This window comes from Dasypus novemcinctus, chromosome 11 (assembly GCF_030445035.2).
Source record: "Dasypus novemcinctus isolate mDasNov1 chromosome 11, mDasNov1.1.hap2, whole genome shotgun sequence".
Taxonomy (NCBI): Eukaryota; Metazoa; Chordata; class Mammalia; order Cingulata; family Dasypodidae; genus Dasypus; species Dasypus novemcinctus.
In genome coordinates, this window is record NC_080683.1 from 94783902 (window position 1) to 94855990 (window position 72089).

General features: G+C 41.7%; 2 pseudogenes; both read left to right on the top strand.

The window, feature by feature from the left end:
* Positions 1 to 8932: 8932 nt before the first annotated feature.
* On the top strand, positions 8933 to 9947 carry LOC101419160 (shieldin complex subunit 1-like; annotated as a pseudogene).
* Positions 9948 to 13029: 3082 nt separating this feature from the next.
* On the top strand, positions 13030 to 29124 carry LOC101419595 (ribose-phosphate pyrophosphokinase 1-like; annotated as a pseudogene).
* Positions 29125 to 72089: the final 42965 nt, after the last annotated feature.

The window sequence follows — 72089 nt, forward strand, 5'->3', positions numbered from 1 at the left end:
TTGCTGCTCGTGCTTTTGGTGAGATATTCATAAATCCATTTCCTATTACAAGGTCCTGTAGATGTTTCCCTACACTGCTTTCTAAGGTTTTTATGGTCTTGGCTCTTATATTTAGGTCTTTGATCCATCTTGAGTTGATCTTTGTATAAGGTGTGAGATGGTAATCCTCTTTCATTCTTCTACATATGGCTATCCAGTTCTCCAGACACCATTTGTTGAATAGGCCACTCTCTCCCAGTTGAGAGGGTTTGGTGGCTTTATCGAATATTATGTGGTTGTATATGTGAGGTTCTATATCAGAGCTTTCAATTCGATTCCATTGGTCTATATGTCTCTCCTTATGCCAATACCATGCTGTTTTCACCACCGTAGCTTTATAGTATGTTTTGAAGTCAGGTAGTGTAATTCCTCCAATTTCGTTTTTCTTTTTCAGTATGTCTTTGGCTATTCGGGGTCTCTTTCCTTTCCAAATAAATTTCATAGTTAGTTTTTCTAGTTCCTTAAAGAAGGCTGCATTGATTTTTATTGGGATTGCATTGAATGTCACACTAGGTCTTTTTCAAGCTGGTGAACACTGACAAATTATTTCTCCTACAGCACTATAACCACACATTCCCAGACAATATAAATATACAGTTGAACTAACATTAATACACATCATTTTAACAATTACATAATAAAACAAATTATCAAGTATCCAAATATTAAGTTACACAGGTCTAAAGACATAAAATATTAGATATCTGCTGAATTCATTAGCAGAAGCCTACTTCTTTTTTTTTGCAAAAGGTTGGGAGGAGAAGGGAAAAAATCATACTTCAAACAAAAATAATAGCTGGTAAAAGATTTTCAACAGATATGGAAAAATTACACAATTTTCAGAAATTTTATGATTAAGAATTATTGTAGCTACCATAACAAAGCATCTCTACCTTTAAAATATATATACTAAAATAAAGAGTGCATTCTACATGTACTGCACAAGACAAAAGCAACATTTTACTATAAATATTTAATAGCCCCTCCTATTCATTTGTTAGGCCCTTCTGGTTAATTTGCATACCAAAGTGCAAATATTAAATTAATTGCAAGGCTTTTTTGTCTGGAGACATTAAAGACATATGTTTCTGAACAATGCAGATTTGCAAAATGTGGGTTTTCTCTAAAGTCACAAAATGAAATTTATTCATAGATATTTAATCAATGTAATTCTTGGTACAAATCCCAACAAGATTCAATGATAGTGCAAACCTGATGTATACTGGTAAGAATGTGGGTGATGTAAACATAAAGTGAACAAGTAAATAATCATAGAGGCATGTATTACTCAGGGTTCTCTAGGGAAACAGAATCAACAAGGGATATCTGTTGATAGTAAGAGATTTATGAGTCTCTCATGCAGCTGTGGGGATGCACAAGTCCAGGTTCTGCAGGCAGGCTGCAGCCAGGAGCTCCGATGAAAGTCCAGGGAAGATTCTTGACGAATTCTGGGAGGTGCTGGCTGTCCAAAGAAGAGCTGGGGAATTCTCTCAATGTTGGAATCACTTCCCCTTTTAAGGGATTCAACTGATTGGGTTAAGCGTCACTCACTGCTGAAGGCAATTTCCCTGACTGATATAATTATAACCAGCTATCTATGATTTACAACTCCAGTAAAGTCAATGGTGACTAAAGTCCATAAATGCCCTTGTATTACAGTTAGCTCAGTGCTTGCTTGACCAAACAACTGGGCACAATTACCTGGCTGAGTTGACACAATAGCCTCACCATCACAAGGCCCTACTTTTAATGTTTGAAATGACTGAAGGAATAAACCATATAAAGTCTAGAGTGTTCATAGTTCCTGGGATTTTAAGTTGCGGATAATACTAAAAATATACAAGTATTGTGCTGAGCATTTTGGTGCCTAATCTTTCAAAATTATTTTTATAAGATCTCGTCATGGGAATAGATTTAAAGAAGACTTATATCTCAATACTGAATGATTTCAGGAAAGGTCAATGTTTACAGATGATAAGCCCATTTAAAATGCTGACCACCAAGAATCTTTTGCTAAGTGTCCAAATAGGCTGATTGTGACCCACAGAGGTTACAATTCTGTCAAAGTTGTAGCATGGTAAAACTGCTTTTCAGCAGACTTCTTTAGCAACATGTTGGCTAATATGTTCAACAAATTAGATCTTCTCTTAACTTCCTCTTCCACAGCAATAACACCAGGCACTCCAATCTTACTGAATGCAACAGTTGTTCCTGTGATCATTGGTATCTTTGAAGCGCAGCCATATTTTAGGATGATACTTCTCTAAATTCAAAAGTTCCTTGCTGTTAAAAGTTCCATGCCACTTTTGTCTTATGAACTGTACTGCATCTTCATATTTCATTTCATTGTCAATCACTGCTAGGGTAACAAGACTGGAGTTCTCCCAGGGCAATTTTGTCTGGCCCTTAGATCTTCTCCAACTGTTCAGCAACTTCCCTTGTTCCATTTGGGCTTCCATCATCTATGATTATAATTTCACAATTGATTCCACTCTTGGAGAAGCTTTTCACCAGCAGCCACATGATGAGTGGCAGGTTTTCATGCTTGTTATATGTGGGCAAAAGCACCAAATACTTGTCCTGCCACTGGCTGTGCTCCTACCAAGAATTAAGAGGGGTACAACTGCCTTCCATGAAGACTATAATGGAACTGCAGTCAACTGGTTTTTGACAAGGGGGAAAAGATCACTCAATTGGGAAAAACAGTCTCTTCAACAAGTACTGCTAGGAAAAGTACATGTCCATATGCAAAAAAATGATGTGGACCCTTACCTCACACCATATATAAAAATAGGCTCAAAATGGATAAGACCTAAATATAAGAACCAGGACTATAAAACTCCCAAAAGAAAACATAGGGAAGCATCTTCATGGTTAGGCAATGGTTTCTTAGATTTTATACCCAAAGCACAAGCAACAACAACAAAAAATAGATAAATGGGACTTCATCAGAACAAAAAAAAAAACAAAACAAAATTTGTTCCTCAAAGGATTTTATCATGAAAGTAAAAAGACAACCTACACAATGGGAGAAAATATTTAGAGACCATATATCCAATAAAGGATTACTGTTGAGTATATTTAAACTTAATATGAAAAAAGACAACCCATTTTAAAAAGAGGAAAAGACTTGAACAGTCATTTCTCCAAAGAAGATACACAGATGGTCAGAAAGCACATGAAAATATGCTCAACACCATTAGTCATCAGGGACATGAAACTCAAAACCACAGTGAGATACCATTCACACCCATTAGAATGGCTGCTGTTAAAAAACATGGAAAATAGCAAGTGCTGGAGAGGATGCAGAGAAATAGAGACACTCATTCATTGCTGATGGGAATGTAAAATGGTGCTGCCTCTGTGGAAGATGACTTGGAAGTTCCACAGAAAACTAAGTATAGAACTACTATATGACCTGGTAATTCCATTCCCAGGTATGTACTCAAATGAATTGAAAGCAGGGGCTTAAACAGATATTGCACATCAATGTTAATAGAGGCATTATTCACAATTTTCAAAAAATGTTCAGAGCAGCATTATTCACAATATTCAAAAGAAGCAAACCAAATGTCCAACAAACAATGAAATGATAAGTAAAATTTGGTATATACATACAATGGAATATTATTCAACTCTAGGCAGGAATGAAGTATTAATACAAGTGACAACATGAATGAACCTTGAAGACATCATGATGAGTGAAATAAGCCAGACACAAAAGAACAAATATTGTATGACTCAATGATTTGTAACAATTAGAATAAACAAACTCAAAGAGTCAGAATCTAGAATATAGGTTACTATAGGATGGGGTGGGGATAGGGAATCAGAAGTCAAGGCTTCAAATGGAAAGTATTCCTATTTGTAATGATGGAAATGTTTTGATAATGGCTGCTGGTGATGGTAGCACAACATTGTGAATGCAATTAACAGCACTGAAATATATATCTGAATATAATTAAAAGGGGAAATGTTAGATTTTATACATGGGAACATAATAAAATTTTTAAAAAAAATCCATGGAGTTACATTATTTAAATAGTGAACCCTATGTTAAACCATGGGCTTCAATTAATCATACAAATACAAAAAAGTTCTATTATCAATTATTACAAATGTTCCACACCAAAGTAAGCTGTTGACAGTGGGGTGTTATATGGGAATCCTGTATTTTATGCAAGATTGTTCTGTAAGCCCACAACTTCTCTAATTAAAAAAATATATATACCAAAATAGATATAAAGATACTAAGAAGAACCATCATGTCTATTAGGAACCTTTAAGCTGAAAGTAAACTGACACTGGTTATCTAAAATAAAAAGGAAATTTGTTGAAGGGATATTGGGAGTTCAAATTGCTGGTAGGATGCTGGAGAACCAACTTGGAATATGAGTCAACAATAAGGCACTGCTGAAGGGAAGAAATGGGAAGTTTTTGGCAGAAACAGCTGCATCTGCTACCATGAATCATGCCTAACTGTCCCTATGTATGTCCATTATTAAAGATTGAAAATGCTGAGTGGGAGAGTTTGATTAACTGAGGCTTGGCCACATGAGCAAGTCCTGGCTCTTAGGAAAAGAGGAAAGGGAGAATCTGGCCATTTTGGCAACTATAATTGGAGGTACTTCCCTGTTTCCCATCAAGATTACACCATCATTCATTATCCCAAACAAGAAGGAAAGTTTGGAGGGTGGACAGCTATAGTAATGAAGACATCAGCTACATCTTTGAATTGTCCTGAAGAGGATTTCCCATTCCAAAAAGATTATTTTCACTCTGTGCTGGCAAAGCCTACACCTTTAGCTTTCTGGGCTTGGGCTCCTCTTTGGTCACTGCCATCTTTGCACTTCCCAGAATTAGCATAATTCTTAAGGGCCTAGGAATTTTGAAATGGTAAATGAGCATTGGCTTCAACTTTAAGTTACCAGCTGCATTAGCCCATAACAAGAGACAGTCTGTCCTTTGAAACTTTGAAGCCAGGCATTGACTTTTCTAGCTGGGAAAGTCAATGATGACATCTACTTCCAATAAATAGAAGGCTGCTTCATCTGCATTAAAAATCTGTTTGTAGCGTAGCCATCTTTATCAATTATCTTAGCTAGATCTTCTGGACAACTTGCTGAAGATTCTGCATCAGCACTTGCTGCTTCACCTTACACTTTGACATTATGGAGATGGCTTCTTTCTTTAAGCCTTATGAACCAACCTCTGCTAGCTTGAAACTTTTCTTCTGAAGCTTTCATACTTCTCTCAGCCTTCAAAGAATTGAAGAGAATTAGGGCCTTGCTCTGGATTTGGCTTCGGCTTAAGGGAATTTTGTGGCTGATTTGATTCTATCCAAACCACTAAAACTTTCTCCGTATCAGCAATAAGGCTATTTTGTTTTCTTACCATTTGTGTGTTCACTGGAACAGTACTTTTAATTGCTTTCAAGAATTTTTCCTTTGCATTCACAACTTGGCTAAATGTTTGTGCCTCTAGAGGGATAGTTTTCACTTACCTCAGCTTTCTACATACCTTCCTTAGTAAGCTTAATCATTTTTTGCTTTTGAGTTAAAAAAAAGAGTCATGTGACTGTTTTCTTCCCTTCAACACTTGCAGGGCATTGTAGGATTATTAATTGGCCTAATTTCAATATTGCTTTGTCTCAGGGAATAGGGAGGCTCAAGGAGTGGAAAAGAGAGAGGAAAGGCTGGTTGTTGGAGCACCCAGAACACACACATTTATTGATTAAGTTCACCATTTTATATGGATGTCTATGGTTTGCCCTAAAACAATTACAATAGTAACATCAAAGATCATTGATTACAGAGCACAATAGATATAATAATTTTTAAAAGTGTGCAATACTATGAGAATTACCAAAATGTGACACAGAGACATGAAGTGAGTACATGCTGTTGGAAAAAATGGCATTGAGAGACTTGCTCAAAACAGAGTTGCCATGTACCTTCAATTTGTAAAATAAAAAAAGAAGCAGTATCTGTGAAGTGCACTACTAAAGTGAAACAGAATAAGAGGTATGTCTATATTTTTCTAATGTAAGTTCACAAAGATATTTTTCTATGTTTTCTAATAGAAATTACATGATTTTACCCTTTAAAACTATCCATTTTAAATTAGTTTTTGTATTTTTAAAAATTAATTTCTGTGTACAGTGTAAGGTAGGAGTTGAAGTCCCTTTTTAAATATATATATATATATATATATATATATATATATATGAATAGTCAGTTGTCCCAGCACTATATTTTTTTAAGATACTGAAGATTTTCTTTTAAAAAATTCCTCTCCCTCTCCCAGGGGGTTCTTTTGTCTGTCTGCTCACCTTCTCCAGGAGGCACAAGGAATTGAATATAGGTCCCTACATGGTGAGTGAGTGCCCAAAGGCTTGAGTCATATTTGCTTCTTGTGGGCTGTGGCGTCTGCTGGCTTGTAGCGTCTGCTTGTGCTCATTGCAGTGTGCATGGCATGTAGCTCATTGCAGCAGGTGAAGTGTCTGCTTGTCTTCTTTAGGAGGCATTGGGATCCAAGCCTGGGAATTCCCATGAGGTAGGCAGGTGCCCAACAGGTTGGGTCACATTTACCTCCCCTATTTTTTTTTAAAGTTATTTTTCCCTACCATATTACCTTGGCACATGGTCAAATTTAATTGGCTATATATGCATGTGGATTTCTTTGTTCTGTTTCATTGATCTATTCTTCTATCCTATGCAAATGTCAACTGTCTTGATTGACTCACTTTATAGAATGTCTTAAATCATATAGTATAAATCCTCCAACTTTGCTCTCCTTTATGAAGTTTGTTTTTCCTATTCTAGATCCTTTGAATGCTCATTTAAATTTTAGATTCAGCTTTTTAAAACTTTGAAATAAATTTTTTTTGGAACACAACCACACCCATTAGTTTGCATGTTGTTTCTGCTGCTTCGGCTCTACAGACTAGAAGACTAGCTGTGACAAAGACCATGTGGCCAGTAATGTCTAAAATATTTACTATCTGATACTTTATAGAAATGTTTAGTGATCCCTGATCTAGATGGTTAATTTGGATGATGCCAGGCATTTGGCAAGAACAAGTCAGGGAAGGTCCCTAGGTCTGGAGAAATAGGATAAATTAGTAAGGCAGGAAGTTAGGCAACAGCTAACAAGCTGAAGACCCAACTAATGGAACCGGTGTGCGACATGTACAAGTGGACTCTGAAATAAAACAGAAACCAGTTATCAAGACACAGACACAGAGAAAAGCAGCAAGTTTGCCTAGATGCCAAGGCACCTGGAATATGAATTGCTCCTGGAATTTCTCCTAAGACATATACAAGATAGAGTTGGGGAATAGAAGAGTATTGGGACAGAGATCAGGTGGGTCATTACCAAAGATGCAGATATGAGAATATAATAGCACCTGAAAGGGTATGAGAGTACAAAAATGAACACTCAGGTCAGTAAGGAATTGTATATAGAGAATAAAATAGAAAGGGAAAAAACCCAGAATGGATAGAGGGACATTTAAAAGAAACCAAGGGGGAGTGGATGTGGCTCAAGCCAATGAGCACCTGCCTCCCACATGGGAGGTCCCAGATTCAGTTCCTGGTGCCTCCTGAAAAAACAAAAACAAACAAGCAAAACCAATGAAAAAAACCAACTCAGGGAAGCCAATGTGGCTCAGTGGTTGAGTACAGGCTTTCTACATATGAGGTCCCAGGTTCAATCCCTGGTCTCTGGTACCTCAAAAACAAACAAACAAACATAAACCAAGGTAGACTGTTCTCTAAGTATCTGTGATAGGTACTATAAAATAAATGGGAGCACAAGGCACTCCCTGACCTCAAAAAGTGTACATGGAAGTCAGAAAATACGATCACCCTGGAATGTAAACCTGCAGTTTTAAAAGTATGTATTCTGACTTGGGCATTCCTGGGAGGGACAACTAATTCCTGTTTGACAGGTTAGAGAAGGTTTCCTGGAAGAAGAATTTTTAAAAGTTGGACCTGAAGGATAAGAAAGACCAAAGAAGAGAAAAATGTTCTTAAAGGAGGAAACTCTATGGGAAAAAGCACAGAGGTGATAGCAAGCATATATTATTTAAGTGTGGGAGAAAAGGTGGTGCTTACTGGGACATGGAGACTGATGATTGCAAGCAGATAGTTTATTGGGAAGTTCTCCCAATGGAGGGGGTCTGAAGAATAGACTTTAGCCCCCTTGTCAGCATGGCGGGGGTCTGAAGATAGACTTTAGCCTGCCCCTGGAAGGTGCAGATGTGAATTTATATAGTACATTCCCAGAGGGGGGATGATAATCAGCGGGAGGGGTCAGGGGTCTGAGTGAGGTGCAGGGGCCGAAAGGAAGCCCTAGAGGTGGCTATTTCTCCTTGTATGGCTAGAGGGTAGTGAGTTAGGGAGTTAGGTTTTCTTGGAATGCTGCAGGAGCAGATGTGCTTTGATCTGGAGGGGGTGAAGGTCTCTATCTCACTTTATTCCCATTTCCATGTGGTTTCTTTGTTCAACATTTAGGGGAAGTGCTGTGCTTTTAGGCAAGTAGGCTTGGGGAGGGGCTTGTCTTTCCTCAGTGCATGTCAGGGGGAACTAAGACACAGCTTGCTAATTATTGCAAACCTGTGAGGGAGAACCTCTAACATTAAGGACATGAAGATGTCACTATAACATTTCCATGAGGCACATACATCAATAAATCTCCTCCAGCAACTGCCCAAATATTGTTCCACACCACAAATACTTTTCAAAAGAGAAAGTTCATTGGATGCAGCACTGGGCAGCTGTCTTCCACGGCCTTTGATTGCTAGGAGCAAACATGGTTCCCATGGATTCCTTCCTTCCTTCCTCCCTTGCTCTCTTTCTCTCTGTCTAACCTAACTCTTCACAAAACAAAGATGGCACTTTCACCTCTGGCACTGGGCTCCTGCCTTTGTGGGTCGGACGATGGGGCCCTGGAAGCCACTCCACATAGCCAGTCAGAGGAGAGCAGTGCTTTGGTTCTACCCTAGGTTTATGACATAAGAGATTATGTGCTGCAGAAAACCAACCAGGAGGATGACTGTTAGGCTTTTGGTTCTGTAGACAGTCCTTCCTTTTCCTTGCTCTTCAGATGTGGATCCAGACACCTGTAACCCAAATATGGGGAGGGGGTGGGGAGGGTCTTTGGCTACTGAGAACTTCTGGCTTGACCCTTCTGTGAAAGGCCAACCTTAGTCAAAGAAGAGGATGATGGACTTTGGAAATCACTGGATGGATTGAACGAAGTGTTTGGCCATCCACAGCTGGCCTCTGGAAATCCCCTCTCCACATCTGTCTGCCAGTGCCTGTCTCAGGAAATCACTGAACTGAGGGGCCGGGAGAGCCAAACCTGTCCTCTGCTTTTGAGGTCATCCTCAACCGTGATGGCTGCTCTGTCTTAGAGGCATTCCAGGGACTTCAGCCTCTACCCACCCCAGGGAAGGAAGAGCTTCTCCCCGGAATGAAAAGCCAATCCCGGGACTTTCAAAAGATATTACTCATTTCCCCTTGCAGCAGAATATGATGAAAAACCCATCGCTGGGGAGCTGTGTGTGGCCAGTGGAGAGAGCAGGCAGGATTGGAGGTGTAGCTCTAGGGCCCTGTTGGGACCCCCAGATCTCTATCCACCTTTCAGCTTCTGTGTGCTCCTCAGATACCACCGACACCTGGGAAAGGCACCGGTGGTGGTTCAGCCCACAGGGAGAGGCAGCAGTGAATGGGAGTTTTACGGCCAGGGTTCTCCCCATCTCCCACCTTGGCTTGAGGCCAGTGACTGACTGGTTTGGGGGTCCAAAGGCCCAGCTTCCTGCCCTCAAGGAAGGACATGCCCTGAGGAGTAATGTGCACTCCAGAGCTGCCCTCAGGATCAGCCCAGGTTGGGGCTTCCCGTGAAGTGCGCCCTTGCTCAGCTTCTTCCCTTTCCCTGTCCTCCACCACCCTTATTGGTGCCTCCTAGGGAGCCTTTCCTTAAGAATCTCTTTTGAAAAAAAAAGAAAATATGTATTCCAAGATGCCTTCCTGGACCCACTAAATCTGAGTCTCTGCATTTGGGGTTTGGGCATTTGTCATTTTCAAAGCCCATGCAGGCAATTCTGATACTTACTCTGGGGTTGAGAACCACTTGGTTATAGTTACGGTTTAGACCCAAGGGGAGGATAAAGAAAAGGTGCTGGGGATAAAGAAAAAGTGGAAGAAATGTCTTATCAGCAAAAGAGGGTACTGAAGGTCTCATCACCTGCAAGGGCTCCCCAGTCCTGTGCTCCTGTGGTTCCCAGTCCAGAAACAGTTTGGCTTGTGCAAAGCCCTCTCCTGTCCCCATGAAGCCCTTCATTTGCTCTACTGGTGTGTTGGGTCCAGTCTGCCCTCATCTTTTTTCCTTCTGTTCTTGGGAATTCTTTCCCCCAAGCAATGGTAGTTGGTATGCTCTCCTCTTACTTGGTCTAAAAATTTTCTTCCTCTCCTGTGTACCAGGCTGGAAACTGTGCAAAAGATGGACGTCAAGGAATGAAGACTTCTCTTACCATGAAACTTTTTAAACTAGATGAAATAAGAGCCATTTTTAGATTACATAATCTTGTGGCTACTCATGGCTTGTTGTTTTAAATCCCATTCCCAAAAAAGAGTTGCAGCATCAGCAGATTTCAGTGAAGTACTTACTAAACACATTGGCTTGGATGAAGGCAGATTCATTTCTTAATGATCTTTTTCTGACTGAAAATAGCAAGTCTTGAATATACTAGTCTTTGTACAGAGAATATTAATGTTTTCTTTCTTTTTCTCAGTGATATATTAAAACAGATTTGACACATCAGTCAACTGAAACAAAATTCTGAGGTCACCTTTGCTGCTAGCTCTTGTTATTTAACATGTCAGATACTCATTTAAAATTCCCACAGCCTATTTTCTCAGTGGTTCCAATGAAAAAGATCCAGAATGTAACCATTTGGATCCTTCCAGCTTCTTTTTAAAGAAGATATCATCTCCTGTTAAAGACTACACTTCAAATAAATATTCATGCCCCAATCCATATTTAAAAAGTCCCAATTTTGTAGATAAGCATGATATTCATTGTTTTTGGTATTTCTGGAAGGAAGACTTTTCTTCTTTGTTGCAAACTTACATCAAGGGTAGAGTCTGATACCCATTGTCTTCATATTTACTGCTTTTTTTTTTCATGGTTAGACAGATGATTTAAGGGCAATTTGCTGAGAGAAATCACATTTGTATTATGTATGCTATATGAAATAAGAAGAACTGAATTCGTCCATCAAAGTACAGAAATGGATTAGACACATATGCCCCCTACTTTATAGGAGAAAAAAAACTTCCTTTGGCTTCTCCTGAGAATATCCAGGTATGGGGTTTTTGGGATGAAGAGTGCATTGTACTTCTGAGTTACCAGTTGATGTTTCTCCTATCCACACTGTACATCTTCATGCAACAGATCCTGTTTCTTCCTTTGCAGTGGTTGCTAGGATGCTCAGAACCAAATTAGTGTTCTATTTCTAGCAAGTGGACAAGGCTTCCCTGCAAGAATATTATTATCAACTCTGCCTTTAAACTATATTTTTAGCCTTGTCTTTCATTAACCCCAATTTCTTCACTCACCTTTATTTTTTAATAAGTTTAACTGGACATACTTAGGTTGTACTAAAAAAGTAGACTTTCCCTCTGCTTACATTAAATGGAAAAGTAGCAAAACTGAGGGTGTGGTGGGGGTATCACCCAGCATTTGGCAGCTTGAAGAGTCAATCCCATCAACAAGAATAACCCACGTCTCACTGGCTCTCGTCCTTGTGGTTCTTCTCTCCACTGGGCTCTAACACCTGCCTGCCTGATGATAGAAGATTGCTCTCTCTCTCTCCTCCCTCCCTGTGCACCTGAGCACAAGCTTCTCTAGGCTGATGTTCTCCACCCAGTCTCTCTCCCTATTCAAAGCAAGTCATGCAAATAGATGTCACAGGCTTGCAGAAGCACGGCTTCATTAAAATTCCTGAAATCCCTCTAGCTTAACCCAGACCCACACTACCATTCTATCCAACCTGGTAAGCGGGAAATATACCAATGAACACAGGGGAGCAGCCAGACTAGGTGTATTTTTGCTTCTTTCCGGCCCCAGGGCCATGTTCCCACTTGAGGAACCCCTGAAGCACTCCCATGCTTTCTCTGTTTTTCCATTACCCAGGGTCATAGCATCTCCACCAAGGCACACCCAGGTTGGCAATGCCCTCTCTTGGTCTCCGTGATTGGTGAACTTCCTGCCTTCGCTGCACATGCAATTTGTGGGATGTGGATGGAAATAGCTCAATTAATTTCCAGACACTCGGACCGATGTGTGCTTCTCGAAAAAGCTAGAGTGTGCCGAAAATTCACTGGGAGACATGCAGAGGTCCTCTGCTTTTCACAGGTCAAAAGAAAAGAGCATTAGTTAGGGCCTTTATTCTCCTCTTTTTCTTTGAGCCCTCCGAGTTAGGTGACCAAAATGTTGTTTCATATTTTTTTCCCCATTCACGAGTTATTCCCTTCAGCTATTTGATTCAAATTAGTTCAATTAAATGAATTACATGTAACTATATGTAAGGCAGAGGTATAAACTATAAAACAAACAAGACATTGCTCCTACCCATAGGAAATTTGAGAAGTGTACCTTTGTTCTCGCCTCTGACTGCACAGAAAAATCACTTGGGGAGGTCTCAAAAACGCTGATGTCAGAGCCCCATCCCGGGATTCTTAATTAAGTGACTCTCCTGGGGTCCAGGAGATTTAAAACGGTGTTTCTAACGTAGTCAGGGTTGAGGACCACTGGGGCAGGGGCATGGGTTTATACACAAAATAGTGTTAGAAGACAGGTACCAAGAGCTAAGATAAGGTCCCGATTTGCCCGGCCGGCTCATAACCACCTGCCAGGCCCACTGAGTGGTGGGCTAGTTGCCTCACCTCTTTTCTCTCCTAACTCCCGACGGCCACCGCAGTCATGGCACTTAGCCGGTACCATTTGTTCGCTCCATGGACTGTGAACTCTGTGAGATGGGGGAGCAAACTCTGCAGGCACATTAACGTGCCCGGGCAGCTCACGAGGTAGGCAAGTTACTTAACCTCTGTGCGTCTCTAAGGTGCCAGTAACAACAGCACGGAACTGAAGGGGTCGGCGAGGAGAAGGAATAAAGTAATTCACTTTAAGCTTTTAGTTCAAGACCTGGAACACAGGGAGCGACAACTGTTAACCGTTGCTATTATTTTGGCCCCGAATCGCACACACTGCTTCACACCTGTGAAGTAACCAATAAAACTACCCCCATCCTCGTCGTCGCCAGTTGAGGCGCTGGTCCCAGCAGGCCCCGGGCAGGCCCGCAGGAGGGCGCCGCGCGGGGCGCGCCCGTCTTCCCCCAGGACCCACCCACCTCTCGCCGCTCCCCGCCGGCCTCACCCGGGCGCCCCCTGCCAAGGGGCGGCCCCGTCAGGAGGTCGGAGAGCGGAGGCAGAAGGGGGCACTGATCCCGGCACCGCTCCCGCCCTGCTCTGGGCTGCGTTCTTCCTGCTGCACGGGAGAGAGGCCGGTTCCCCTGGCTCTCGCCTCCCTTGGGGAAGGCCCCGGAGGTCTAGGGTGGTGAGGGCTTCTTGCTCTTGCCAGGCTCAGGGCGCACCTTTCTGGTTTCCTTAGCTCCACGGGCACCGGGCGGAGTGGGGTAGAGGAGGACGAGGGGGCGGTGAGCTCTTCTTGAAGTCACTTACTTGTGGAGTTGGATTCAGTTTCCCATTACGTCCCTGATACTCGCCCTCTGCTGGAAACTCGTGGTAGGAAATATACATTTAAATAGCAGGTCTTCAAAACGAAGCTTGCCATTTTTACAAGTGGGGTGAGGTGAGCATGCCAAAGCAGAACAAAGTCAGAGGCACACAAGTTGTAACTTTATATAACTAACTCACCCTCTTATACCTCATAAAGGCAGGACAATCCTTATACCTCATAAGGGAAGGACAAAGCCTCCACACTTTAGGTCTTCAGAGTGCCGCTGTGGAGGCTTCCTCCTTCTCTTAAGTTTTCAGCAGCCTCTTTTTTGTGTGATAGTTTTTATTAATTTTTAAATTTTTATTTATTTATTTATTTTTAAAGATTTATTTTTATTTATTTTATTTAATTCCCCTCCCCTCCCCCAGTTGTCTGTTTTCTGTGTCTTTTTGCTGTGTCTTGTTTCTTTGTCCGCTTCTATTGTCGTCAGCGGCGCGGGAAGTGTGGGCGGCGCCATTCCTCGGCAGGCTGCTCCCTCCTTCGCGCTGGGCGGCTCTCCTAATGGGTGTACTCCTTGCGCGTGGGGCTCCCCTATGCGGGGGACACCCCTGCGTGGCGCGGCACTCCTTTCGTGCATCAGCACTGCACATGGGCCAGCTCCTCGCGGGTCAAGGAGGCCCGGGGCTTGAACTGTGGACCTCCCATGTGGTAGACGGACGCCCTAACCACTGGGCCAAAGTCCGTTTTCCCAATTTTTTTATTTTTAAAGAAACTTTAGATTACATAAATGTTACATCAGAAATATAGGGGATTCCCGTATACCCCTTCCCTCCCCCTCCCACACTTTCCCCCATTAACAACATCTTTCATTACTGTGGTACATTTGTTACGATTGATGAACACATATTGATGCGTTGCTACTAACCATGGATATAGTTTACATTGTGGTTTACATGTCGCACCTCACAATTTTATAGGCTGTGACAGAAATATATAATGACCTGTATCCATTATTGTTATGTCATGCAGGACAGTTTCAATGTCCCAAAAATGACCCACGTCAAACCTATTCTTCCCTCTCCCTCCCCTGAGAACCTCTGGTGACCTCTGCCTTTGTACCAATGATACATGTTCTTCTGTTGCTGGACTAATAATAAGTCTACTTTGTTCCATATTTTTATTCCTCCCTTATGTCTGTTCATTCCTCAATCTTGAGAATTTTGGGGTGGTGATGCCCACTCTGCTTCTGACTGAGAGGGGCAGCAGCCTCTTCTTTAACCTCCCCTCAGCAAGTATTCTGCCCCTCCCTTGGGAAATTCCATCCTTCCTGTCTTAGTTTCTTAGGGCAGCCCTAACAAAATACTGTAGACTGGATGGCTTAAAACAACAGAAATAGATGGTCACAGTTTTGGAGGCCAGAAATCCACAATCAAGGTGTTGGAAGGACCACGTTCCCTCTTCTGTCTGATAAGGAAGAATCTGTTTCATGCTTCTCTCCTGGCTTGTCAGTGGCCAGCAATTCTTGGGCTTTGGTCTCTTTTTACATGGCATTCTTCCTGTGTCCAAATTTCCTTTTTATAAGATTACCTGTAAGTCATGCTGAGTTAGGGCCTACTCTGATTCAGTTTAGCCTCCTTTTAACCAATTCCTAACAAAATTGACCCTATTTCCAAATAAGGTCACATTCTAAGGCACTGGGGGTTAGCACCTCAATACACCAGTTTTGGGGGGACACTTCCCCATCAAGTAAAGATGCCCTGGTCTCAGTCACTCCGTGTATCCAGTAAATTTTCCACCACAGATTTGGCCGGAAGGAAATGTTGATGGTTATTTTCCTTCTCCTAAGAATCAGCTGACTCTGAAGAGAGGAGAGTGAAGTTCTGATCCCCAAGCTTGGGAGTCGCCATTGGAGATAGGGTAATTAGTGCCTCTATTCTAGTTTGGTTTTCTACAAAGTGTAACTGTGTAGTCACACAGCCCCTTGTGCTGCTCCTCAATTATGATAACTATGTATCATCATATATAAAATTTTCTTTTGGAGACCATGGTGTAACATTATTATTATTATTTTTAATTTGTTTTTTATTATTTCTCTCCCTCCCACCCCCCCAGTTGTCTGCTCTCTGTGTCCATTTGCTGTGTGTTCTTCTGTGTCCGCTTGTATTCTCATCAGCAGCACCAGGAATCTGTGTCTCTTTTTGTTGCATCATCTTGCTGCATCAGCTCTCCATGTGTGTGGCACCACTGCTGGGTAGGCTGCACTTTTTTCCACGCAGGGCGGCTCTCCTTGTGGGGCATGTGCGGTCACCCCTCAGGCTGAAGTGTGGTTTGCTGGCCTGGCGGGGGAGCAGCCGCGGCAGGTGAAGCCGCTGCCCCCATAATAGGGTGGCTGGTCGGACTCACCGCCACCCCTGAAGGGAGCTCAGCATGGGCGAAGAGTGCCCTCAGGTCTCCCCTTCTCGGCAGCCATGCTTCCGCGGTCGCCCCTCCTCCGGGATGGCGCCACACGATGCCTGTGGGGCGGCACCCTTCTTCTTTCTCCCTGCGCAGGCGCAGGGCGGAAAATTCCAGTCTGCCCTTTTCCCCTCCCCTGACAGCAGCAACAGCCAGGCGTGGGCGGGAAACTCAAGTCTGCCCTCCACCCCAGCAACAGCAGCCACCAATCCCTAAACCCTGCCCCTTCCCCCAGCAACAGTGACAGCCAATCCCTAACCACCACCCCTCCCCCGTCCAGTACCGCCCACTGACCTTTCGCCGGTAACCAATCAGAACAGGGCGTGGCTTCGACCAATCAACCTTCCCCAGCCCCTATAAAACTGTTTCCTCTCCCTCAATAAAGTGGACTTGCATGTTTACCTTGTCTCCACAGTAGTTCTTCTGCCGTGTGCCCTCCAGTCCTGAGAGCCCCCGACAAGGGCCTGGCCTCCCTTGTCCCCAGTTCGTCGCCTGCTTCTCCGGGCGACCCCTTCGTCGCCGGCTTCGCCGGGCGACCCCGTCAGCCGAACCGCGCAACCCCTTGTGAGACCAATCCCTCGTCTGCTGCCGGACCGACCCCTCGTCCCAAGTGGGACCGACCCCTCGTCCCAAGCGGGACTGATCCCTCGTCCAGAGCTGGACCGACCCCTCGTCCGCAGCCAGACCCCACCTCTACGGACCGAGCAAGCCGCCGCAGGCATGGAGCTCCCTTACATGGGGGACACCCCTGTGTGGTAGAGCACTCCTTGAGCACATCAGCGCTGTGCGTGGGCCAGCTCACCACATGGGTCAGGAGGCTCTGGGTTTGAACCCTGGACCTCCCATGTAGTTGGCGGATGCTCTATTAGTTGAGCCAAATCTGCTTCCCTGTAACATTAATTTTAACATGATTTTGACCCAATTCTTTTAACACATAAAAAGAACTTTAGCACTCATGTGTAAGGGAGCATTACCTCTTTCTGGGCCTGTTTATGATATAGGGCCCCACCTTAGCTGAGAGTGTCTCTGTCTGAATCATTGGGGTGGGTGATACTTTCTGACTGCCAATGTTGGGTACCTCCTCCCTCCCCACAATGCAAACATGAAGGCCTGCTAATTAAGTATAAAAATCCTCTTAAAGTTTCTTAAGGCATATAGGTTAGGTTTGTGGTTCTCAAGTGGGGGCAAATTTGCTTCCCAGAGGATATTTGGCAATGTCTAGAAACATTTTTAGATTGTTATTACTTGGGGGTTAGGGGTGATACAGGAATCTAGTGGGTAGAGGTCCAGGATACTGCTAAAAGTCCTTAATACACAGGACAGTCCTCCACAACAAAGAGTTGCCTGATTCAAAATTTCAAATGTTGCAAAGTTGAGAAACCCTGGATTAAGTGGTCAAGTAATTCCCTAAGGCAGCCTTCATTCATGTTTTGATTAGAGAGATCAACTCACTGAGCCCTACTTTTGGACATGAACTAGTGGGATTGTGCTCTAATTCAAAGCAGGATCACCTTCTGCCGCTAAGGCCAGTGTGGCATCATTCCCAAACTCTTCTCCTCCAATAACACACCCCCACACACTCAGAGGACACCAAGATAAATATCAAGAACAACCTTAAGAGACACATAGGAAAGGTATGTACTGAGTGGAAGCAATTCTACCCCTTTGTGCTTCTTGGAGATGGGAGGCATATTTGGAAAGTACAGCTCTTAGAGACAATGAATTCCTTCCTTCTCTCCCTTCTTTACTCACAGCTGCCCTCCCCTGTACGGTTGCCAAATAAAATACAGGATGCCAAGTTAAATGTGAGTTTCAGATAAGAAATACATAATTTGGGAAGGGACATACTTATATTAAAAATTATTCATTGTTTACCTGAAATTTAAAATTGAGCTTGTATTGCTAAATCTGGCAAGACTGTTCCCTGGGTCACTCACTGGCGTTATCAGCACAGAACAGACCTATTACAGAGATGCTCTAAATCTTGAAAAGTCAGAAACACAGTAGGGCTGTAATTCATTCCAGAGTCTACAGGGCAGTTCTGATTGGGTATTTTAAAAATGCAGTTCTGATTGGGTATTTAAAAAATGCTTGACTGTTATTGTGAAGAAACTTCTCTTTACTAGCATTTGTGTATTTGCTCCCAGTACAGCTATGCTTTTTCTAGAGTGTGAGAAGAACAAACATTACTGTAATAGTTGGAATGTTTATTTAATTGTTTCTATATAATCCAAGTAGTGAACAATATGGCAAGTAAAGAAGGAAATTTTACTATGACTTGCATTATTTTCAGCAATACCTTAACATTACTTATTGTTGATTATTTTTATTTTTTCCCACTAAATACTCCATTTTAATATGGCATATTGCTTATTGCCTAGTATAAATCTTCATGTATCTTCATTTATCTCTCAAAAACCTTATTAGAGGGCTACCAGTTATTCAAGTTTCTACCAATTCAAAAAAATTGAAACTGTTGCAAAAAATACCAAAAAATTACTCAACATCTTTTGTCTTTACTATGTCTCCTTGTTTGGTTTAACCTTTACTCATTCATCCCCCCACCCCCCAGTTGTCAGTTCGCTGCATGTTCTTTGCTTCTGTTGTTGTCAGCAGCACGGGAATGTGTCTCTTTTTTTTTTTTTAAAGATTTATTTATTTATTTTATTTCCCCCCCTCCCCTGGTTGTCTGTTCTTGGTGTCTATTTGCTGCGTCTTGTTTCTTTGTCTGCTTCTGTTGTCGTCAGCGGCACGAGAAGTGTGGGCGGCGCCATTCCTGGGCAGGCTGCTCTTTCTTTTCACGCTGGGCGGCTCTCCTCACTGGGCGGCTCTCCTCACGGGCGCACTCCTTGCGCGTGGGGCTCCCCCACGCGGGGGACACCCTTGCGTGGCAGGGCACTCCTTGCGCGCATCAGCACTGCGCATGGCCAGCTCCACACGGGTCAAGGAGGCCCGGGGTTTGAACCGCGGACCTCCCATATGGTAGACGGACGCCCTAACCACTGGGCCAAAGTCTGTTTCCCTGTGTCTCTTTTTTTGTTGCGTCATCTCTGTGTGTGTGCGGCACCATTCCTGGGCAGACTGAACTTTCTTTCGCGCTGGGCAGCTCTCCTTATGGGGCGCACTCCTTGTGCGTGGGGCTCCCCTACATGGGGGACACCCCTGCGTGGCAGGGCACTCCTTGCGCGCATCAGCACTGCGCATGGGCCAGCTCCACATGGGCCAAGGAGGCCCGGGGTTTGAACCGCGGACCCCCTCATGTGGTAGACGGACGACCTAACCACTGGGCCAAGTCCGCTGCCAACAAATGACTTTTGGCTTAGGGCTGCTTTAAGCTTCTTTCCACACGAGCTTCTCCACAGGGTAACTCAGAACATGGCCGCTTGTTTCTCTTAGAACAAACAGGCAAGAGAGCCAGAGAAAGAATGCCGGCAAGATGGAAGTCACAATCTTCTGGACATCCTGTGACTTTCATGTTATTCTGCTCATTAGAAGGAAGTTCCTAAGTCCAGCCTGAGAGGATGGGATTACATAAGACATGAGTATCAGGAGATGGGAGCCATGTCAGAAGATGCTTACCACACAGTTTAATTTAGGTTAAAAATCAACCTTCTGCTGAAATCCATAAGGGTCTAAAACTACCATTCATTCTAATGTCATGTATTATTTATGGACAGACTAAATTGATGTAACAAAGAGGTTCCAAAACACAGAGGTTAAACAAGATATACATTTATTTTGCTCTTATATGACACATGTATTTTACTCACATCCTGTTGACCAGAATTTAACCAACCAGTTGCAAGGAAGGTTGGAAATTGTAGTCTGCACTGGGTGGCTATGGTCTCTGCTAAAATTTGTGTGTGTGTGTGTGTGTGTGTGTAGTTTTATTACTAAAAGGAATAAGGAGAGGATGGATACTTGGGGAACAGCTAGCAGTCTTTGCCACATCTGGGTTATGAATTCTGTATGAGTTAGGATGGTTTTGGCTGCAACTAACAGAAAATCCCTTTAATATAGGGGTTCTTAAATTTTTTTCCCCACGGACCCCTTTGCCAGTCAGGTGAAAACCATGGGCCCCTTACTAAGTCCACACTCTACTGTGTATTTAATAAATGTATCACACCCACACCAGCATGTCACCACAAGAGTAATGTTTTAAATTTCAATTCAAGCTCACAGACCCCTGGTTAAGAACCCCTGCTCTAATAGTTGTCAAGAACTGTGAAGGTGTGAGATTTTGTCCTACTTACAAGTTTAATTGGTGCTGGTAGAAGACACATGGCACCTAGATCAGGGATAAAGGAGTTACTTATGGCTCAGCAAAAAATATAATCATCAGCATATTTACATCCATTCTCCTTGACCCCAATTCCCATGGGTGATATGAATGGGCCCATATAGATACTCTAAACTTAGGGAAACGGAACCTTTTAAGGACAGTTACCATACCTGCCCTTTACTCTAGAGGGAGATGCTGTCTCTATCTTCCAACATTATTTGCTATACATTCTTGAAAAGATAGTCTGGAAAAAAGGCAGTCAGTGCTTTAATTGCAAAATGTGCTGTAACACAAGAAATGCATGGAGAATTGTCTCCCAACAATAGGGGTTTTGACCATAACACTATTTATTATTAATAAATTAATAGTTAATATAATTTATTAATAAATTAATATGCATTACATCTCAAAACAGGAGTTAACATGGTTCATTCAGTGGCTCAACAATGTCAAGAAAGACCCAAGCTCTTTCATCTTTCTGATCCATTATCCTCAATGTTTTGGTCTTTTGCCCTTGTGCTTATGTTTCTCCTTCTGAGATCACTGCCCCAGATGCAGACACTTCTGTATATACTCTGTATTCCAAACATAAAGAAAGAACAGTAGCCCAAACTTTCTCCTTTTGAGGCTCTGTCTCGTTGTCCCAAAAAGGAGGTTTCAGGCAGACTTTTCATCATATTTCATTGGTAGGAACTTGGTCACATGCCAACCACTGGTCCAGTCCCTGAAAAAGAGGAATGGGATTAACAAGGTGATTCAGACCATCATGATTCATTCTTTGGAGCTGAGAAGAGGGCCTAACTTCCTTGGAACTCTCTAGTTAATACCTGTAAAAGTCAGGATTCAGAAGAAGATCAAAGAGAGCAAGGGGGTCAAGGCAGATGTGCATGATGTAAACAATATCTACCATACCTCTCTGTCTTTCCTTCCTTCCTTCCATAAAAATAATTTATTGGGAAATGGGGAAAAAGAACAGAGCTTGCTGAGAAATGGGAGAGAAGGATGGAAATATACACTGAGCTTTGGTGTGGGCTCCTCTAGGCAGAGAGAGTGAGCTCTGGCTTGTGTGGTCACCTTTTAAACTATTAATTATTTTTCCCCTTGCTAAAGCTAAGGAGAGGGGCCCCAGCTGTTACTGGCTATCCCACCAATGGTGGGGGCCAATGGCGAGGACTGTTTGGCTTATCCAGGGCCAAGATAGGATCTCAGAAAGAGTTAACCTCAAGGTCAGGGTTAAGGTCATTGGCGGGGTCTGACAGTCACATCGTCTGTTGGTCCTGTAGTGGCTTGTCTTTTCCTTGTTTCCTTGTCCTAACTTACCTCAACTTGCCCCCTCAGAGAGTTCACACCCTTGTTCTTAAGGCAGTGCTGATGGGCAATGGTCACTCTTTTGTAGTTACTTCCTGCTGGATAGGGCAGTAGTCACTGCCTGACAGGGCATAAACCTCTCTGGCTATCCTATTGAGGTTGAGGAAAGATGGGTCTGACATTGTGATTGGAACTGGCTAAAATCTCTGCATGACTAATAAGGTGTTGATTCTGTAAGAAATAAACTTAGTTGGAATTTTGAAGATACTCAGCCCCACTAAAAGGATAAAGAAGATGGTGGTAAGTGACCCCGAAAAGGGGACAGCTAGACATACTGGACCATAAGAGTGAGAAAGGCCAGGTGTCTTCAAAGGCTGCATCATCTAAGTTGATGGGAAACATCATTCTTCCTTCAGTTCATTTATGCTGTTGGTTAACTCTAAGGAGAGATTATGGTAGACCGCTGGGTTTGGGTATAAACTGCCAACGCCTTTTCCCAGAGCAGTGGTTGTGTTTAGGACAGTTAGGTATGGAGAGAGGCAATTCCCTAGATGTAAATTCACAAAGACAGTATAGGCAACAATAAGACAAGCATATGGCAAACAAAATAAAATAAAGATAGTAGTTAAGAGAGCCATTATTTTATCTTATAGGCACATTTATTAACTACTTAGAAAATGAATTAAGTTTCCTAGGACTTTTAACATCTTCAGTATCCCTCTGCATATGATCTAGAATAGAAAAGATATCATCATAATCATCAGGCAGATATCTAGAATAGGAGAGACATAGGTACAGTACTTAATACTAATCAATGCACAAGTTCTTTGAGCTGCAATTAATAGATCTTAGCTCCAGGTTTGCAATACCATACATATTATCTCTCCATGGGAGCAGGTGATAATGCCAATTGTGTTTAAGTTCTACTTACATGTCTTTGGTAATCATTGCTCTATGTGGTATGCCCTTCATATAGCCAGCATGCTGCAGCACTGTTGACCCGAGAGAGAAGCTAGGAAGGTAGGCTCTAGTACCTCACTGGCCTGGTGCATAGTGTCCTTCAGCACTATGAAACAGAGCCAGTCTGGAGGCAATACCCATTGTACATCTGGCCATATTGAGCCATTACCAGCTGCTGCAGGAATCTGAAACTGCAACATACTCTCTGCCTACTTCAGGAGCATGTTCAAAGATGCAGTAGATACTTTTATTGTTTTAGGGGTCAGTGACCAACTTAGCCAATAACTCAAATGGAGAGGCAAGATCCAGTGTACCAAAGGCCTGGTTTGAATATACAGGAGAGTTTGACAATACTGAAATCTATCTCATTTGATTTTTATATACTTTTGAAACACTTTCATTACAATGTATAACATATGAAATGAACTTAACTACTTTAGTATTTTGCTTTTTTACTTTCATACCTTTACCATGATGACATTAATTAACAGGTATTTTACTTTAACAGTACAGGAAAAACTACTTTCTCAATCATTTTATGAAAACTGAAGATTTCCAATGGAATCAAGATTATCTTTCCTTACCACCACTTTAATATGCAGATTGAGGTGGCCTCTGATAGTGTTCCCTATTATGAAATTACTTTTTGTTATTGATATTAGTTTAGGTTTCTATTTAATAATGGCTTTCTGGAATTAGTCACTTAAATGCTTCAATTTAGAAGATGCTTTTATGAACTCCTTATAATTAGCCATAACTGCATAGACTGGTTACTTTACCTTAAAATAAGCTTATTAAATTACAACTAGCAACGCAACCAATGAAATTTACTTTATTCATTTAAGAGAGAACAGATCTACATTTCCTTCTTTAACTTAATTTCGTTAGACATGAAGTTACAACTTTCATCATCTTAAAGATTTAATACATATAGTGTTGATTTATTTAATGGCTATTCTATAAATCTAGGGCGATTACACCCAATCTAAATAAAATTGATACCATTATAGTTTATGCCAGGACTGTTCTTTTCCTTCCTTTACAGGGGGCTTAAAACCTCTTTACTTTAATAAAATTCTAAAACTGTGAATAATCTTAAAAGCATACTGACTGCTACATTCTGGAATATATTACATTTGTCTAATTTGTTTTAATTATATTTTTAAAAAGATCTTTCCATAGCTCTCTAGGACTTTTCCTTTACTTACTGAAATTTAGTAATAAGATTATTAACCATCCTTATTTTAAGACTGATAAAAGGATTAAATTGGGGAATTACAGGTCAAACTGATTCTTAATTCCCCAGCCTAGAAGATAGATAGGGTTTTTTTTGAAGGTCTTACTGATAAGGTGATTTTAAAATAATAACTTAAAAAAATATATATTATTTTTATTCCCCCCATCCCAAGATGGCTCCCTTGTCTGTCTGCTTGCTGTCCACTTATCTTCTTTATGAGGCACCTGGAACCAAACCCAGGACCTCCCATGTGGGAGGTGAGTGCCCAACCACTTGAGTCACTTCTGCTCCCTGCTGGTTGCATCATCTGCTGGTTGCATCTTCTGCTGATTGTGACATCTGCTGGTTGTGGCATCTACTTATTGTGCTGGTTGCAGCATCTGCTGGTTGTAGCATTTTGGTGTTTGTGGTGTCTGCTCACTGTGGCATTTGCTCATTGTGGTGTCTCTGTGCATTCTTTAGGAGGCACTGGGAACAGAACCCAGGGCCTCTATGCGGGAGGCAGGCACCCAATTGCTTGAGCCATGTCCACTCTGGAAGTTAGAATTTTAATCTACCACACCTAGCCCCAGAGCTCTTGCAAAGAGAAGGCCCTGGGGGCTGGGTAGGTCAAAGGACTCAGGAAAATCTTTTTCCCTTTTCCAATAGTTTCTATATTCAGATTTCTATATGATCTTTCCATCCTGTTTAGCCAAATTTGGGCTCCAGGAATATTCATTTACATATATAACTGCATATTTAATTTTCAACAATTTGAATAGAGCTCTTTTAAGAATTTTCATTTGTTAACGTGATATTATAATCCCGATATATGAAGATATATGCTGAGCAAATAGGCAGTCACAAATAGAGAATTAGACACAAAAACACAACTCATTGATGTTACTTATAATTTGCATTCTTTTATAAAATAAGTTTATCTGTAAAATAACATTTAAAAGATTTCTTTGAAGGCTATTTCTAATTACTCTAATTTGCACTGTGACCATGCAGTTTTGCATAAGAATTTCTTTCCTTTTAATTATTGGCTTATAACCAAATTGTTCTCAATGCTTTAAAATACAAATTACAACATTTTACTTGACTTCAGAGCTTTGCTTATTTCCCATTTTGACTCCGTCAGACCTTGGATGAAAAACACTAATTCCAGTGTATACTCACTGAGGTCATTGAAGTCTCAGGCAAAACTGGTTTCTCTCATGAATTGCAGCTTTTAGGAAACTCAACAGTCCCACTTCCCAGTCCTCGGAGATAATAGGCCTCTGGTGGCCACCAGACTGGAAGAGTGGATGTTCAACCCTGATGTTACTGGATTTTGACTAGGTTCTTGCCTATGCTGCAGAAATGAATGTCAAGAGAACATTGGGCAGTTAGGCCATAATTTATTCAGGTAGGGAGGGCAGAGAAATGGGAAAAAAATAACAGATCAGGAGCACCAGGTAGAGAGGAAGGGGCTGAAAAGTGATAAAGCAGGCTGATTTACAGATTACAGTTCCCCATTATGGGTTATAAACACCCAAGATTTACCTGCATGGCCACATGGCGGAGGAAAAATGGGGAGAGTGGTACACAGAGGGCAGAAATGGGTGAGAGAGCACACGAGAGTGAGCTCAAGCCTTGTGCCTGCCTTTTTGAACTGTTAATTATCCCACTCCTTTGCTAATGGCAGGGGAGGAGTTCTAGCTATTTATCATTTTGATTATCTCACCCATCAATCTCCCATGAGGGTTCAATGATAAAGTCCTTAGGGAATATCCTGGGCTTCTCCTGGCTTCCAGAGGAAGTCTTCTTCTGAGTGGCAGAGTCTTGGGGAGGGTCTTCCAGCAGCCATTTTAGGGGTTATTGATGTCCACGTGGACTTCTTGCCAGGTTCCAGATCCATCTATTGATTCCCTCTCTTACTAGCAGGCTTCACTGAGAGTGGAGAATTCTACCAGGCAGCAGTTTAGACATAAGAGAAGGCAGGGCTATTGGCAGCAGGGGGAGGACAGGAAATGGGTGTCTCAAGTTTGCTTTTCCATGAGCCATAGGGGGCAGAAATTGTCGTGAAATAACCATAAGCAAAGGGAAGGGTGAGGCTAGACCTTAAGGAATCAGAAACAAAGGCAAACTCAGTTTATAATTACCATCACGATAGCTAGCAAAAGCAAGGGTATGGTTAGAACTTAAGTAACCATAAACAAAGGTAAATTAGTCTAAGATTACACTTAAAATAGTAGGGCTAGGCTATATCCACCCAGCTATAGCAATTTCAGATATTATCCTTCTGCTGTTTGTATATAAAGATATATATATAAAGGCATTTATATAATGATCTTAACTCTTAGAGTTTCTAGTAAGTTTCCACTTAAAAACAACTTGGGCACTTCCATTTATTAACTAAGCAATTTAAACAGTTTTATTGGTAACAACAGTGCTAAGTTTTTCTGCTTTTTCAGCAGCTGACTTAATTCCACTTGTGAATTATACATCAAATTCAATTGCAAGATATTATTTACATTTAAAGACTCATTTTTAGGTTACCTTTCACTGATACCCAATTTATAACAGGTGAATCCCAAATCTAATTTACAAGTTCCTAGACATGAGCAGACTAGCACAGTAAAGCAAGCACAGTTTAGGACAGAAGAGAGAATTTTACACACTTAGCTTAGTTTAGGGAAAGACTTGATTTTAGAATCACCTAGATACAAAGCTCACAGTGTCTGTCCATGGCAGAAACTTAATGCAAAACCCTCCAGCTTAGTTTCTCCAGGAAAATTCCTGGGCAGCTGCTACGTGTGGAGAGCTAAGGGGTCCAGAGAAGCCCTGCCCCTGACAAGACTTGAATTGGGGCTGCATCCCATTAGTTCCCTCTCACAAGGGGTAAAATACACTGTAAGCCTTTTTCACTGGAAGGATCAGAGTATTACAAGGAAATAGGCAGGGAGCTAGGAAAGTCAGGAACCTTTTAATCATAATTGATGGCCCATGAGGAGGTTCCTTATTCTATGGGGGAGAGGTTTAGCAAATGGAGTGCATTTCCTCATCCCTATAAGGAGACATGGCCACATGGTCTCTGGTGCTTAGATCTGTCTGTCCTCTCCTTCTCTCTTAGACAGGTTTAACTGGAACTCAGGGTCCTATACAGAGTCCACTCTTGGTCATACTGTGGTCATGTGGTATGGCAGGAAAAGATTAGCCCCTTTCTTTTTAGACTATCAGAGGCAGGTTGTCCAATTTCTGAGAAGGCATCCCAATGGAGGTCTGCTGTAATGCTGGAAGAGCCACCCATTGTCCTAGGGGAAGATAAAACATGTTCATCAGTCTGGGAGCATCCCACTACTAGAGCTGTCTCAATGGATTGCTTGCTGAGCTAGCATCCTGGAAATTGGGGAGTCTGACTTGCTGTCCCCACATTCTGGGGATCAGGAACTTTGTTCCTGGGCATCCTCAGAGCCTCAGAGGTCTTGGGGGTGCCTGGGTTTGGTTCCCACACTGAATATCAAAGCCAGGCTAACCCTAGGAAAGGGCTGACTAGGGACCTTTCTCTTGCTTTTCTTTTGCAGTGGTCTTAGGAGCTGGCTAGGAGGGTGCTCACCTCATAGCTGCTCCCAGGGGCCGAGGTCTGCAGTCATACCTAACTTTAAAAGCCCAATTTAAAAACTAGGGACTAAATGTCCTGTGGCTTATTGACAAATACCTTAAACTCACTCCTCCCCCCTCCCCCCCAGACCATCTCAGGGCCTTCACAGGGAAGAGAAGGAGCAAAGCCTCAGGTCACTGCTGAGGGTGGGTGTGGTATATCCACTCTCCAGCCCTATGTCATAATATTGCCCACAGACCTTGATCATCTCTCCCTCCCACAAGACATCACACTGGTCCATTATATTGATATGTTGATAGGACCTAGTGAGCAAAAGTAGCAGACTCTAGAGTTATTGGTAAGGCATTTGCATGAGATGATGGGAGATAAATCCAACAAAAATACAGGGGCCTTCCACTTTGGTGCAATTTCTGGGTGTTCAGTGTGTGGGGCAGGTCAAGATATCCCTTCTAAGATGGTGGAATAGCAAGGCGAAGCAGTTAGTACTGGGTCTCTGGTCCGACTTCGGTTCCTGCCTTGGCAGCAACAGCAGTGATCACTGAGTGAAGAGTTCCCAGGGCCAAGAAGCCAAATATCAAAATCTTCAGTGTCCGCTCCCACTAGGACTTATCCCAGAAAATTGCCAACCACCTTGGCCTGGAGCTAGGCAAAGTGGTGACAAAGAAATTCAGCAAACAGGAAACCTGTGTGGAAATTGGAGACAGTGTATGTGGAGAGGATGTCTACATTATTCAGAGTGGTTGTAGCAAAACCAACAACAATCCTATGGAGCTTTTGATTGTGATTAATGCCTGCAAGATCGCTTCAGCCAGCTGGGGTACTGCAGTCATTCCATGCTTCCCTTATGCCAGGCAGGATAAGAAGGATAAGAGCTGGGCCCCAATCTTGGCCAAGTTTGTCACAAATTTGCTATCTGTAGTAGGCACAGATCATATCATCACCATGGACCTACATGCTTCTCAAATTCAGGGCTTTTTTGATATCCCAGTGGACAATTTGTGTGCAGAGCCAGCTGCCCTGAAGTGGATAAGGGAGAATATCTCTGAGTGGAGGAACTGCCCTATTGTCTCACCAGATGTTGGTGAGGCTAAAGAGTGACCTCCACAGCAATCTGGTTGAATGTGGACTTTGCCTTGATTCACAAGGCAATGAAGTGGACTGCATGGTGCTGGTGGGAGATGTGAAGGATCACGTGTCTATCTTTGTGGATGACATGGCTGATACTTGTGGCACAATCTGTTATGCAACTGACAACTTTCTGTCGGCTGGAGCCACCAGAGTTTATGCTACTTGATCCATGGAATCTTTTCTGGCCTGGCCATTTCTCAAATCAACAATGCATGCTCTGAAGCAGTAGTCACCAATACCATACCTCAGGGGGATAGGATGAAGCATTGCTCCAAAATCCAGGAGGTTGACATCTCCATCTTCTCCATGATCCTTGGAGAAGCCATCAGGAGAACTCACAATGGGGAATCTGTTTCCTACCTCTTCAGCCATGTCCCTTTATAATAAAATGATTTCTGAGGCTGTTTAAAGATAAAATCAACCCTACCCCTTGTTTTCCCTCAGTATTTGATTAAAAAGTTCAGCAGAAGAAAAATAAAAAGATGTACCTTCTAAAGTGAAGGGTAAGCTGTTCCATCTGGTCCCTCCCATAACCAAAACAGAGGCACAATGCTTAATTGGTCTCTTAGGATTTTGGAGATCACACATTCCTCATTTGGGTGTGCTACTCTGGCCCATTTACCAAGTGGCCAGAAAAACTGCTAATTTTGAATGGGGACTGGAACAAGATGAGGCTCACGTGGGCCATATGATTCAGCAGATCCAATGGTGCTGTAAGTTTCAGAGGCAAATAGAGGTGCTATCTGGAGCCTTTGGCAGTCCACTATAGGAGAATTCCAATGCAGACCCTTAGGATTTTGAAGCAAAACCCTGCCATCCTCTGCAGATAACTACTCCCCTTTTGAGAAACAGCTTTTGGCCTGCTACCGGGCCTTAGTAAAGACTGAACGCTTAACCATGGGCCATCAAGTTACCATGAGACCTGAACTGCCTATCATGAGTTGGGTATTGTCTGACCCACCAAACCATAAAGTTAGGTGGGCACAGCATAATAATGAGCACTCCATAATAAAGTGGAAGTGGTATATATGAGATTGGGCTTCAGTGGGTCCTGAAGGCACAAGTAAGTTACATGAGGAAGTAGCCCAAATGCCCATGGCCATCACCCATGCTATGTTACCTTCTCTTTCCCAGCCCACAGCTTTGGCCTCTGGGGAGTCCCTTTCAAAGAGTTGACTGAGGAAGAGAAAACTTGGGCCTAGTTTACAGATATTTCTGCATGATTTGCAGTTACCACCCGAAAGTGGACAGCTGCAGCACTACAGCCCTTTTCTGGAACATCCCTGAAGGACAGTGGTGAGAGCAAATCCTCCCAGTGGGCATAACTTTGAGCAGTGCACCTGGTTGTTCATTTTGCTTGGAAGAAGAAATGACCAGAGGTGCATTTGTACAGTGATTCATGGGCTGTTACCAATGGTTTGGCTGGATGTTCAGGAACTTGGAAGGAAATGAGTGGAAAATTGGTAACAAAGAGGTCTGGGGAAGAGTTATGTGGAAAGCCCTTTCTGAGTGGGCAAAAACATGAAAATACTTGTGTCCTACATGAATGCTCTCCAGAGGGTGAGTTCAGCAGAGGAAGATTTTAATAATCAAGTAGATAAGATGACCCTCTCTGTGACTAATGTTCAGCCTCTTTCCCCAGCCACCCTGTCATTGCCCAGTGGGTTCATGAACAAAGTGGCCATGGAGGTAGGGATGGAGGTTATGCATGTGCTCAGCAACATGGACTTCCCCTCACCAAGGCTGACTTGGCTACAGCCACTGATGAGTGCCCAATGTGCCAGCAGCAGAGTCTTACACTCAACCCCTGATATGGCACCATTCCCGGAGGTGATCAGCCTGCTACCTGGTGGCAAGTTGATTACATTGGGTCACTTCCATTATGGAAGGGGCAGAATTTGTTTTATGGATTTACATTTCCTGCATGCAATGCTTCTTCCAAAACTACCATCCGTGGATTTACCAGATGTCTTATCTACCACCACAGCATTCCAAACAGCATTGCTTCTGATCAAGGCACACATTTCACAGCAAATGAGTGTGGGAATGGGCACATGCCCATGGAATTCACTGGTCTTACCATGTTGCCCATCATCCTGAAGCAGCTGGATTGATAGAAAAATGAAATAGTCTTTTGAAGACTCAGTTACGGTGCTAACTAGGTGGTAATACTCTGCAGGGCTGGAGCAATGTTCTCCAGGAGGCTGTGTATGCTCTAAATCACCATCCACTCTCCAGTGCTCTTTCTCCCATAGGCGGGATTAATGGGTCCAGGAATCTAGGGGTGGAAATGGGAGTGGCACCACTCACTATTATCCCTAGTGATCCACTAGGAAAATGTTTGCTTCCTGTTCCTGCAACCTTAAACTATGTTGGTCTACAGATCTTAGTTCCAAAAGGAAGGAGTGTTGCCACCAAGGATCACAACAATGATTCCTACAACTGGTTAAGACTGCCACTTTGGGCTCCTCTGAATCAACAGGCAAAGAAGGGAATTACTGTACTGGCTGGAGTGATTGATCCTGACTATCAAGGGGAATAGGACTGCATCTACAAAATGGGGGTAAAGAAGAGTTTGCTTGAAATACAGGAGATCCTCTAAGGTATCTCTTAGTACTGCCATGCCCTGTGATTAAAGTCATTGGAAAATTGCAACAACTCAATCCGAAAAGGACTAACAATGGCCTGGAATTTTTAGAAATGAAAGTTTGGGTCACCTCACCAGGCAAAGAACCATGGCCAACTGAGGTGCTTGCTGAGGGTTCTGGAAACATGGAATGGGTCATGGAAGAAGGCAATGATAAATATGAATTTTAACCATGTGACCAATTACAGAAATGAAGACTGTAATTGTCATTAATCTTTTGTTTTGTTATAAGCATGATTGTATATGTACATAAAAAGAATATCTTTGTTTTCTTCCCTAACCTTTTCCCTTATCACATGAAAAGTTTTATTAGTTTCATGTCATAATCTTTAAGGATGTCAGCTTTAAGAATGAATATTGGAAAGTGGATGTGGCTCAAATGAAAGAGTGTCTGTCTATCATATGGAGGGTTCAGGGTTTGATCCCCAGGGCTGCCGAATGCAAGGAGTGCCCTGTCATGTAGGCGCACCCCCACATGGGGTGTCCCATGCATAAGATGTGCATCCTGCAAGGAGAGCCACCCCACATGAACAGTGCAGCCTGCCTAGGAGTGGCAGTGCACACATAGAGAGCTGATGCAGCAAGATGACACAACAAAAATGAGACGCAGATTCCCAGTACCTTCTGATAAAGCAAGCAGATGCAGAAGAACACACAGCAAATGGACAGAGAGAGCAGACAACAGGAGGGAAGGGAGAAAAATAAGTAAAATAAATCTTTTTAAAAAAAGAATGAATATTACCCAAGGACTTGTACCCTATTCTACAGGGAATTAATGCATTTCCTGTTGTATGCAGGAGAGTTCAATATTGTTAGGTGTGTTTGTGTGTATGTATATATATGCATGTCTGTTATTTTTACTTAGAAACTATGTAAACTAACTACTTACTGAGGTAAGGTGTAGGGTTGCCAAGTTGACAGGGGTGGACTGTGATGGTTAGGCTAATTGTGCCCAGTTGTTTGATCAAGCAAGCACTGGGCTAATTGTAATATAAGGACATTTATGAACTTTAGTCATCAGTGAGTTTACTGCATAGGTGGCTGATTACATCTATGGTCAACCGGGGAGACTGCTGTCAGAAAAGAGCGATGTTTTATCCAATGAGTTGAATGCCTTAAAAGGGGAAGTGATTTCTGCATTCAGAGAGAATTTCCCAGCTTGTCTTTGGACAGTCAGCATCTCCTGGAAACTCATCAAGGACCTTCATTGAACTTTCATCAGAGCCTCTGGTTTGTAGTCTGCCTGGAGAACCTGGATTTGTGCATTGCCATGGTCATGTGAGAGACTTGTAAAATCTCATACTATTGATAGATATCTCACGTTGATCCTGTTTCCCTAGAGAACCCTGACTAATACACTTGCTAACAAATGCATTTTCAGTTTCCAAGGCCTTCTAAAGCATCTCACAGACCCAAAATGAGGACAGCAGTAGTTGGAAGATCAAAGGCACTTTTAATTAAAAGGAGTTAAAAAGTAGTCTAAGCAAATGATAAAACAGGTGATAGCCATGCCAAACTCACAGAGAGGGCCTGGTAAACTCCTAGTGGACTCCTGCTTCACTCAGATCACATGCCCAGTCAGGTCTCAAGGGCAGTTTCACCCACCACCCAGAACTTCCTTGGATCTAAACAGCATGGAGGCTGGCCCCTACTACTTCTGAAGAAGGAGCTGGAAGTCTGGGCAGACTGAGTTTATGTCCTGTGGGAGTCTATCCAGGAACCCCTTTAAAATGGCAGAACCAAAAGGGCACAGACAGACTATAAAAAGTTTAGACTTACTAGTCCTTGCTGGGTGTTGGAGAGGATTACTTAATGTCACTGGTCAAATGAAGCTGGGGAAGTGTTGGAGTCCTCTATGTTCTTGGCTATGTTGCATAAAAGAATTTAAGAACACACCAGTTTAGTTAGTCCAGTAAAAAGAATTTATTGAGCAAAGGGGTGTATTTCTTAGCCAAAGGGGTGCTGATGCAAAATACCAGACCTCTGTTGGGTTTTATAAGGGGTCTTTATTTGGGATAGAAGTTTACAATCATAAGGCCATAAAGTATAAGTTATGCCCTCACCAAAGTCTGTTGCCACATGTTGGAACAAAATGGCTGCCAGTCTCTATGAGGGTTGAGCCTTCCTCTTCCTCCTAAGGCTCCATGGTCCCAGCTTCTTCCAATATCAGCTCTAGGCTGGGATAAGTTCGTATCTCTCCCAGGGCTCATATCTATCAGGGCTCAGTTGCTCAGGGCTCTGGTTTCTGCAGCTGCAAACTCTCAGACAAATGGCTATGTCTCTTTCCGGGGCCACAGGATCCTGTCTAATGAGCTGTCTCTCTTCCTCTGTGTTCTCTGGAGCTCCAACATCAAAAGTCCAACTCTCCTCTCCCACTTAGTTTTGTCTGTAAGTCCCCACCCACCAAATGGGTGGGGACTCAATGTCCTAATGATGTCACCAAATCAAAGTCTTCATTATAATTTAATCAAGTAAAAGTGAAATGTCTGAATTTAATACAATCTAGTATGCCCAAAGGAACAGACCCCTTCATAAACATAACCAATATCTATTTTTGGAATTCATAAACAATACCAAACTGCTACTTGGGAGAAAAGAACAGAGCTTGCTGGAAATAGACATATATGCACTGAAATTTGGTGTGGGCTCCTCTAGGCAAAAAGAGCTTGCCACACTTTTAAGAATGTTTCCATGCATTGAAAATTGATTGTGAAGTTCCTTCTAGAATTTGAAATTCATATCAGGACATAGATGTTAAAATCCATTCAATATGGTTATCATATGAAGCCTGTGAAAGCATTCTAAAATTGTTAGTTTTTTGGTGGTAGGTTAATTTTTGAGATAGTAATTAGTGCTCACTTCCCTCCACCTCCTTTCCATAGGTGAAGCCAAGCCTTAGGAGAAATTAATGTTGGGGGCAAAAACTGACCTTTTGTTTCCAATTGGAAAAGCATTCCCCTCTTTTCCCCTCTGGTCTTCAAGCGAGCTTATATTAATCACTTTAATGAAGTCAAACTTTTGGGAAAACAAAAGGCAAGGTGGAGGGAAAGATTTCCCCAGGTGTGAAGCAGTTGGAGGTCAGGGGACCTGTTGAAAACTACTGCCCTAGGTTTAAATGAGATAAGCAATCAAGATGATTTTAACTGGGTTAAAGACAATGAAAGAATATTTCTTACACACCTGTGAAAATTTGTGAGCTAAAATTCTTAGCCATGTATTATGGTTTTTATTAACTTTAAGACTCGATATGAGATTGAGAGAGGACTCAATTACATGTTTTAAACTAACTGGATAGTCATTTCATGGATTTAAATTTTGGTGTGTGTTTTACTTAGCTAAAAGTTGCCAAGGCAAAATACCAGAAATGAATCGGCTTTTACAAAGGGGATTTATTAATTTATAAAGTTACAGCTCTGAGGCTGGGAAAAATGTAGAAATCAAGGTATCAGGCAGTGCTCTCTTCCCAAACACCACTGATTCTGGGCAATCCTGCACCTCTTTGTCACATGGGAAGGCACATGGTATTGTTTGTCGGTCTTTACCTTCTTCTCCAGGTTCCATGCCTTTCAGCTTCTGGCTGTTCCTTTTATTGCTTTCTCTCTTCCAGGTTTGGTTCATGTCAGTTTCAGCTTCTGTGGCTTCCTCTCTGAGTTCCTAGGTCTTTTCTCTCTGTCTCTGTGGCTTCTACTCCCTGTATTTATCCCATTTATACATGAGTCCATAAGAGGATTAGGACCCACCCTGGGTCATTCCTACTGCTGTAAACTAGTCAAGGCACTTAACTGAAGTGATCTAATAAAAAGTTCCCAACAACAATAGGTTCACACCTACAGGAATGGATCAACTTAAGAACATAGTTTTCTGGGGCCCACAAAAGCCTCAAACTACCAGTGTTCCTATTTAAATTGATTGTTTGTAGAATTCTGTAAAGCCTATTAAATGGTGTTAGACAAATTAGTTCCGAACAGTTACTGATGCTTCCGTCAGGCTTAATATTACTTTTCATAATTATTTTCCAAAACATGAAATCCTCTAAAAGACCAGAACCAAATGAGTTTCTTCTCATTTCATTTACTATTTTTAGTGATCGGAATGTGATGTTAATTGGACTTGGGAGATAAAAACATTGCAGTCTTTTCAAATTTCAGGTAATCAGAATAATGACATATCCCATGACTCATTCTTAATTCTATTATTCCTTCTATTTGAAAAAAAATTCAAACATTCAGTATTACCTCTTGTTCCCTCTACCCCGCACCTCATAACAAGACCTCCATTCCCATTGCCACCATTTTGACCCAAGCCAAAGGTGTCTCTGCTCAGCTCTTGCCAGACCCTCCAAAAACCTCCTTTTACCACCACTGCTATCCTGTCACAGCAGCAGTGATATGAAAATAAGGTTGGATCACATCCCTCCCTTCTCAAAACCCACCCAAAGCTTCCCATTGCACGTTGTTCATTTTCTCTCTTTATTTTATTTTTTTAAAATGTTACATTAAAAAAATATAAGAGGTCCCCATATACTCCCCACCCCCATTACCCAACTCCTCCCACATTAACAACCTCATTCATCATCATGGCAGATTCATTGCATTTGGTGAATACATTTTGGAGGGCTGATGCACCACATGGATAATGGTTTACATTGTAGTTCACACTCTCTCCCAATTCACCCAGAGGGCCATGGCAGGACATACAATGTCCACCATCTGTCCCTGCAGTACTACCCAGGACAACCCCAAGTTCTAAAAATTCCCCCACATCATATCTCTTCTTCCCTCACCCTACCCTCAGCAGCTACCATGGCCACTTTCTCCACAATTTCTTCCATTATAATCACAATAGTTCCATAGTAGAATATCAGTAAGTCCACTCTAATCCAAACTCTATTCCTCCATCCTGTGGACCCTGAGATGGTTATGTCCACTCTACCTCTATATCAAGAGGGGGCTTAGATTCCACATGTATGATGGAGGCAATTCTCCTACTTGCAGTTTTAGGCACTCTTGGCTCTCTGTTGTGGTGATTAACCTTCTTCACCTCCCTGTTAGCTGGCCGGGGTAAGTTCAATAAATGAGAGGGTAGGAGTTGCAAGTCTGATGATGCTCAGGGCCTGACTGTCACATGGAGAGTCCAGAGATTCAGGTCTCCTGAGTATACACCAACCCCAGCACCAACCACAGGTGCAGTAAAAGTTACAGAAGAGGCATGTGTAGAAAGGTCACATCTGAGTCCAACTCCATCACACTCAGGAACACAAACTCCAAAGAGAACCAACTGACATGGCACTGAACTCCAGAACCATCTGCCATGACCACAGAACATGTGGGTCTCTGTAGCCCTCAGGAGAACCACTACCTCAGGGTGTATCTACTTTGGCTGACTCTGGGACCCTACTGAGGTGTGCATAAGTGTGACCCCTTTGATGACCTTCCAACTCTTTTTTGGAGACTCATAGCCATATAAATCATTTGTCCTTTCCATTTCCCTCTTTTATTCAAGGTCAAAAAGCAGTTTTTAACACCTGAGATTACATATAGGCTGAGATATTCTGCTGGTCTGAGTTGACCCTTTTATTCAAGGTCTTTTTCTAGTTACATCATCAGTTGGTGCTTGGTAGTAATCCCTTCAGCACCAGGGAGGTTCATCCCTGGGAGTCATGTCCCACACTGGGGGCAAGGTAATGCATTTACATGTTGAGTTTGGCTTAGAGAGTAGCCACACTTGAGCAACATGGGAGCTCTCAGGAGGCAGCTCTTATGCACTCTGCAGCTCTAGGCCTAGTTCATATTTCAGGTGTACAGGCTCATGAGTGCAGTCATCAGTATCAAGGACTCATTGTTGGACCATACTTCTTAATTGGCCTTTGCCATTGCACTTGGAGGATTGTTGCTGTTCTGTTGGGGAATGTGTTAGAGCTCCCCTGGTTAGGAACTCAGAACTCCCTTAGTTGTCATTTTTAATTGTAACCACTATGAAAATATCCAAACATTTTTATGTACCCTTTATACATGCCCTGGAGAACTCCCTCCTAACCATGTGCCCCCCATCAATCCCACCCCACACCAGTGTTCCTTCCTTGCCATGTTGAACTTCTCTGTGGTCCAAAACTTCTTCAAAAATGAAGCCTAATACATTGCCAGGTTCCATGAATAGTACGATGGAATATAGTGATGGGTTTAAAGATTAGATATGGAATACATACTAATTTAGAAAAATTAAATAAAGTAAAAATAAATTGGGGTATCAAAAAATGAAAAAATGAAAAAGCTTTGATTTTGACATTTTGCCTTTTATCACTGCAATAGGTGTTGCCCTGTATGTACAGTGACAAGGCAATTTCTTTCATTTCTTCTTCAGTGTCTACATCCTTTTTTTTTTCTCTTATTATTAGTTTTGTCTTCACAAAAGTTTTAGATCACAGTAATTCACATATATAATATAGGGTATTCCCTCATATCCAACATCAAACACTTTGTCCTTTTCCCAGCAATGATCTTTTTACATGTTCATATTATATTTGCTGCAGCTGATGTACAGATATTGAAACATAGCTTTCAACCATGGTTCCATTTTGGTTTATGTTGTGGTTTATATTTTAGACTATATATTAAAATTTTTTTTTTAGTTATCTTATGTTTTACATTAGGGTTTACATTTTAGCCTACAGACTTTTATGCATTTTGGGTATAATTTAACATGCCCTATATCCATCATTGCATGATCTTGTGGAACACTTCCATTGCCCCACAGTTACCCTGATTCCATCTATTCAATACCTCTCTCCCCTTTTGCACAGTGCCCACAGTGACATTCAATCTTCATTACTTGAAGGACCATATTTACAGATACATGCAACAGTGCTGAGGGCTTGACATACTCGACTGCCCTAACCCATTGGGAGCCACCAATTCTCTCAAGAAACACAATTCCCTCTGTTTGAGAACATCAGTCCTCCCCAGGATGTAGGTATACCTTCACACTCATTGTATGGGTCTCCACCTAATGATATAACTCACTATGACAAAATGAGCACTCACACATTCCCTAGAAGTTTGCCCTGTGTCATATGTGCCACCTCAAGCATCTTAAACAGGTAAACATCCTTATTACATTTTCTAATGAGTTTTCTCAACATTATAGTTTCAACCACATATCTGACAATCTCCTATGTCCAAATGTTCCCTCCCCCTCCCCCCAATTTCTTGGGCCATCTGACCCATCCTCCCATCCCTAGTCCCTCTTATGCCCTCAAAGCTCCACCCAAAGGTATCCTTATGCCCCATTTTATCCCTTCCCTGTACAAATACTTACCTCCAGCTGATCATAGATTTCACCCATGCAGGTGCCAGCTCACAACCTTCCTCTCCCTCCAACTTCCTTTAAGCCTATCATCCAGTCTCTAGGTCTTTGAGACAGCTTGGTTTAGTTAGTTCATATCAGAGACATCATGTAGTGTGTGTCCTTCAATGCCTGGCTTGCCTCACTCAACATAAGGTTCTCAAGATTCACCCATGTTATCACATGTGTTTGTAATGTATTCCTTCTTATAGCTGAGTAGTAGTCCATTGTACATATATACCACATTTTATTTATCCATTCATCTGTTGATGGACATTTGGGTTGATTCAAACTTTTGGCAATAGTGAATAATGCTGCTATGAACATTGGTGTGCATATATCAGTTTGTGTTCTTGTTTTCAGTTCTACTGAGTATATACCCAGAAGTGGAATTGCTGGGCCATATGGGAAATCTATAGCGAGTTTTTGAGAAACTGTCAAACTGTCCTCCAGAATGGCTGGATCCTTCTGAATTCCCACCACCAGTGGTTGAATGTTTCCATTCCTCCACATCCTCTCCAGCATTTGTAGTCTTTTGTTTTTTGATAGCTGCCAGTCTCATAGGAGTAAGATGGTATCTCATTGTAGTTTTGATTTGCATTTCCCTAATGGCTAGTGATTTGGAGCATTTATCATGTGCTTTTTAGCCATTTGTATTTCTTCTTTGGAGAAGTATCTGTTTAAGTCTCTTGCCCATTTTTTAAATGGGTTGTTTGTCTTTTTATTTTCAAGATATAGGAGTTGTTTATATATACAGGATATAAGTCTCCTATCAGATATATGGTTTCCAAATATTTTCTCCCATTGTGTAGGCTCTCTTTTCACTTTCTTGACAAACTCCTTTGAGGTGCAAAAGTCTTTAATTTTGAAGAAGTCCCATTTATCTATTTGTTCTTTTGCTGCTCGTGCTTTGGGTGTGAAGTTCATGGAGCCATTTCCTATTACAAGGTCCTGTAGATGTTTCCCTACATTGCTTTCTAAGGTCTTTATGGTCTTGGCTCTTATATTTAGGTCTTTTATCCATCTTGAGTTGATTTTTGTATAGGGTGTGAGATGGTAATCCTCTTTCATTCTTTTACAAATGGATATCCAGTTCTTCAGGCACCATTTGTTGAAGAGGCCATTCTTTCCCAGTTGAGTGAGTTTGGTGGCCTTGTTGAATATCTTATGACTATATGTGAGGATCTATATCAGAACTTTCAATTCAGTTCCATTGGTCAGTGTGTCAATCCTTGTGCCAATACCATGCCATTTTCACTACAGTAGCTTTGTAGTATGTTTTAAAGTCAGGTAGTGTGATTCTTCCAAGTTCATTTTTCTTTTTCAATATGTCTTTGGCTATTCGGGGCCTCTTTCCTTTCCAAACAAATTTCACAGTTATTTTCTCTAGTTCATTAAAGAATGCTGTGTTGATTTTTATTGGGATTGCATTGAATCTGTAGATTGGTTTTGGTAGGATATACATCTTAATAATATTTAGTCTTCCTATCCATGAACAGGGAATATTCTTCTATTTAACTAGGTCTTCTTTGATTTCCTGGAACAATGTTGTGTAGTTTTCTGTGTATAAATCTATTACATCTTTAGTTAAATTTATTCTTAGGTATTTGATTTTTTTATTTACTATTGTAAATGGTATTTGTTTCTTCATTTCCTCCTCAGATTGCTCATCATTGGTGTACAGAAATGCTACTGATTTTTGTGCATTGATCTTATAACCTGAGACTTTACTGAACTCATTTATAAGTTCTAAAAGCTTTGTTGTAGACTTCTCAGGGCTTTCTATTTATAGGATCATGTCATCTGTAAATAGTGAAATTCTGACTTCTTCCTTTCCAATTTGGATGCCTTTTATGGCTGGTTCTTGCCTCAGTGCTTGAGCAATTACTTCTAACACAATATTAAATAGAAGGAGTGATTGTTGGCATCCTTGTCTTGTTCCTGATCTTAGAGGGAAAGATTTTAGGATTTCACCATTGTAAATGATGTTAGCTGTGTGTTTTTTTATATATACCCTTGCTCATGTTCAGAAAGTTTCCTTCTATTCCAATCTTTTGCAGTGTTTTTATTAAGAAAGGGTGCTGTATTTTGTCAAATGCTTTTTCTGCATCTATAGATATGATCATGTGATTTTTTTCCTTCAATCTGTTTATGTGGTGTATTACATTAATTGATTTTCTTATGTTGAACCATCCTTGCATATCAGGAATGAATCCCACTTAGTCATGGTGTATAATTCATTTAATGTAGGGTGGCACCGTGTGGGAGCGCGGCGACAGCAAGGGTCGGCTCGTCTCCAGGCGCCGGTGCGAGTCGGACCCGGGTGGCGGGAACGGGCGTTAAGGCCCTCCGCTTGGGGTTCGGGCGTACTGCCCGCCCCTCTGCCCAGCTTCCCCCTCGGTGGCCTAACCCTGCCTCTCCCCTGAGGGCCACTGCCGCGCCATGACAGCCCCGCCTCGCTGCCGCCGAGAACCCTGGCTACCCCGTCTTCTGCCTGCAACCAGTGATGCACCCCTGCACGAACCTATCAGCCGTCTGCCACCCCCCGGCCATGCCCCCTGCCCCTCCCCCATCTTCGCCCTATATTAACCACTGTACTTCCTGAATAAATCAGACTTGCGCACAGATCCTGGTCTCCTCGGTAGTCTTCTTCCTACCGCACGTCCTCCGCACCTTGCCGGCCCCGGAGCGTCTTCTCGAAAGGCCCCTCTGTGTGTTGCAGCCCTCCGCCCGAGCCCACACCACCCCTGCAGCGGCCCTCCGGGCGAGCCCACACTGTGACAATTTAATGTGTTGTTGAATATGATTAGCAAGTATTTTATTGAGGATTTTCATGTCTAGGTTCATTAGAGAGATTGGTCTGTAATTTTCCTATCTTGTATTGTCTTTGTTTGGCTTTGGTATTAGGGTAATGTTGGCATCATAGAAGGAGTTAGGCAATGTTCTTTCTGTTTCAATTTTTTGGAAAAGTTTAAGCAAAATTGGTGTTAGTTTTTTTCAAAAAGTTTGGTAGAATTCACCCGTGAAGCCATTTGGCTCATGGCTCTTCTTAGTTGGGAGGTTTTTAATAACTAATTCTATTTCTTGTGATTGGTGTTGAGATCATCAATTTCTTCTTTCATCAATGTAGGTTTCTTATGTGTTTCTAGGGATTTGTCCATTTCCTCTAAATTGTCCTTGTTGGAATATAGTTTTTTGAAGTATTCTTTTATGATAGTTTTTTATTTCTGTGGGGTCAGTGGTGCTATCCCCTTTCTCATTTCTTATTTTGTGTATTTGCATCTTATCTCTTTTTTCTTTGTTAGTCTAGCTAAGGGTTTGTCAATTTTATTGATCTTCTCAAAGAACCAGCTCTTGGTTTTGTCTATTTTTTCAAGTGCTTTCTTATTTTCTATTTCATTCAGTTCTGCTCTGATCTTTTTTCTTTCTTTCTTCTTCCTTTGGGTTTAGTTTGTTGTTGTTTTTTCTAATTCCTCCAATTGTGCAGTTAGTTCTTCAATTTTAGCTCTTTCTTCTTTTTTGATGTATGAATTTATGGCTATAAATTTCCCTCTCAGTACTGCTTTCACTGCATCCCATAAGTTTTGATATGTTGTGTTGTCATTTTCATTCATTTTGAGGTAGTTATTGATTTCTTTTGATATTTCCTCCTTGACCTACTGTTTTTCTAAGAGTGTGTTATTTAACTTCAATATCTTGTTTCTTGTTGCCAAATCTGGATGTCTGTCCTTGCAGATTTCCACTGTGGTCAGAGAAATTATTTTGTATGATTTCAATCTTCTGATTTCATTGAGCCTTTCTCTGTGGCCTAGCATGTGGTCAGTCTTGCAGAATGATCCATGTGCACTTGAGAAGAATGTCTATCCTGCTGTATTTGGGTGTAATGTTCTGTATATGTCTATTAGGTCCTGTTTCTCTAATATATTGTTCAAAGTCTTTGTTTCTTTATTGATTCTCTTTTGAGATCTTCTGTCCAAAGGTGATAGTGGTGTATTAAAGATTCCCACTATAATTGTAGAGGTATCTATTTTTTCACTTAGTTTTTCCAGTGTTTGCCTCATGTAATTGGAGGCACCCTTGCTAGCAGCATAAATGTTCATGATTGTTCTTTGTTCTTGAAGGATTATCTCTTTCACTAATATGTAGTGTCCATTTTTGTCTCTCACAATTGTTTTGCATTTAAAGTCTATTTTGTCTGATATTAATATAGCTACTCCTGCCCTTTTTTGGTTATTATTTGCCTGTAAGATTGCTTTCCAGTTGTTTACTTTCAACCTCCTTGAATCCCTAGGCCTAAGATGTGTTTCTTGTAGACAGCATATAGATGGACCATATTTCTTTATCCAGTCTTCCAGTCTGAGTCTCTTGATAGGTGAGTTTAACCATTGACATTCAGTGTTATTAATTTCAAGGAATTACTTATATTAGACATATTTTCTTTGTATTTGTCATATTTTGTTAGATTAAAAATTTTTTTTGTCTTTTTAGTTGTTACACTCTCCTCCAACTCTGTCTCTCCTGTTTTTTTCTTTTCTCCTGCAGAACTCCCTTTAGTATTTCTTGAAGGGCAGGATTCTTGTTGGCATACTCTCTTACTTTCTGTTTATCTGTGAATATTTTGAACTAGCATTTTTGAATGCTAGTTTAGCTGGATAGAGTGTTCTTGGTTGGAAAAATTTTTGTTTTAGTACCTTGACTATGTCAAACCACTGCCTTCTTGCCTCCATGGTTTCAGACGAGAAATCAGCACTTAATCTTATGGATCCTCCCTTGTATGTGATGATTCTCTTTTCTCTTGCTGCTTTTAGTATTTTCTCTTTGTTTTGAGCATTGGATAATTTGACAAGTATATGTCTTGGGGTCGGCTTTGTGGGATTTATGCTATCTGGGGTGCATTGTGCTTCCTAGACATGGATATCCATCTCCATCAATAGGTTTGGGAAGTTTTCGGCCGTTATTTCCTTCAACACCTCTTCTCTTCCCTTTCCCTTCTCTTCTCCTTCTGGGATGCCTATAATGCATATGTTTTTGCATTTTGCATTGCCATTCAGGTCCCTAAGTTCCTGCTGGATTTTTTCTATCTTTTTATCTATCAATTCTAGTATCTGTTTAATTTCCGATGTACTGTCTTTCACATCACTTTCACTTATTCTTTCCTGTGCCTCTTCAAATCTGCTGTTATTTGCTGATAGTGTATTTTCGATTTCTTGGATTGTGCTGTTCATCCCCATCATATTGTTATCTTTTTGTGCATGATTGCAATTTCTTCTCTAGTCTCTCTAAGTGTTTTCTTAACATTCTTAATCTCTTTCTTCACTTCATTCAGTTGGTCCTTAATATATGTTTTGAAAGCTTTAATTACTTGTTCAATGTTCTGTTCTTCTTCCTGGTTTTTAGTTTGTTTATTGGATTGGGCCATGTTTTCCTGAATATTGGTTTGGTTTGTAGTTTTTTGTTGCTGTGTGGCCATCATTTTATCTTGGCGGGTTTATTCAGTTGATTAGTTTCTTTGTCTAGTCTCGGGGTTTAATTAGTTGTTATTTTTGTGTGCATGTTAAATCTTCTCTTTGTCACTTTGTTCTTCTTATTCTATTTCCTTGTTGTTGGCTAATTTCACTTGAAGGAAAATATTAGGACAAGAGAAAGTAAAAGGAGTAAGAAAAGAAAAAGGATAATAGTAGTATTGATAATAAATGTTAACAGAAGAACCATGTGAGATCTAGGAGAATGGATATTAGACTCATGTAAGTTGTGTAATGTTATAAGAGTAAGAAAAGTGGAGTACCTATAATGAGACAGTAAACTGAATATGGGGAGGAATATAGTATGAATTAAAAGACCAGTGTGGTCACGATAGAGGGAAAGAGAAAAGAAAGGACAATGGTATAGAGAGTGAATAAAAGACAGAAAAGAGTACAAAGGTATTAGAAATAAAAAGTCAGAAAAATTGGGGGCCAAACAAAAAGGTAGAATGTAAGAGAAACAATAAATGATGGAGAATAGAAAGATGTAGAGGAAAGGGGATAGCATTGGTAGCCCAAATCAGTTCACAGAAAAGAGGAAATGGATGATGAAGAAACACAGCAAATGTGAAGCACTCCCTGCAGCACCTAATATAAAAATTATAAAGAAGAGAAAGAAAGAAAAAAAAAAAAAAGAAAAGGAAAGAAAGGGTGGAAAGCAAGCAAGAAAAAGAAGAAGAAGAAATGGCCATGGGGGGATAAAGAGGAAGGAGAAAGAAGAAAACAAACCAACAAAAAAGACCAGACAAAGTTTCAAGCAAGGAATCCTCTTTGCAGTTAAATAAAGCATTTAGGAGTCCGACCTTCCCTCTTTCTTCCTTTCTCACTTCCCTCTCTCCCAGGGCTGCAGTAAAGCTGGATGAGGGATCCAATAGGAGATTCAAGTGGGTCCTTGGTGAACCAAATAACCAGAGAAAACAATGACTTTTAATTCCCAAAGAGAGAACACTCACACCTCACCAGGAACCCCAAACATGCTAATGGAAGTTTTGAAAACACGTCCTATAGTCCCTCTCCCTTAGGTGTGCTACAGGAGGGCTAGTTGATTTTCTGACTCCACCTTCTCCCAAACTAAGTCTCCTATCCCAGGGTGTTTAGGTAAATTGGGCTTTCTTAGCAGATTCGCCTCTCCTTTCTTCCCAGGCTCTCCCCAAGTCAGCTGGTATGCTCCTCCAAGCTCAAAAAAAAAAAAAAGAGGGGCGGGGGTACCAGAAAACTTCACCCACACTCATTTGGCTTCTCTGCACCTCCCACCAAAACCCTCTGACTCAAGGATTCAGTCCAAAATCGGAGGGCTAGGGTAATCCCGTACCTCAGGGAATGCTGGATTCTGGAGACAAAAGTCTGGGATATTGTGGACTTGGGGTATGTGGGTCTGTGGAACGTGGGCTACAGGAGCTTAGGGGTCACAGACATGGGTCATGCTTCTGGGGAACACAGGGCTTGGGAACGCTGCCACACTACTGACAGTTCAGGGAACAGGGCGGCTGCCAGCCCTAGATGGAAGGGTCCTGCCTCCCCACAACTTCTGACCTCGGTGCTAGAAACCCACGATTCTACCTTTAGCAAGCACTACTTCTGTCGGAGTCTTTCCAAATCAATGTCCAAACATCTCTTGCCTTGCAAGCTCCCGAAACAGCTCACTCGGGCATGAGTCCAACCCTACTCAGCCGGTCCTTTGTGGGAGCGATTATGAAGTGCACTCACTCAGACGCCATCTTGCCCCGCCTCCCCCCATTGCACTTTGAATAAAGTACAGGCTCCCTGTCAACTCAGCCTACCTCCCCAGGTTCAAGACCCACATGCCCCCTCACTCTGCCTCACCCTTTTTTCTGGTCCTCATGCTTACTAAACCCTAGATCTTAATTCAGACGAGTCAAGTACACTTAACAAACACAAACCAGCCGACACATAAGCAAACCCCAAAACTGCCTGAGGTATTCCCAAGTGCTCATACTGGTGATTTCAAAAGATAAGTTTCTCACTAGCTTTTTAAAAAATAAAATGTTATTGAAGTATATCATTCATACATGAACACACATAAACAATAAGTGTATTGTGAACTTACAAAAGTACACACATATCATCATACAGGGTTACCATACATTATAGCATTCCCATTGGCATTCAGGCCCTGCCTCAGGCATTAGCCTCTCGCTCATCTTGTCAAATCACTGAATACAATGGAGGACTTGTGTGGGAAGCAGACTAATTTAGCCTTCTCTGCCATCATTCTCCAAGATGAGAGCTGATGTATATGCTCATCGGGTAGCCTTTTGCTCTCTTTGTTTGATGAAATTTAACAGCAATAATCAGTTGGCCGGTGTCTTAGTTTCCTAAGGCTGCTGTGACAAATTACCACAAACAGCCTGGCTTAAAACAACAGAAATGATTGTCCCACAGTTCTGGAGGTTAGAAGCCCAAAGTTTGTAGGGAAGAATCCTTCTTCACCTCGTCCTCACTTCTGGTGGATTGCCGGCAACCGGCATGCTTCAGTCTCTGCCTCAGTGGTCAGACCGCCTTCTCCCCGCTGCTTGTCTCTTCATGTGCTGTTATTGCCTCCTGTGTGTCCCTGTCCAATTCTCCTCTTCTTATAAGGACACTAGTCCTATTGGATTAAGGCTCAATTTAATCCATTATGGCCTCATCTTAACTAAGTATGTCTTCAAAGACCTCCAAATAGGTCACATTCACAGGACCAGGGGTTAGGCCTTGAATATATCTTTTTGGTGGACACAATTTAATACATAATAATACATAATATTATGGTTGTTACATAACCAGGTATTTTGTTGTCTTTAGAGACTGGGCACAGGCTATTGAGCCCAAGGCAAATTGGTTATTAAATTCTCTCTCTTTTAGCTTACTGGCCCTCATGAACAGACATCCTAGCTTTTAAAAATGACCTGCCTCTCAGCAACATTGGAAGCCCCCAGTTAGCCATGTCCTCAGAAAGATGAAATATTTTCTTGATTCAGTGATACAACATCACACCGTGCAGGCTTGAAAGGGATGGAGAAAAAGGAACTAGTAATCATTCTCAATGCTTTTCAGAAAATGCAGTTTCTATTTCAGCAAAGCAAATCATTTCTGTTTGGTTAAAAAAAATTGTGGATTCCTTAAACTCTCTTCACCTTTGGGTTGTGCCTGAGAGCCTCTGTCTGTGATGATTCATTGAGCCCAGTTCTTTCTCCAGGATATTTTTTTCTCCCAGTAGTTTCTGCATGGTGAACAGAGTTGAGGCCAAGCCTAGATCACCTTTCCTGGAGATTTTCTGTTAGTCTCTTATAACTCTCCCAGAACACATTCTGCCTAACAGGCTTCTGAGCAGAAAAATAAGACTACATATAAGGCATAGAAATAAGTATTTTGAGATGAAAACAAAACAAAAAATGTTAACATTGAAAGCTTTTGCACTTCCTCTTCTCTTTGACTAGAGTCAAGGAAATGCCTCTTAAGCACCTACTGCATGCTCAGCACTTGGCTAAATGAGCAAGGTATTTATTTGGGGATTTAATAATGACACACATGAATACATACATAAAACAATGAAAAATATGAATAGTATATAGTATTATCAAAGATATTATCAGAGAGTGTAGGAACTGAAAGGATGGAGACCAAGAGGACTGAGATAATCAGTAAAGCCTTCAATGATGAGATGATTTACGTAGGGGGTGAGGCCTTAATACTTTTCCTTATGAAGCCTATCTGACAGTTTTCCTGTTTTTCTTCCGCCAACATTCCATTCCCCCTGAAATGTGATTAATTTAGGATGCAACTGACGCCATCTAGGGAGGTCTGAGTCACCCTATTTATTTGGGCACTTTTTGCAGTATAAGGTAAAGCTTCTGGGACCATCCGATCCAATTTCTGCCTTCACATCTAGGCTCAGATTTCTTTGGAGGCAACATAATAACTGTTTTAGGTTCCTTGGCTGTTCAAGCAAATACTATGCAATGGGTTGGCTTAAACAACGGAAATTTTTTAGCTCATGGTTTTGAGGCTAAAAGAAAGTCCAAATCAGGGCATCACCAAGGTGATGCTTTTGTAGCAGTTTGATATGGTTCACGAATTCCCAAAATAGATATTGGATTATGTTTGTAAACTGGCCTGTACCTGGGCACAATTAAATTATGATTAGGGCTTTGATTGAGTCATGTCTGTAGGGTGTTGAGTCCTTACTCCTTGGTGAGTGGGCACTCACAGATAAAGACATGGCAGGGGAGTGGATTTGGCTCAACTGATAGAGCATCTGCCTACCACATGAGAGGTCCAGGGTTCAAACCCAGGGCCTCCTGACCTGTGTGGTGAGCTGGCCCACGCACAGTGCTGATGTGCACAAGGAATGCCGTGCCACTCAGGGGTGTCCCCTGCATAGGAGAGCCCCATGCACAAGGAGAGTGCCCCATAAGGAGAGCTGCCCCACATGAAAAAAGTGCAGCCTGCCCAGGAGTGGTGCCACACACACAGAGAGCTGACTCGGCAAGATGACGCAACAAAGAGACGCAATTTCCCAGTGCTTCTGACAAGACTACAAGCAGACACAGAAGAACACACAGCAAATGTACACAGAGAACAAACAACTGGGGGCGGGAAAGGGGAGAGGAATAAATAAAAATAAATCTTTAAAAATAACTAACTAAATAAATAACAGATATGGCGAACGATAGAGTTGGGGTTTTATTTTTGGAGTTTTGATGCTGGAGTCCTGAGCCAGATCCCTGGGAAGTAAGCACACAGAGGAGCTTGGTCGTGAGGAAAGACAGAAGCCCTGGGAAGAGAAACAAGCCATTTGCCTAGTAGTCTACAACTGGTCTTGTGGAGAAAACAGAGTAGCTGAGCCCAGAGAGAAATGAACCCTGGGAGGAGAGGAACCCAGGAAGCCTGAACCCTGGTAGATGTTGGCAGCCATCTTACTCTAACACGTGGCAAAAGACTTTGGTGAGGGAAGTAACTTAGGCTTTATGGCCTGGTAACTGCAAGCTTCTCCCCCAAATATATACCCTTTATGAAAACCAACTGATTTTTGGTATTTTGCATTAGCACCCCTTTGGCTGACTGAAACAGCTTTCTTTCTGAAGGCTGGCATTATGGAACTGGTTGCAGGCAAGCCTTAGTCCTTGGCTCCTTGGTTGCATAGCAATGCACAGGGTGATCTCTCCATTCTTTTTCGGGTTCTATGGAATTTCAGTTTCTCACTGCTCCCTGTGGCTTTCTCTCTCCATCTCAATTTTATTCTGCTTATAAAGGACTCCAGTAATAGGATTAAGGTCCATCCTGATTGAGTTGGGCCAAATCTTAATTGAAGTAATTTCATCAAAATGTCCTACTTAAAATGGGTTCCCACCCACAAGAATAGATTAACTTTAAGAATATGTTTTTTTGGGTACATAGCAACAAACCACCACAATAACTTTTTTTTTATCCCCCCCTTGCAACTTCTTGTGTGCTGTCTGCTCTCTGTGTCCATTCATTGTAAGTTCCTCTGTGTCTGTATTTATTTATTTTATTTCCCCTCCCCTCTTGTGGCTTGTTTGCTGTCTGCTTTCTGTGTCCATTCACTGCGGGCTCTTCTGTGTTCTCGCTTATCTCCCTTCTTTTCTGTTGCATTACCTTGCTGAGTTGTCTCTCCGCATTGTCTGTGGGCCAGGTGGTGCTCCACAGTGTGTGGGCAAGCCTGCCTTCACAAGGAGGCCCCGGGATGTGAACCCAGGACCTCGCATATGGTAGATGAGAGCTCATCTGATTGAGCCACAGCCGCTTCCCCACCACAACAACTTTTTATCAATAATTGTTTAGAACGTACAAAGGTCTGATCACCACAGGATTGATCAGTCTCAGGATGAGGGCTGAAGGGCACACTCCCAACTCTTTAGTACCACTTACAAGACATTACTATGCAAAAATACTTTCTCTTTGGAAGCCTCTTGTCTATACTCTTCATAGCTGTCATATACTGAACTCCTGATCACTCTTCCATACCCAGTAACGATTGTGGACTCTGGGTCACACTCTTTCTCTTCATCCCAAGACCCTCCATCACTCTGGAAAGGAGCACACTCTTTTAAAAATAAAATTTTATTGATATATATCACTTATGCATAAATATATGTAAACAATAAGTGTATAGTGAAAGTTGTGTGCTTATGCAACAACATGCATATCATCATACAGAGCTCCTATACACCACCCCACCACCACCTTGTATTGTTGTGAAAGAACATTGTCTATAGCCCATATCTTACATTTGGTGTCTCCCCACAACCCACCTGATTATTAACACCTGTATTAGTATTATATGTTTGTTAAAGTTCATGAGAGAACATTCTCATATTTGTTCTGTTAACCACAGTCCATCATCCACCACTCGATTCCCTGTGTTATACAGTCCCATGCTTTGTATAATCTATTCAAAATGTACACTCAGTGACTCAGGAGCACATGCTTTGGCATCAAAGAGAACTGGGTTTGAGACACAGCTCTTCCCCCTACTAGTTGTGTGACCATTGGCAAGTCATATAACTTTTCTGATCCTCAGTTTCCTCATAAGCAAAACATAATAATGGTGCTTCATTCAAAATGACTATGAGACTATGCATGTAAATAGCTCACTATAACATCCAATTCATAGAGAGTAATGAATAAATGTTGCATGTAAGAATTGCTATGATGTGGGTAATACACCCTCACCCTCTGCTCATGAATCTTTGACCTCGGCAGCTCTACCAACCTCCATATCACTTATTCACATTCAGCTTTGGGCTATGTCTCAAGAATTTGAATTGCTCCTCCTGGAAAATCCTAAACCCCTACATTTTATTTTTAGGATTTATTTTTATTTATTTCTCTCCCCTTCCTCCTGCTCCCCCCCCCCCCCAGTTGTCTGTTCTCTGTGTCCATTTGCTGTGTGTTCTTTGTCTGCTTCTGTTGTCAGTGGCACAGGAATCTGTGTCTCTTTTTTTGCATCATCTTGCTGCGTCAGCTTTCCATGTGTGCGGTGCCATTCTTGGGCAGACTGCACTTTCTTTCGCGCTGGGCAGCTCTCCTTACAGGGCACACTCCTTGCACATGGGGCTCCTCTATGCGGGGGACACTGCTGCGTGGCAGGGCACTCCTTGCACGCATCAGCACTGCGCGTGGGCCAGCTCCACACAGGTCAAGGAGGCCTGGGGTGTGAACTGCGGACCTCCCATGTGGTAGACGGATGCCCTATCCATTGGACCAAGTCCACTTCCTTGCATTCTTTAAACCAGTTTTTTTTTTCATTTTATTTTTTATGATTCCAACCCTTATTTCTATCCTCATATTATATCTGTGCTTCATTTTTTCTTAATCTTCACTACCTCCTTGCTCTCATTCTTCTATTTTCTTAATTCACAAAGAAGTATAGACTGCATGATCTGTCATTTAGAACACTCTTGACAATTCTCTTGTTTTTGTCTTTCCTCTGCAAAACTTTGTTCCTAAATCAAACCAGGTGATAACCTCATCTGTTTTTAGACCTAGTCTTGGGAGATGGATTAGATAAAATGACACTTCAGTGAGGAGCTATAAGTTAATATTCTCCAACCTAGCTCTGGTGAGCTGCCTCTTCCATACCTCATAATATTATTTCAGCCTTCAGTCCTCCTCAGCTTTGTACCTATCACCCCTCTGAAAGTTAATAGCTGAGCCTCCCACAGGATGATCTACATCATGAGAGGAACTTCCTTAACTTTCTGTTACTTCCTCTACCTCAGCCTTTTCCCAATTTCTCCCCCTCAAATTACATAGATTCACATGCTCTTTCAGTTGAGTATTCTGCATCTCATCCTTTCCTATTTTGAACGGAATGTCATTCTATCATTTATCACTGTTCTCTCTGGTTGTGTCACCTTCTTCCACAGTCTTGCTCATTCCTTCAGAACACAAATGTGCTCCAGATCTTCTCTCCTTCACATGCTCCCTTCCCCAGACACTACTGACTTTACTCTTGGTTTGAAACATTACTCCTGGCATTTCCTGGTATGAAACTCTCTGGCCAGGCTTTCCTGCTTTCTTAGTCTTCTTCTTTTTGCTCCTCTAGTAAACCCATCAATATTTGTTAGCATTCTGTCTTCAGCTCTTACCTATTGTTATTCTGGATCATCTCATATAGAAATGAGAGTCAAAATACTTAACAACTGACATGGTTGGGCACCAACAAATCATAACAGATATGGTCGTAAGCACCTGATATAACCAGACCAGAGCATGCTAGCTGAGCCTCAGGCCTTTGTCCATGGTGTCAACAATCACCTGTGTCCCAGATCTGTACCCCACTGCCCCCTCTTTCCATAAGTTGAACTGGACAATCCCTGGGATGTATCATGGGCACCTTAAGCTTAACATTTCCAAAGTTAACTCTTTTTATCCTCTTTTCTCTCCTCAAAAGATTTCTTCTCCTATGTTTCTTGTACTTCTTCTGCTAATAGGGAATGGGACCCCACTCTATCCCAAACACAAATATGCCACGACTGTCACCTTGGGTTCACTCTCCATCTTTTCTGCAGTGTGGAGAATACAAATCTTTTTTTTTCTCTTCCCCCTCCCCCGCCCTACTGTTTTTGCTGTGTCCATTCGCTGTGTGATCTTCTGCATCTATTTCTCTCTCCTCCCCCCCCCCCCTTTTTTTTTTTTTTTGTCTTCTCTTCTCATCTTTCTCCTCTAGGATTCACTGGGAATCGATCTTGAGGACCTGTGATGTGCAGAGCGGTTCCCTGTCAATTGAGCCACCTCAATTCCTGGTCTCTGCTGTGGTTCACCTTGACTCTCCCTTTCATCTCTCTTTTGTTGCATCATCATCTTGCTGCATGACTTACTGTGCAGGCACTTGGCTCACCATGCAGGCACTTGTGTGGGCACTTGGCTCACCATGTGGGCACTTGGCTCATGGTGCAGGTATCCACATGGGCACTTGCTTGCTGGTGCACTCCACTCAGCTTGCATGGGCACTCCACTCAGCTTGCCATGCAGACATGCATTCTCTTCTTTTTTTCACCATGAGGCCCCAGGGATTGAGCCTGGTTCCTCCCATATGGTAGGCAGAGGCCTTATCACTTGAGCCATATCTGCTCCCCGAGAATACAAATCTTAACCTGTGGTTTCTTTGTTAAAATCCTACAGTGGCTTCCTATTGCCTCCTTAGGGGCTCTTTGGATCTAGGCTCTGCCTAACTCTTTAACCAGATCTTTCAGCATTTCCTCACCACCCCCTAGCCCTTTGTGCCTTCCACTGCTTGCTAGATGGAACCACAGATAGCTGCCCCAAAAAGTTGTGCTAATTTTTGCCTTCTGCCCTTCTATAGCATACCTTGACCATCTGGAATAGCGTTATCACCACACCTCAACCTGACTTCTTTGTTTGAATAGCTTGTTCAGGACCAAGCCATGTTCTCACAAAGACATGTTCAAGTCCTGATCCTAGGTACTGTATGTGTGAACTCATCTGTAAATAGGACCTTTGAAGATGTTTTTAGTTAAGGTGAGGCCAAACTGAATGAGAGTGGGCCTTAATCCAATATGACTGTAGTCCTCACAAGCAGAGGAAGTTCAGACGCAGTCAGTGAATGTCAGAGAAGGAGACACATATCGCCAAGTGAGGGAGCCAGAGATTGAAGCAGCACCAGAATACTTCAGACTCCCGTAAGAAACTTGGACTGGTGATACCTCGATGCTGGACTTCTAGCTTCCAAAACTGTGAGAGAATAAGTATCTGCCAACCCATTGTGTGGTACTCATCATAGCAGCCCTGGAAAACCAAGACATAACTCCTTGCAGATCTTTAAAACTTGGTTAGATGCATTATTTCTTTTAGGAGGGCTTTCTTGAGTTCACCTCTCCCCAGGTTAAGTAGATTGCCCTCTGCTCCTGTTACACTTCAGGATTACTTCTTCCATTCCACTTGAAATTACCTGTATCTGAATTTCCCTAGTTCCCTGCTGCAACGTGAAGTCCTTGAAAATAGAGACTGTGTGTCTCCATCCCAGTCAGTGCCTGGCACCCAGGAGGAGCTCAAGAAATACTTATGGATTGACAGGCCAATTGGACCAAGCAGGAAGATTATAAGCCTGCTGATGTAATGATGAACACCAGCATCTGGGGTCTGTTCCTTGTTGTTTTGCTGATTATTTGAAAGGACTTGAAATTAGTGGCTCAGAGAACACTGCCTGGTCTTTGTTCGTGTTTGGAGAAACTGTCAAGACACAGACAAAATGTCCTTCAGGAATTTCGGGTAATCTAAAACCTATTTGAGGTCTTTGGGAGCACCTGCTGCCTTCCCTTGGGTACCTGTGGGTGCTTAATGAATTTTTACTGGCTGACTGCACCTTTCTCTATGCTTTGTTAAGACATATGCTTTAAGTTAGTTTCATTGGCTTCTGTCCTCCTTTCTAGGTTTTTCTTTAGAGTAAGAATAGCAGCAAAATGTTCATAAATTACATTCTTCAAATCATTTTGCTTTATCTTTTGGATGTTTTCACAAATCCTCTAATTTTTCAATCATTTCAGTAACACTAAATAATTTATCTTTTGATGTTTCTCTGTTGCCCTGTCAAGATGTAATTTTGTTACATCAAAAGTGTGTCCCAGACACAAATTGTGATTGAAACCACTTGTTCTGGATCTTGAATTGCCTGCAGTCATTTGATTAAAAATTCTAGAGGGTTATGCTCTACTTACTAGAGGCTTAAGTCACTGTGTCACTGGTGACTTGGAGGTGGAGAGGTGGTAAACATGTTAGGAAAACCCAAATCTGTGAGCTTTAAAGGAAGAGGTGGCCTTTTGCCTGCAGAGGAGGCAAAGTGATTTGGAGCTGAATAAGTGCACGGTAGTAAAGACTCTTCCTTGCAGAATCACCTTTTAAATTATTGCCCAAATTGTGGTTAAAACATTCCCTCACTTGCCCTTCCCACACTCACCTCTCATTGCCTTCCAAGAAGAGTGAATAAAAAGTACATAAAACTAATTTCTCAAATTTTTGAGAGACTGGAGGTCAAGCCAGTCTAATATGATAGAATCTAATACGGTCTATCATATTAGAACAGTTAATTCTCCTTATATTATGTGAATACTGTGAATGTTAGTTTGAATTTTGCTTATGATTTAAACACAAAGTCACTGTTTTTCCATCATATGATCCTGGCTGGGATTTTCTGAACTTATTTTCATTTTATTTCTTTGCAAGACTAACAACAATGGAGCCTTATGTTAAGTTGTAAATGCCCAAATAGCAGGGCAGGTGTTTATTCACTTCATATTATCATTAAGGAAAAGAAGGGAATTGGCATTTATGGATCACAAATGATGTGCCAGGTATGGTGCTTTCTGTGTGCTATTTCATTTAACTCTCACCATATTCTAGTGATGAAGAGATTATTTTCACTACTTCAGATGAACACAGTGGGGCTTGGAGAACTCAAGTGATTTGAACAGTGAAGCATAGAATGTGGGGCAACCAGGATTTGAATCCAATTATGGTTAATTCTGGAAGCCCATTATCTTACCACCACACAATGCTGTGCCTTAGTGTGACCAGGAAGTACTATAAAATATAATATTAAATTTCTCTTTTACCTTTTATTGATTTATTTTCCCTCTTAAATTGTTCATAGTGGTTCTGAATGGATTCCCTTATGTCTCATGTAAACTGCTTTGGTGGGTTCTGTGTGTGCACATACCTGCATTAGAAATGGAAGATAGCTTTGTTTATATATTAGGATATTTAGCCATGAGCATTTTTTCCTGAGAATTTTTCCCTTTTTTATATCTCCAATATGAACTATGTATAATTTTATAAAATAGTCTGTAACTTACAAAATTAAAATATGCAACAATAAATGGCTTCTCTGCACAAACTTTGGAGTTATTGACATGGTCCAAATTCTTTTGCTTTTCTTTATTTGTCCCCATCTCTTTCTATCCTTATTTTCCTCTACTTGCCTTGGTGTTCCACTCCAACTAGATCTCAACTGAAATGGATTCCTAGCTATCAATCCCATCTTATACTTGAGACAGTTTGCCTCTTTCCTATTAGATCTTTCTCCATCTACTCTCCTCTCTCAATTCTTTTGAATCTGGACCCCAAAGATGAAACAACAAGTTAAAGGTTAGATGATCATTGGGTGTCTTTCTACAACTAAACCAAAATGGCAAGGATCATGGCTTATGATGTTTTTGCTTTTAAACATTAACCCATAGTGGTTGGAAATGCTGGGCATATGATGAGAGCTTGACACATATTTCCAGGTTGTTGGTCTGAACTGTATATGATGCTATGTAAATATGGGGCTATAAAAATGGCATGTTTTAATATATTTTTTGAAGAAGTTTTATATCACAGAGGGGTTCGACTATGGCAGGGGAGGAGCACTGGTGTTGGACATCATTGATGGGGTATATATGGGTAGGAGGGATTTCTCCAGGGCATGCAGGTAGAGTATATAAATATGTTTGGATAGTCATTGGGTATTGTCATAGTGGTAGAGTTACATATGACAACTGAGGGAGTACTGAGTTTCCAGTGGGGGGAACTCTGTTGCATTCCCCAATGGAACAGCAATGATTCCCCAAGTGCAAGGGCAAAGACCAGTAAAGAAGGATGGTCCAATGATGGGCACTTGATACTGATAACTATGCTTATGAGCCTATGTGCTTGAAATTTCAACTAAGCCTAGAGCTGCAGGGTGCCTAAGAGTTACCTCCTGAAAGCCTCCATGTTCCTCAAATGGGACCACTCTGTAGGGCAAACTCAGCATGTAAATGCATTACCTTTTCCCCAGTGTGGGACATGACTCCTGGGGATGAGCCTCCCTGGCGCTGAAGGATTACTACCATCACTAGCTGATGATGCAACTAGAAAAAGACCTTGAATAAAAGGGGAAAATGGTAAAGACAAATAAGTTTATATGGCTAAGAGACTTCAAAATGAGTTGGGAGGTCATCAGAGGGGTTGCACTTACACATGTCTCAGCCAAAGTAGGTACAACCCCAGGTACTGGTGCTCCTGAGGGCTATGGAGACACCCAGGTCATACAGTCATGGCAGATGGCTCTGGAGTTCAGTGTTTTGCCAGTGGGCCCTACTTTGGAATTTGTGCTCCTAAGTGTGATGGAGTTGGACTCAGATGGAACCTCTCTACACATGCCTCTTCTGTCACTTTTACTGAATCTGTGTTGGTGCTGGGGTTGGTGTATGCTCAGGAGACTTGACTCTCTGGACTGTCCATGTGCCAGCTGGGCCTTGAGCCTCAGCAGAGTTGCAACACCTACTCTCCGGTTTCTTGGACTTACCCAGGTCAGCTAACAGGGAGGTGAGAATGGCCAACCATCATACCAGGGAACTGAGAGTGTCTACAACTGCAAGCAGGAGAATCACATCCACCAGCCATGTGGGATCTAAGCCCCTTCTTGATATAGAGGTGGAGTGGATATCGCCATCCCAGGGTCCACAGGATAAAATACAGATTAGAGAGGACTTACTGGTATTCTACTATAGAACTATTGTGACTCTGGAAATGGAAGAAATTGTGTCATTGATGTGGAGACAGTAGCCATAGGAGTTGTTGAGGGCAGGGAGAGGAAAGAAGAGGTGTGATATGAGGGCATTTTCGGGACTTGGAGTTGTCCTTAATGATATTGCAGGAACAGATGCAGGACATCATATATCCTGCATAACCTCCTGAATGGAATGGACTACAAAGTAAACTATAATCCATGCAGCGTAGCAGTGCTCCAAAATGTATTCTCCAAATGCAATGACTGTGCCACACTGATGAAAGAGGCTGTTGATATGGGAGGAGTTGGGTGTGGTGGGGAGTGGGGTATATGAGAACCTCTTACATTTTTTAATGTAACATTTTGCATGATCTATGTATCTTTAAAAAAAAGACAATTAAAAAACCTGCTAAAAAAAGTTTAACTATTAAAAAAATAGCATGTTTTAACTGTTGTTGGTTTCCATGCCATGCAGTGAAAGTAGATTTAGTTTCCCTGTTGCTTAAACAAATAGCATACAGTGGGTTGGCTTGAACAACAGAAATTTATTGGCTCAGTTTTGAGGCTAGAAAAGTCCAAAACTGAGGCCACAGCAAGGCTATGCTTTTTCCCTGAAGAATACGGTGTTCTGAGATGGGCCACCAGCCATCTAAGCACTGGTCCTGGGCTTTTTCTGTCACATGGCAATGCACATGGTGGCCTCTTCTCTTTTCTCTTCTGGGTTCAATTTCTGTCTGTTTCCCATGGCTTTTATATCCAATTTCCTTTGCTTATAATTACTTCAGCTTACATAAACTTTGCTTATAATGTAGGATAAAGGCCCATGCTTATTCAATTTGGCTATGCCTTAACTAATAACATCTTCAAAGGATCTAGTTACAAATAAGTTCATACACACAGGACCAAGTGTTTGGACCTGAACATCCTGTTGCAGGGGACATGAGTCAATCCCCAACAGTGACTACTCCAGTAATGAGGGCATCAGCATCTCGTGTGTGTCTATGAATAGATCTTATGCTAGCAGGTCTATATTCTTTCATTCAACAAATATTTATTAAGGCACATCATTTGCCAGCCATATATAGAGTTGGGTTTTTTTGGGAGGAAAGGATCCTTAATATAAGAAACACTTTGACATTATTTCATGCCAAGTTAGTTAAGTGCTATGGTGTAAATCATAAGCAGAGTCCCATATAACTCAACTATCTGCCATATTCTTCTATTGTCCTAAACAAACCCACTGCTCTTTTCCTACAAACACTTGCCTTGTACCCCTTCCCCCTCACCCCCCATCACAGCATCTTTTCACCATTTTCATTTGGTGAAATTCTTTAAGGTCCATTAGTGCTCCCGGGACATCCCATACTTCTGCTAACAAAGCACTTACAATAATTAAGATTATATTAATTACAGTAACATCATATTATGGATAGTATATTTGTATTAGTTGGCATTCTCCAGAGGAACAGAACCAATAGGATATATACATCCCTTTGAAGCTGGAAGTCAATGGAATGTGGTGGAGAAAGGAGAGGGCATTGCGGTATGATTGGAAAGCCAAGTTTACCCAAGGATTGCCTGCTGGCTAGCCAGAAGACTAGTGACCTGGGGAGGAAGCAAGCCTTCTACCCTCTGAAACCTGGAACTATAAATTCCTGTTTTTAAGCCTACCCATTGTGTGGTATTTGTCATAGCAGCCAGGAAACAAAACACAGAGAAAGAACTTTTTGGTGTAATGAACATTTAGGAGGGAGAAGGGCTACCCCCATTGCAGAGTCTGCTATTGTGCTCTCCAAAACCTGTTTCCCTTTTTTTTTTTTTTCTGTTTGAACCACATAGTTAGAGGATATCTCCAGCCACCCATGGAGTTAAATGATGCCATGGACAAAGTTTTGACCCATGGAATATTGACAAAAGGGATGTGTGCCTCTTCCAAACCAGGCCCATAAAAACCTTCCAGCAGCCTCCATTCCATCTTTACTCCTCTGCTGGCTGAATGATAAGATCTCTTACAAGCTAGAGGAAAGTGGAGCCACTCAATGGAAGGAAATAGGTCCATGACTCACCATTTGAAAGGTTTTCTGCTGAACGATTCTGGTGAACTGTTTAATGAGGTGAAAGTACCTTATTAATAAATCTTCTATTCTATAAATCAAGACATTCGTGGGTTGTTTGATTAATATAACCCTCCCCAGTCCACACAAACACATCCCTATGCTAATAGAAAAAGATTCTCTGGGCTGGACAAATGGAGGGCAAGACAGAGGGAAACATACTTGTTTGTAGATCCCGGACAGAGCTACCCTGTCACTTTCCTCCTGGACTTGCCAGAAGGATGGTGGGCTGGGCAGAAACTCCTGGTAGAGGTTTGCGGACCTCAGAACAGAGGTCAAGCCCCAGGTCAGTCACAGAACTCTAGTGAAGATACAGGTAGAAGTGAATCTAGGGTCCCAGGGAACCCCACAGAGGTTCTTCTCCCATAGCAAAGTAATGCCCGCCCCCCCCCCCCCCCCCAAACAGCACAGGCACAGCACACAAAGCTGCTGGACATGAAGGCCCACGTGGATAGGCCAGAAGTAGTTTCTCAAAGGTGGTTCCAAGGGCTGAGATCAAGTGCTGATGGAACTCAGGAAGTCTTAGCAGATGTGGAACAGGCAAGGGGCCCCAGAAATAGTGCTGCTCTTCCCTCTACTTTCCCAGCAATTCCTGACACTTTGTAAGACTCACCTACCTAATAGCATGCTACCTATGGGAAGAAGTGGTTTCCAAAGGAATGAGAGGAAGTATCTGCTAGTCTGGGAGAATAGGAGCCTGAAATAGAAAGGAAGTTAGTTATAGTGCAAATAAAGACATTTGTATATTTTCACCACTGAATGTGAGGACTGCCATGCCTCTTCCCCCCTCATTTGCTGTCTTCCCTGAGATTCTGTGAGCTCCTTAAGGCTGGACCTCTCCTGTTCGCAGGGCACCCCATGCCTGGCATCTGGAAAACACTCGGGAGTGTTTACAAATATGTGAATGAAGGACTAGCATGTGGGTGAGCATGGTCTCATTTCTTGCATCAAGGGCAGCATATGAAATAACTTCACATCACAAGAGCAGAGAACCAGGTTGGGAGGAACTTCTTTTGGAGATTTTGTTCTTTTCTTCTAAAGGTCAAAAAAAGAAATGTCAGTTAATCTAGTGTCTGGGAGAAAACCTCTGCCTCTGAACCTTAAAATAAAAATTACCAAGGGCAGAAAATTCCTGTTTGCTTCTTCTCATCCAGGTTTAACTGTTAGAGTGCTAAGCTCTGAGGAAAATAAGCAGAGGGCTGGCTGCAAGCTTTCACTGTATAATTCATTTTTATAAAAAAGAAGCTTATATATTTCATACACTGTGGCTCTGTAATTTTTATTTCAATCATAGTAGCACAAGCAAGTATCCAGTGTTTTTATATAAGCCAGAAAGGCTACATGTGTTAATGACTTGTGAGCAGGATTTTTAAAATGGATGACATAATTTCATTCCAGTTTTTCATTCTACATGATAAACACCATAATTACAACAATTATCAACATAGACCTGAAGGGGACCATTTATTCAGCGCTTACTTAGAATGCTGATTGTTTGAAATTACATCAAGCTTTGAACCCATACCTAGAAAAGAGGAAAAGGTGGGCACAGGGGTCAGCTGCAGCGTCCTCGTCCTTCCTGGGTTCTTATCTTGAGAGGCATATGGGGATGGCAGAGGTTCCCAGACTGATCTAAAGAATCAGCATGTCAGAAACTAGTGCTACCCCTTCCTGAGTGTGGCCCACGGAGGAGCCCAGACAAAGGGAAGCTCTGAATTTAGAACCCAGACAGACAAAAGCAGCAGTGGCTAAGCAGGGGGGCCTGAGGACAGACTTACAGAGTCCCATTTTGCAAATCAGTCCCAGTCCAAGGGGTAGAGAGAAGCCCATAGTTGTCCAGAAGAGGTGGTAAGCCAGGATAAAGGAGGACTGAGTGTGGAGATCTTGGGCCTGGAAGCAATGGCCTGGACGCCCCCCGTTCTCAGTAGTAGATGCCTGCATGGTGCTCAGGCACAAGAGCAGCTCAACCGCTCAGCAGGGAAGCCCTGGAGGACCCAGGTCCAGCAGGAGGGGAGGGACACAGGCCTCAGGGAGGAATGCACCAGCCTCAGGAATGAACGCAGCTCAACAACCTCTCTGCTCCTTGCCAAGGATGGCGTGAGCTGTCCCTGGTGTTCAGTTCCCAGGGAAGAGTAAAAGAGATAGGCAGAGAGCAGAAAACCTGAAAGTTTATCTGAAGGTCTATTTTATACTGGAAGAGAAATTTTCCTTAACTGCCATGTTTAACTCTCCACCCATCTTCAGTATTAATTACTTTGGAGGTTCCAGGGCAAGGCGAATCATAGAGAGCAAATTTTTGGCACATCTGAGTTGTTGGTGTGACTCTATGCGTTCCATACCTCATCTCCCTCTTACCTGGGATGAGGTCTGTGTCAGGAGACTTTGGAGCAAGTCATGGAAACTGATGGTCCAACCATCTTCCCCAGTTCTCCAGATGGCCCAGATATAGTGGAATCCTAGAAGGAACCCAGTGAGTAGCCCAGGCTAGACCTTGCCTAATGTGTGGGTGTGCTCAGCAGGTGTAAAGGTCCTTTCATTTATTTTCCTTTCCCTTTCCCTTGTCCAGCTTTTTGTGATGAAAACTTTCAAATATGTAAAATAGTTGAGAGAGTAGTTCAGTGAGCATTCTCATTCCCTACTCATTAGATTCAACATTACTAACATTTTTGCCATTCTCTATGTCTCCCACTTATATATTTATCCTTGATCAAAGCATAATTGACAGACAATAAACAGTGTATTTTTAAAATGTACAATCTGATGAATTTTATTTATAAATAATTTTATTTACACATACTACACATATTACAGATCCACCAAACACACATTTACCTCGCTGCTCCCTCGTATCCCTTGGTAACCTCTAATATACCCTCTATCTCTACAGATTTGCTTTTTCTAGACATCTCTTATAAGTGACATCATATAGCATTTGTCCTAAGTGACCTGCTTATTTCACTGAGCATAATGCTTTCAAGGTTCTTCCATGTTACAGCATGTCTCAGAACTTCCTTCTTTCTTAGATGAGATTTGACATATGTCTATACCCATAATTTCATTTATGATGTTTATAAAGCTAACCATAACCTTCACCCTAAAAATTTCTTTCTGTCCCTTTAAAATACTGCCCTCCCCACCTTCTCTTTCTTCCTACCCTTCATTCCCAGGCAGCCTCTAATATGCTTTCTGTCACTACAGATTAGTTTACATTCTAGAATTTTGTGTAAATTGAATCTTATAATATATACTCTTTTTTTCCTCCCCATAGGCTTCTTTCACTCAGCATAATTGTTTTGAAGTTTATCCAGATTGCTTTATTATTTATTTCTTTTTATTGCTGCATTGTGTTCTATTGTATGTAAAACATAGTGATGACAATTTAGGTTGTTTCCAACAAATAAAGCTACCAAAAACATTTCTATACAAGTCTTTGCATGGACATAGGCTTTCATTTCTTGTTGGTAAACATTTAGGAGTAGAATGGCTGGATCATACTATCATATGTGTGTGTTTAACATTTTAAGAAACTGCTGAACTGTTTACTAAAGTGGCTATATCATGTTACATTTCTCCCAGTAGTGCTTGAGAGTTTCAGTGGCTTCAGATCTTTGCTAATGCTTGTTGTGTTCAATATTTATAATCTTAGCAATGGTATTAGGCAGGTAGAGGATTCTCATTATGGTTTTATTTTGCATTTCCTTAATGTCTAATGATGGGAGCAGATGTACCTTAAGTAGTTGAGCTCCTGCTTCTGATGTATGAAGTCCTGGGTTTGATCCCTGGTACCTCCTAAAAACAACAAACAAACAAATGAAAAAGCCAACTCTCCTTGAGGAGTGGGTGTAGCTCAGTTGTTGAACACCTGCTTCTCACGTACAAGGTCCTGGGTTCATTCCTTGGTACCTCCTAAAGGAAAAAAAAAAGATAATGTCTAATGACGCTGAGCATCTTTTCATGTGCTCAATTACCTTCATCTTTGGTAAAGTGCCTATTTAAATCATATACATCTTTTTTGGGGGGTTAACTCTCCTATTTTTTAGTTGTAAAAGTTTTTTACCTACTGTAGAAAAATATCCTCTATTGCATATGTTTTGCAAATGTTTTCTCCAAGTGTGTAGCTTTCCCTTTCATTTTTCAGTGTCTTTTGAAGAACAAAGCATATGTTAATATTGTTGGTGATGGTAAGGCATCCCAGTTCTGCCTATATAAGTCAAGAAGGTGCAACATGCCGCTGGAGCCAACAGCTATAGAAGCGGTGGCTTTTAGATGCCTGGATGGTAGCTAATAGCTGCAGCAGCTGTTTTCTCATTCTACGCTATTTTGGTTATTTGCCAGCCCTTCTCTGTATTGGTTGTATGGGGCGAGACAGGGAACACTTCATTTCGCCGATTCCCTCCCCAACTGGTCACTGCTTAGGTTTGGCCAATAGGTGGCAGTGTCAGGAAAGTGGTAAGGAGGGAGAAGGGGGAAGGTGCATTCCGGCTTTAATCCAGTCTCTGGAGGCACAGCAGCAGCAGTGGTGACAGCAGTGGTGACAGCAATGGCCTCGGCTGCTGTGGCAGTAACAGAGGCCTGACTGTGAGCTCATATTCAAAGATACTGTCCACGAGGCAGCTCAGCAGCGGCAGCAGCAGCAGCAGCTCCGTGATCCCGCGCTCTGGGTAACGCCAGTTCCTCTTCCTCCTCCGCCAGCTCAGGGCTGCCTGTGGCTTCCTGCAGTTGTTGATCTTTGCTTTTTCTTTTTCTGTCCATCCAGTCCTCTAACAACCTCGCAACTAATTCCATTATTAAATTCCCCCTGTTTGAAATGAATTTCCTGATTGGAGCCTTACTTCTGATTGTGACAGAGAATACTTTCCCTCTGGCAGGCCAGTTCTGCAGAGTTATTCTAGGAAATATTCCTAGAGACTCTTTTCCAGCTTCCCCTCCCCTGCCTATTTATTCAATAAGCACTAAAATCCCTGCATAAAATCCTTCGCTTAAAATAGGCAGAATGAGTTTCCTACAATGCAATCTTGACTCAAGCAGCAAGATTCTGGGATTCGATGGCCTGGCCATCTTTTGAATATGATGGCTCTAAAGCTTCTGTACACCCATGTCTCTAGCCTTGCACGGAAGGGTCAGTAAGCCCCACATGCCTCTGGTGACCAGGCATCCAGAATCCCTGACGCTCTAGCTGCTGCCTCCTAATAGTGATTGACCATTGCCAGAGGACACAGGGCAGGCAGATCAGGAGAATTTGTGGGTTTCACATAGTTGGGTATGTATGTCCACAATGATCAGTAACAGGATGTCATTTAGAAGTGTTTTTTTAAAAAATCTAGTTTGCAAATATTGACAGTAAAAGGAAGTAAAATAAAGTAGATACACACATCAGTTTTAGAGTAAGACATATCTGCTTACCATGACCTGCAGGCTAACCTCCCACAGTCTCAACTGAATAAGGATATAATATTGTAACAACCACATAAGATCTTGTGAAGGATAAAGTGAGATATAATTTATGTAAACCACTTAGCTTAGTGGCTGGCATATGAAAGATGTTCAGTTAAAAATATATAGCTGTGATGATCCTGAATTTGCATCATGGATTTACCTTACATCTTTCAATCCCTCAGAACACAGAGCAGGGGTTCTTAACCAGGGTCCGTGAGCATGAACTGAAATTCAAAAAAACATTTTTGTGGGGACGTGTTGGTGCCGGTGTGGTGTATTTATTAAACAATACACAGTATAGTATGGACTTACTAAGGGGTCTGTGGTTTTCACCTGACTGGCAAAGGGGTCCATGGAACAAAAAAATATTAAGAATCCCTGACATGGAGGCACAAATTAGCAATTTAAGCAAGTCCTCCAAACTTTGTCTGGGCCAGGGAAGGGACAGGTCTATGTCATTGGATGCTGTACCATCTTGCCTTGAGACACAAACCCAGAGGATTGCTTTCTGGATTAGATGAGAAAATGTCACATCCTGCTGCCGTTCACTGTGACAGTTGTTCGGGAGACACCGTGAGAGGAGCATGCTAGGGTAGCACAGGTGTGCTTCTGGTTGGTTTCATTACAGACCTTTCACAGTAGGTAAATGTCGTCCCCACAAATTTATGGCAAACTGTAAAAGACTGCTGACAAACATAATCTTTCTCAGCAGAGTACATGTTTTGAGTTCAGGGACCATTTTGGGGGCAAAGTCTGCCAGAAACTGGGGCTATGTCTGGGGATATGCCTAAGGACTCCCAAGAAGGATTCTTAGGGGGGAACTGTAGAAGCAGTTTTGAATACCAGGATAGTCAAAGTGCTATCTGGTCCACAAATTTTGGAACTTTTACTTTTTGTGTCAGACATTGCCTATTTCCTACCCAAACAGTTCTTTCTCCCCCTTCTTTGATAACAGAATCTAACTTTATTAGGGCTGTATCTTGCCCAACCCCAGGGGTTGAGTCATGACTGAACTAAGGCATCCATGGTAGTCCTGTTCCCTTTTGCCAGTGTCTGCTTTATGGGTAGGATGTGACCACTTATGGCCAATAGCACAAAAGAAGTCTGTTGGGGGATTCTAGGAAAGGGCTTTCTTCATGTTGGGAGAGCGTCATGGGAGGAAGATGCTCACTTTCTATTCTACTGCCTCCTTTTTGCTTTGGCCCTTTTCACCTGAAGTTGTGATGGCTGGAGTTGCTACAGCCACCTTCTACCAAAAGGTAAAAGAAATCATGGAGATGCCACCTGTATTAGTCTGCCAAAGGGGTGCCAATGCAAAGTAGCAGAAATCTGTTGGTTTTTATAAAGGGTATTGTTTATTTGGGGTAAAAGCTTACCGTTACAGGCTCTGAAGAGTCCAACTTAAGGTTGGCTTCTTACCAAAGTCAGTTCCCATGTGTTGAAGCAAGATGGTTGCAATCTCTGTGAGAATTCAGCCTTCCTCTCTCAGGTACAGGCCAGCATAAGGCTTGTTTCTTTCCATCGTCTCTCTCTGGGGCTCCAGGATCAAAGTGCTCTCCTTTGTTGTGTCTATGGAGCTTTCTCTCTTCCTGTGCATCTTCTATGTGTCTTCTTGAGTGAGTGTCTGTTTCTGTCAGTCCACCAAGGAGGGCAGGGACTCAACCCTGAGTCATGCCCTACTGACATGGTTGAATCAAAGCCCTAATCTTGATTTAATCAAGTGAAATGTTAAATTTTGAATTTAATACAATCAAAGGGTATCACCCCCAGAGGAACCAGTTTACAAACATAATCAATATATTTTTTGGGGGAGGAATTCATAAATAATATCAAACTGTTATATCATTGATATAACAGCCCTTTATATCATTGAGCCACTGATTCCACCCTGGAAGTGCCCACCTCCAGACTGTCTTGTTAAGTGAAATTATAATCAGGGGGGATATGCTGTCACTTTCTGTGCTGACCCTGATTCAGTCCAGGTCCTGTTTGACATCCTGGTCAGAGTTTGAGAAATAATTTAGTAAAATACCTGGTTGACAATTTCTGCTTATCTGTTCCTCTTGAGCTTTTCTCATTATATTGTCCGTACTGGACTTTAAGACGTAAGGCAAAGGAGTCTGACTCCACCTAGATATTTTCTGTCTGGTACAGATGAAGATTGTTAAGAGTGTGGCTCCTGATCTGGGGTGTCTCTAATAAACAAGCTTATCATGCAGCTGTGTTGGGGCGGCAAAGATTTCCTCACTGAAAGGATCTTCACTTATATTATTATTAGTTAGTTATAGACAGGGACATGCTTCCTGTCATATCCTCAATATTGATTTTACAAAAACAAACCCCGAAGCAATATTTTCCTGATGACTATGTTTCTTTACACTTTATGTTGGTTCCTTACAGTGTTTCTCTGACTACCTATTTACTTGGGCTTTTTTTAAAAAGATTTATTTTTTTATTATTTATTTCCTCCCTACCCCAGATGATTTGCTTATCTGTCTGCTCATTGTTAGCTGACCTTCTCCAGGAAGCACCAGGAACCGAACTTAGGACCTCCCACATGGGAGGCGAGTGTCCAATGGCCTGAGTTATATCTGTTTCCCTCAAGCTGTGGCGTCTGCTGTCTTGTGCTATCTGCTTGTTTAGGTGTCTGCTTGCTGTGGCAGGTGCAGCATCTAGTTCGTTGTGGCAGGTGTGGGCTTCTAGCTCATTGAGGTGGATGTGGCACTGGGAACCAAACTTGGGACCTCTCATGTGGTAGGTGGGCACCCAACTGGTTGAGCCACATCTACTTCCTTTCTTTTTTAAAAATTTGTTGAATTCTGCTTTATGCATGACACACAAAAAATGTGTTTAACTTGTTCTAATGACTAATTATTTGAAGTGGGAAAAAATCTCAGATACAGACTGACTAGTAACATAAGCTTAGGAGTTACCATCCACACTTGGAACCACACTTCTTCAATGAAAATTTTTCACAGAATTACATGAAACAAGGGGCTCCTGGGAGAAGAGAGGGAGACCCTAGTGACCTCTATTCAACCACCAGAAAGACTTTTTCATATGTTTATAGCTCTGGCCTGTTTTTTAGTCAAGTATGGTTAGTGAAACTTTTAGACCTTTTGCTCAAATAAAAGTTGTACATATATATTAATAAGGAATTTCAGGAAAATTTCTTATAAAACAGTAATATTCCATAAAATATAATAGTTACACACAACACCATTGCAATAACATACTATAAACCGGTAAAGGAAAAGAAATCTTCCCCTTTTAAAAAGAGGTATCTTAGTTTTGCTTTGATTACAAAAGTAACATGTGCTCTATGACAAAACATTCAAAATGTCCAAATGTATACAGTGAAATTCCTCCTAAAAGCTCAATCTCCCAAAGAGAGTGCACAGGCTTCCAGATTCTTATGCATATATAAATGTATTTGTGTCAATGGAATCTTACTGAACATACTGTTACAAACCATGTTTACCACTTAAAGTTTATACTTTAAACATATTTCCAAGTTAAAAATTGTTACAGCTACAGTTCATTTCTTTTGACAGTTTCAAAATAGTCCCCTGGGTGGATGTACCATATTTTACTTAATCAATAAATGACAATCAATTTGATTCCCTGCAATCAAATTCTTCAGGGAATGTCTATGCATCTGCATCCTTATGTATTAGTCTGATCATGTTCTGAGGCTAAATTTTTAGAAGTAGAATTGCTTTATTAAAGGATAGAGCTTTAAAATTTCGAAACATATTGCCAGATTTCTCTAGAAATTTTATATCAATTTGCACTCTTGTTCACAGTGTATGAGAACGTGCACCTCTCAATGTCCTTGCTCTTACCAAGCAATAACAATCTTCTGAATATTTGTCAATCTGAAAGATAGAAATAATATCACTGATGTTTTATTATGTATTTCATTGACAATTAGTGAGTTTGAATATCTTTCCATTTCCTTATTGTTTACTTATATTTCATTCTTTGTCAATTGCTTGAGCATGTCCTCTGTCCATTTTTCAATATGGGAGGTTAATCTTTTACACACTGATTTGTATGTAAAGACATCAATTGCTTATTCTCATGTATGTTGTACAGTGACTTGATTGTTGAAGATTATTTGTCCCCTTTTTGAGGGTTAGTTATGCAAATATCAGTTTTCCTGGAGAAGTGCTCTTGTCCCAAGTGCTCCATCTTTGTTTCTAGAGCACTTGGGACATGCATCTATTAGAACACTTGCCATTTGGTGCTGTGAGTGCTTTTGGAACTGACATCTTCATTAAATCTGTGGTTCATGGAGGGAAGGAAAAATTTCTGTGCATCTTTTTACTCTAGAAGGTCCTCATTATCAGTGGTAACAAAAGCAAGGTCATTTGGCTTTCTTTTGCTCTTAGTTTGCCTGCTGTTATGACAAATACTCTACAATGGATTGGCTTGAACAATGGAAATTTATTGGTTCCTGCTTTTGAGTCCATCATCTAGATGTCAGCAAGGCAAGGCTTTCTCACCAAAGTCTGTAGCATTCTGGTGCTGGCTACTGGCAAACCTTGGGCTTCCTTGGCTTATCTCTGCCATCTGTCACATCACAATGTCCTCTCCTTTCTGGCTTCCATGGCATCCTGGTTCTTTTTATAAGGTCTCCAAAAATCTGGATTAAGATGCATCTTTATTCAGTCAGGCATACCTAAATATGTCTTGGCAGATCCTTTCACATGCATAAATGAATCCACACCCTGACTTGCCTTAACGAGTTCAAAGATACTTTTTATATTGGTTTCACATGTATAGGAATGTGGATTAAGATTAAGAACATGTCTTCTTGGAGTCATGTTTAAATCTACCATGCTTTTTTTTCTCTCTCTTCCCAAGTACAGCTCAGGAAGACTATGCATAATAGTAGGAAATGCAAGTTTGTTTGCTTGAGTTAAGTTTTGAGCATTTAGTGTCCCACCATTATGCTAGAGGCAGGTGATGTTCAGAAAAGAAGAACTGGACTCCCCTGATAATTTGTCTGTTTTTCAATTTGAGGGAAAAATTTGGAAGGTAAGAATCGAAATGTTAGATTAAAGTCACTGTCCACATATATGGTACTGTATATGAATAGAGAAAATTAAAACAATATAACTGATGCTGGGAAGATTTAGCCTTATAATGTCTCAAAAATGATTGATATAGCAAGAAAAATGGCTATATTTTGAAACACAATTATATATTTACTCATTTATTTCTAAATGCAAATGTATCTGGCTTATGTAGATTAGTTTTGCAGCTTATCCCCTTATTAGTGATCATGCTGCTGACTAAAATTTTTGAAGAGCTGTTGCTAAGCAATATAACTCAGAGCATGTCATGAAGCTTTCCCATGACCACTTAAATGTAAAAAAAGTACTGCCTTTACTGTTTCATTATCAACCTGTTTTTAATGTTTGGGTGATTGCCTTTTTCTTCCTTACCTAATTAAAAATTTTGCACAGTCATCTAAAATGTATGTAATAATCTAATGGAAGACAGGGGGGACATCTCCTTCTGAGAAAATGTTTATCTAATGTCGAAGAGACGAATTAGTGTTCACCACTGGCTCCTCTGTCATCATCCACCTGAATGACTTTAAGCATGTTGCTCTCTCTCTGAGTCCAAGACTACTCTGGAATTTGCAGCCAATGTGAATAAGGCAAATAAAAGAAATGAAATATAAGCCTGAGAAAAAGACTTTACAAACTCTTAGGTAAGATAAATTTATATAATAAAAGAACTCAGCAAATTCACTATATGAAAGTCAACATACAACAATCCTTTGTATTGCTACATCAGCAATAACCAAACAGAAATAGAAACAGACAAAAAAGATGCCCTTCCAAGAGTAACAGCAAACTGAAGGGGCATAGAATTGAATATGCACAAGTTACCTATGAAGAATATTTTAAAAATTACTGGACAACCTAAGAAAAAAATCAGAACAAATCTAAGTACATACATGTTCATAATGGAAAGAATTAATTTTATAAATGATGTTATTTCTTCCCAGAAAAGACTTATAAACTTAATAACATTCCAATAAAAATCCCAAAAGAGTTTTTCCTGGAATTTAACAAACTGATCATAAAATTCATTTGAAAGAGTTAAGGGGGGGAAACGGACTTGGCCCAGTGGTTAGGGCGTCCGCCTACCACATGGTAGTTCACAGTTCAAACCCCGGGCCTCCTTGACCCGTGTGGAGCTGGTCCATGCGCAGTGCTGATGTGCGCAAGGAATGCCCTGCCACGCAGGGGTGTCCCCCGCGTAGGGGAGCCCCACGCGCAAGGAGTGCGCCCCATAAGGAAAGCCGCCCAGCGGGAAAGAAAGTGCAGCCTGCCCAGGAATGGCGCCGCCCACACTTGCCCTGCCGCTGAGGACAACAGAAGCGGACAAAGAAACAAGACGCAGCAAAGAGACACAGAGAACAGACAACCGGCGGAGAGGGGAAATTAAATAAATAAATAAATCTTTAAAAAAAAAAAAGGAAGAGTTAAGGGCCAAGAGAAATTAAAACAATTCAGAAGAAGAGAAGGTGGGGAAGGTTTGTACTTCAGATATGAAGATGTATTATTAAGCTATGGTAACATAAGGTGGTGCTTTTTTCCAGGATGAAAAGATTGATGGAACAGATTGGTACAGAATAGCGCTCAGCAAAAGCCCACACTCAAAGGAGCACCTGATACATGGCAGGGACAGTACTCTGAGTCAGATGAGAAAGGATAGACCTCATTAAATAGTGTTGGTACAATTTATTAGCAACA